At 41.2% G+C, this 55,000-nt stretch overlaps 1 protein-coding gene across 1 annotated transcript; it reads left to right on the forward strand.

Annotated features, from left to right (window-relative positions):
- Positions 1–2,806: 2,806 nt before the first annotated feature.
- On the forward strand, positions 2,807–42,299 carry LOC121859670 (probable glutamate receptor). Its single transcript, XM_042356592.1, has 12 exons — positions 2,807–2,920; positions 3,613–3,836; positions 4,117–4,245; positions 4,676–4,789; positions 5,105–5,195; positions 5,507–5,807; positions 22,075–22,292; positions 22,374–22,554; positions 22,724–22,823; positions 35,005–35,134; positions 41,595–41,762; positions 41,934–42,299. The coding sequence occupies exons 1-11, from the start codon at positions 2,807–2,809 to the stop codon at positions 41,736–41,738; spliced, it is 1,746 nt and encodes a 581-aa protein (XP_042212526.1). The 3' UTR covers positions 41,739–41,762; positions 41,934–42,299.
- The last annotated feature ends 12,701 nt before the right edge of the window (positions 42,300–55,000 follow it).

Here is a 55,000-nt window from a genome sequence, read left to right on the forward strand (position 1 = left end):
CGCATATCATTATGTCTAAATCACATGTAAGTTTGTATATTTTCAGCCACCGGCTGCGACCGTTTATTATTATTATTATTTTTATTATTATTACTATTACTATTATTTAAATATATCATGATAACTTATATTTTATTTACACACATACGCTATAAATAAATAACATTTATGATTTACATCAACTGTAACCCAAGGCAATACTATCGAGTTAGCCCGATCGCATACAGAGGCAGACAAGAGCCAACGCCGGAAAGACGTTGCCGCCGCCCCTCCCGCACTAGATGTAGCCCTCCCCAAGTGAAACATCTGTGAACGACACTGCCGGTCCCGTATCGGCCTCTTTAGTCACCTCAGAACTCACCAACCTAGGTGACATCCTTAATAGCTCACATCATTGTATCATAGCTGGATGATCGTAATCCTCGATTCCGGGTGACAGTAAAATAGTAGTAAGTAAATAGTATGTGTGTGTGTGTGTGTTGTTTTGTGTTGGTGTGTGTGTGTGTGTCTGTGTGTGTGTGTGTGTGTGTGTGTGTGTGTGTGTGTGTTGTTTTGTTTTGGTGTGTGTGTGTGTGTGTGTGTGTGTGATATGCATACATACATGCTCTAATGTATATTTGTGTAAAGTTATTATAACATAGTTACATTGAATCGTATGATGCTCTTGTCCATTCCTAATGTTTCCGCGTATTAACATATATTCATTTAGAAAGTATTATGAGCTCTTCCTTCAAAATTTACAGTCGCCTTCACTAGTGCGTTCACAAGGGTCGTCATAAGACATTCCACAATATTTGTTTTAATATTTTTTTAATATTTTTCCATTGTATGTTAACGATTAAGAGTTTCCTTTTGTCGAATGTAAATAACACAGGGCTGCTACAGTGCACAAAACCTGACGAGCCCCAGTAAAGAAAACGGGACTGTACATCATCACCATTATCATCATTAACTTTGTTGATTTATTTTGTCCTTTTGTTGTTTCAAATTGCACTCGAATAGCATCCTCAAAATACATTGCAAGCCATTTGTGCTGAAGCACATCCACCCCTTACAGTTGAGCATACTAGCTCATTTACACATCCACAGGAGATCATTACGGCAGGTGAAGCTAGTGTTACTTAATTCGGTAATATAACAATATACAATACTTTTCTCTGTATTGTTGTTGGTGGGGGCGCTCTTTGCTTCAAGACAATTGACTTTCCTCTCCCCACCCGTTTGAGCTATACCCTATACCTAACTGCTGACATGTCGTCCGTATTGCTTGTACTTACTCTATAACATACAGCAACAGTTGTTTTTCTTATGATGTCATTCATGTATGCTGATGGGTCACCAAGGTAGACCAAGTTGTGTCGTGCATGGATTGCCTTCAGAACTGAACATTTTCCAACACGGTACACCCCACATATAGGCGGCTGTTTCACATCCAAAACACAATGTTTGTGTGTTGATTTGTAGTGACTCCTATGTGTATCGTAGTTCATTTCTTACTGCCTCCTTCCATCAGGAGTGTGCACTGCATTTTCCTTTCATCATAGTTGTGAAACAGGAGAACGAACACATCAATGTCATCAGAAAGCACAATGGTGCACTGAGCACCATCTCCTGCCCCAATGAACACTTGGTGTAGAATAATTACATCTGACTATTCATGTGATATCTTCATATCATCTCTGGATATCATCACACCCTCAAAGAGGGCTTCATATTTGATATGATGATCTGTACTTTATTTTTTGTTACTGTCAAAACTGTTTGTTGGGGAGGGAGAGAGGTTGATAGGCATGATTTATGTTTTCGATTTTCTCTGATGCCTGCACGATCTACCTTGTTCAACTTTTGGTGCTATACTTCAGGTAGTAAACGAATCCACTAAGTTTTACACCAAACACACAGAGGGTCATCCATCGATTATTAAAAGTTTTTTTTTTTAATTTGAAGTTCCATTTTCAAGATAGATTTTGTTTGTGCGATTCTCATGTTTTCATGTTCATCAAACAATGTTGTTGGAATTTGTACAAGTTCATAGCTGAAAACTTCTTTGATATTAATCTTCCTTGTACTCACCAAACCCATCATCCCTCCATAGATGAACTCTTGATGGAAGATGTTCCACTGTCAGCCTTTATGTGCTTTTTATCACTTGACATCGTCTTTACTTTGTTAGTTACAAGTCCATAAATCCTCCTGGCTATGTTGATTCATATTTATTCATTTGTTTCTTGCCAGATACGATGTTGATTAGTTCACTTGGATGATCATTAGTATTCAATAAATCGATTCGTAAATTTAGAGTCTCGATCTCTACTCTGTCTTTCATCAGATATCGGATACTGCTTCATCTATTCGAGTTATAACTCACCGTCAGGTACAAAGAAAAGAAGAATTTGTTTAACAATTAAATGATGATAGTTTGTAAAATTTATGATTCTTACCAACTATTATGGGGTACTTTACACAAAAATCAAATAAAAATATAAAAAGTGCAATTTTGTTTTGACAATTACACGCACTGGAATTAAAATCATGTGTTTTGGCACCAAGAAGAGATGATTTATAGCCGAGAAATGAGTTTTCTACTCTGGCGGATGGCCACCATCTTGAATTTCACAAATTCCTCAAGGATGCTCAGGTGGCATCATCCGGATTTTGATTCAAGTTACTCAGAAAACACGAAAAAAACAAAAACATTATGTGGACGCTACTTCTAGGTTCGCTGAAAAATCAGGGTTTGGCTGCTGGACTATGATATTCAACTAATAGTTCTTGTGTGAACGATACGATATTATTGCAGGACTTCATGGATCAGTTCCGGGACCCTTGTGGTGTGGGGCTGTTCGAGGTGGCAGTGGACGGCCAGGACGCTAACGTGACGCAGGCGCAGCTCTCCCGGGTGGTCGACGAGGCTCGGCGGGTAGGTCACTCTCACATTACTACTGAGGCGGGTAGGTCACTGTCACATTACTACTGAGGCGGGTAAGTCACTCTCACATTACTACTGAGGCGGGTAGGTGACTCTCACATTACTACTGAGGCGGGTAGGTCACTCTCACATTACTACTGAGGCGGGTAGGTCACTCTCACATTATTACTGAGGCGGGTAGGTGACTCTCACATTATTACTGAAGCGGGTAGGACACTCTCACATTACTATTGAGGTTGGTAGTTCATTCTCACATTACTACTGAGGCGGGAAGGTCACTCTCACATTACTATTGAGGTGGGTAGGTCATTCTCACATTACTACTGAGGCGGGTAGGTCACTCTCATTGTGCACTGAAGCGGGAAGGTCACACTTACTTACTACTAAGGCGGGTAGTCACTCTCACATTATTACTGAGGCAGGGTAGGTCACTCTCACATTACTACTGAGGCTGGTAGGTCGCTGTCACATTACTACTGAGGCGGGTAGGTCACTGTCACATTACTACTGAGGCGAGTAGCTCACTCTCACATTACTACTGAGGCAGGTAGGTCACTCTCACATTACTACTGAAGCGGGTAGGACACTCTCACATTATATCTGAGGCGGGTAGGTCACTCTCACATTACTACTGAGGCGGGTAGGTCACTCTCACATAACTTCTTCCATGTTGACGTCAACAGCTGCGGCAGGTGTCATGGTGCGTGACGGTGGTGGTGGTGAGCGACGACCCAGCCTTCCTCGCCACCTTCGCCGAGTGGTCCCTCAAGGGCCACCTCCTGGTGTGGTCGACGAGACTCCTCGCCGTAACTCACCTGCCCCTCCCTGACCTACGCTACATCCACAGGACCTTTTCCAGGATGAACGCTATGGTCGTCATTGTGGAAGACGCACCTGAGACATTGAAGTATATAGTGCATTGTATTTCAAATTTGCTAATTTTGTAATCGATGTTCAAAGTTATGCGCAAATTCTACACAAGATTAAACAATTGTGATTATATCGTAATGAGGAACAAGAACACGTCAATTGCTGATTTGTGGCAAAATTTTGCATTTAAAAGTGCTGGGATTGGTTTTTGAAATATCATTAATACTGCATTTTTTACCCCGAAGAAGAAGCATGCTGTGCTTGTTATCCTGAAAGTATTACCAATACAGTTATTATAGTAAAAGTATTATTCACAGGTGCAATGTGTACATACACTTACCATACAGTTCTCCAGAGGACCGAGCGATGCGTCTTGCCTTCTGGACGCCCCAGCGAGGTCTCACCCTCAATACCCACTTGCCGCTTTTCCCTGACAAATACTCCAAGTAAGTACAGCTAGAGGTACTCGACTTAATCCTTAGTGGCAAACTGTACAAATTTTGTTGTTGTTTTGAAATCATTTATGTACAGATGGTCAACGCCGATTCCCGCAAATCATAATAATCTGGGCCACATTAAGACATATCTGAGTGAATTTCAAGAACACAGCAAATTTTATGTCTTCTAAAATTTTCCATTAATCACTCTGGACTTTTGCATTACTGTATTTTAGAGGTAATTTTCATAAAACCCATTTAATTATAGACAATCTGGAAGTTACTAGAGAGTTATCCTCGTAAATCTTCGATACCTTTGAAATTACCACAGAGACCGAGCTATCATCACTTGCTAATCATTTTCTTATCGATTCATTTCTCCCATTCTTTCAATACACAATCATCACTATTTCAAAACCTCTTCCGTCTTTTACTGTAGGTTCCTTCACCGACCAATCCTTGCCGTGGCAGCGGAGTATATCCACGTCCAAAAGAGTGCTCAGGGACAAAAGAGCCACATGATGGATTACTTGTCTCAAGGCCTCAACTTTACGTGAGATTATAGTTAATGGATGTATTTTTGACGGGTAAAGTGTCATGAATTAATGGGTGTCGAGTATTAGGTATACTCGTGCGGGTGGAGAGTGCTGTGTTTAAGGGTTGTGAGGGCTGGATTTATGTGTGGAAAGTGTGTGGTGGTGAGGACAAGGTGGAGAATATAGAGAGGTAGATCGTAATGAGTAAATTATCCCTAATTAATAATCAACAGCACACTTTGGATAAGGATGAAATTTTATTCGAATATTATGAAAATTATACTGTCCTGACTTTTTGCATTCGGTATCTTCTATAAATTATCCTACCGTAGGTACAAGTACGTGCACCCTGCTGATGGGACGTTTGGCTCTGAGCAAGATGACGGGTCGTGGTCGGGAATGGTAGGCATGGTGATCAGAGAGGTAAGTGGTATGAAGCGTCAACAGTAAACAAGGTGAGAGTTTTTTATCGGGCGTGTGTTTAGTGATCAGGTTATTAGTTAAGTGATAACTTCAATTGTAGCAGCGTGAAAAAGTAAAGCTGTAGAGTTACTGGCCTGTAGTATGCACGAGAGACAATGGACTATGGTATGTACCAGCTTGTGGATATATTCAAACTATCACCAGAAGGAAAATAAGAAATGTGTCATTATATTATTATTTTATGACTAATCTCCGCACTTTCATCAATCACACATCTGTAATGTATTGTTTCTATTGCTGGGTTTACATAGGAGGCAGACTTCTCCGTAGGATTTTTCAGTCTATCAGCCAGCCGGGCTGAGGTGTTGGACTTCACCTGGCCAGTGTCTATAACGTACTCAAGGATCCTAGCAGGACTCGGACGGCCAGAGCTGGACCCATGGGGCTTCCTACTGCCCCTGGCACCACTGGTGTGGGCGTTCATCCTGGTGTCGTTACTGCTGCTGCCTGCGGCCATGTTCATCTTGTCTTTGTGTTGCTCTATGAAAGATACTGACCAATGGGTATGGGTGACGGATGGCTTCACCTTACTCCGTATATTATTACAACAAGGTTAGTTAAATATCCAATAATATTTTTTTCTCATCAATTACAACATGTAATGTTATGCCATGTATAGCAATTTTGCACAGGAAGGCCAAAGGGCACACACAGCTACTAAAATGCTTATGGATCTTGTGAAATCATATAACATTTTAATAGTTTAATGGCTAAAAGTTATATTGCAATATGGAATATGGACATGGATTGGTTAACTTAATATAACGGTACTTCTAAGTTTCTGGGAGAATAAGTAACAAACAACAAATGGAACATGTTTGTTGACTGCTTCAGGAGGGTTAGGGTTGACATTTCATGATTTCACATTACACATAATGAATTAAGGTAATTTATTGTGAAATATAATGTCAGTGTGATACTTTGCATAACAAATGATAAAGTAATATAAACTAAACTCGTGTACAGTAAGGTACATCATAATCTGGACATCGACCATTCAAAGTTCCTGGTTCATCTCTTCAAACAAAAATACAAACACAACAATCTAATCCTTAAACTCTCAACACAATTACACAACCAATGGCCACCTAATCTAATCACTAGAGCAGTACTGAGATACAAAGCCTGAGTAAATGGTCCCCAAGTTTAACAAATGTATGTCTGCCTTCCTGGAAGTCCGGGCTTTGTCTGATTCTAGGGCCAAATGCAAGAACTGCCGTCGTGTACACGATGCCATGGTATCCTGGCGGTCGTAATACTGTGGAAGAAAAGTTTACCGATTATTCAAGAATGGCCATGGTGGTGCCTGACTGTCGGGTGTTGCTACTACGTCATCCTGGTGTAGTCAAGTGTACCAACTGACGGAAGACTGGGAGGTTGGTACGCTTTGACCATCAAGACGTTCTCAGTGGCACGAAACGTTTGCTCGTCCCGCACGATTTACCAGCATTAATTACTTGAATCCCAAGCTAAGGTGCACCTCATTTTCCAATTTTCTTGGATTATAAGCCATTTCTGGGTATGAAATACGATCAATTACAGTGAATATGCTGTAGGTAAATAAAGCCTGTTACAGCCATAAGAACGTAGGAATAGAGTGTAGTATCTGTTTCATTATTCTTTGTCCTTATTAAATCTAACAATAAAGTATTAAGTTTGTCACAAACTTGGGGTTGGGTGAGTGTAAAGAGAATTATGTTGATGAAGTCAGAAGAATATACCAAAGTTCAGTATTAGGTATTATACTTTTGCTATGGCAGTTATGAACGCTGTACAAATGAATTGGAATAAAATCTTGAAAAATATCACCATTACTGTTAGTTTTCTATCAAACAGGAAATTATCTTTGTACCAAAAATTTGTTCTTTCATATTATACAAGTATAAAGGCCAGTTATCTACAAGATATGAAACCTTGAGATAATGTTTCCTACTTGTCTCCACCTGATTATAGTAATGCAATAAATACCCTAAGAAAGATAGCAAGACATGAACACTTTCCCAATGTCAGGAGTAAAAATGCATACAATATGTTAATGGCATGGACTAAACCAGCAGCTGGAGAAAAGTATCTGCTGTTTGAAGGGTGTTTTATTTGGAAAAATATTACATGTAAATATATGGATCCTCACCAGAGAGGCATGATATAGATGGTGTGCGGACATTAGCTCACAAGACAAATGCTTACAAGGCTTTACAAATGCTCATAAGACAAAAAATCACAACGATAATGAAAAGGAAGACATGTTAGATTAGGTTATGTTATGTTAGGTTCATCTTGTGAGCAAATGTCATGGTACCCATACACAGTAGGTATATTCATGAAATTCTACTAACTAATCAGAGACTAATAATGTTAAACATAGAACAAGATGATAATTAAATGGTTTAAGAATATCCACAATACAGTCTGCAATGTTAATCGCAAATTATTTCTGCATTTTTAATGTTAAATATAAACTGTAATAATAATAAGGGTAGGAATACAATGATAATGCTAATGTCAGATTATAGTCTTTATTAAAAGCAGGATATGTTATAATATATGGATGATCAAGAGTACAGTATTTTAAAGGAAAAATCATCCAAAAATTTCACAAATATATTAATGCATAATATCCATGTATATACGTAAATTGTTAAATTAAACAAAGGCATATGTTATGAGAGTACAGTACAGTACTTTGTTTCTGCCAGCATTAGGATTAACTCATTGCCAGTGGAAAATACCAGATTGTAGGGATTTTCACATAAAGTTATAGGAAAAACGTACCCTTTTTTGCCACTAATGTAAGTGGCTTATGAATTCTGAAGTATTATCAAAGAAACAATCCCGATGTTTTGTTTAGGTTAGGTTAAGGGGGAGTTATCATCAGTGATTCATCATTCCACCCAGAGCTTAACATTACCTGTCTTACATTACAAGAACAAACCAACCACACATAGAGTGTGGGGAGCTCATTCCAATGCTGCTGAGAATCACTGCATTTTCCGTAAGTTCCGTCAGGCTTTTCTTACATTACCTAAGATCTATAAATGGTATTTTGACATCGTCACCAAACAAAACATAAATCAAATTTTCATTGTATCAACTCAATTCAATTTCAATTGTTTATTCCTTGATAGAGGAAGCGGGATCCTAATGCTGTCACTAGGTACCCCTGTACAATGACACCAGAAGCATCTGGCAAGTGTGACAAGTATATACAGAATAAATATTATAAAGGGGCTTACTAAAGCCTAAGGAAGGAAGGATATTCCTTTAACACATAATCAATGTTAACTACATAGTATCTGGCCAGTATGGGGAGGATCATCGTGTCTCCATCAGGGGGTCGTGGAGTGGTGGTCCAGCAGGCGTCACGGAAGCGTTGTGTGTGGGGACATCTTAGGAGGTAGTGGATAAGGGTGCGGCTGTCGGGTCTTCTGCATAATGCACAAGAGCGTTGCTCAGGGGATGCGGAGATACCAATCTCCCAGGCAAAGTCATACCCAATGATGATACGGGCAGCAATCACGTCCCCTTTCCGCGACCCTTTCCCATAGACATACAAGAGGTCAGGAAGTTTACGGAGGACATCGTACCAGGTGGGCGGGGAGTCCAGGGGGATGGCTGCTTCCCGAGCTTCTCTCTGTTTGCGACGAATTTGGGTTCTAAGCTGTAAAAGTGTTCGAGGAACAACGTAGTCAGGTGTGGCCTTGTTGCAGCCAGTTTTGGCAAGGCCATCTGCTGCCTCATTCCCCAAGATACCGACATGACTGGGTATCCATAGGAATGTCACAGGACGGCCTGCATCCTGAAGTGTGGATGTTAACCCTCGTATTCGGAGGATGAGGTCCATATTTTCCCCTGATCCAAATGCGATCCCGTCGAGAGCAGACCTGGAATTGCAGCAGACAAGCAAGGGGCAGAAACCATCTGCTTCTTCCTCAGCAAGAAGGGCAGCAAGGAGGGCTATTAGTTCAGCCTGAGTGGAGGATGCCCCGTCAGAAATTCTGAGAGACAGTTTGATAGGCTCAGGGGCATCAGGACGGGAGATGTAGACATCAGCCCCGGCCCGACCTGTAGCGGGGTCAACAGAACCATCAGTGTAGAGGACGACCCTACCTGTGGACCAGTGGGCGATCCTGGAGAGGTGGTATTTGCAGAGAATAACAGGGTTCACGTGGGATTTCGGGAGCGGTCCACCGAGGGCAATCACTTCAGGTTGAAAATCCAGCCAGGGAGAAGGAGACGAACCAACAGCAGGGGTGACAACAATATCAGGCAGGAGGTCGTGTTCCTGAAGGGCTCGAATGAGTGACCCTCGCCACTGTCTTCTAGATGGAGGTCGGCCTCGGACAGCAGGAGTCAAGTTGGCTTGGACATAGTTGCCCCGAGGATCCCGTAGAATGGAAACGGTAGTTTTTAGGTAAAACTCCTGGACACGATCCTGTAAGGGGGAAAGACCAAGTTCGGTATATAGAGAAGTAGAGCGTGTCCACTGAGGAGCCTCAAGGATGATGCGAGCAGCTTTCCTCTGGATAATTTCGAGACGGTTGACAGTAGTCCTACTAATGTTGACGAGGGCAGGGGTGGCGTAGTCTACACAGGAACGGACAAAGGACTTGTACATGGTGAGAAGTACAGGGATGGTGGCACCAAGGGAACCCCTGCACATGGTAGAGAGGGGAGCGAGACGCCAAAAGCATGTCTCGAAGATGGCGGACTTCAGGGATCTGACAACGTGTGCGAGTTACATACACACCCAGGTATTTTGTCTCATTAACCCAGTCCAAGGGCGTTCCTCATAAGAGAAGGGAGGAGGTACAACACGACCGTGTCACCTGGCTTTTGTTTTCGCAGTTGAAAGAAGGAAACCAAGTGAATCACACTCTCTGGAGACCATATCAAGGGCTTCCTGCATGCTGAGATAATCAGGGGCTTGGAGGAGGACATTGTCTGCATATCCTGAGTGGACAACTTCTGTCGGCCACGGGAGAGATGCAATGGAGTGCATGAGAGTGTTAAACAAGGTGGGACTCAGGACTCCACCTTGAGGGGTGCCGAGGTTCATTTCTTCAACAGGAGATATAGAGCCTTCAACGAGAACCCGGGCCTGACGTCCAGTGAGGTAAGAGGCGATCCATTGCAGAAGTCTCCCTTTAACCCCTAACAGCGCAAGTTCAGCTAAAATGAGGGCAGGCTGAGCCGTACCAAAGGCTCCCTTGATATCAAGGATGACGGAGACACGGGCAGTCTGATTGCAATAAAAGGAAACAATGCAGTGTGATGTGCTGCGATGTTGTATGAAACCACCGAGGGAGTTGTGGAAGCCGCCTATGGTGTGAAGAAGGCGACGATGGAGTATCCTCTCCATCATTTTGCAAACACAGGAGGTAAGACTAATGGGTCGATATTTCCCAGGATCTCCCGGCTTAGGGATGGGGATAATAGTGGCATTTTTCCAGTTAAACGGGAGAACCCCATGTTCATAAGACATATTGTAGAGAGCAAGCAAGGGGCCATTTGGAATATTAGTACAGGCGTTGAGGATGGAGTAGGTTATCTGATCATCCCCAGGAGAGGTGTCTTTTCTAGAGCGACGAGCACTGTCAAGCTCGAACTGTGTGCTGGGATGATCAGTGGGGGCAGGGGAGGTAAGAGCAGCACGAACAACAGGCTCAGACGCATCGATGCGGGCCTGCACTGCCTCCTGCATTGGATCTGGAAGTGCCTCAAGGGAGGAAACTCGTGCCCAGCCCTCCATTAAAGAGCAGGCAAGGGAGGCGGGGCCAGGGTGGGGAGGAGGCCTCCGTCGAGTACCCCGTATAGCATTAATCCGATTCCATACATAAGAGGGTGACGACTGGAACGATAAAGACCCCGTGAAGGATAACCAGTCCGCCTCACGAATCCGAAGACGCTCCTGAGTTGCAAAGGAGCACTAATTTTTTAAGTCTTCTCAGTCCTCTGGAGAGTTAGACCTCCGTGTGGCAGAATGGAGATCACGGGTTACCTGCCGGAGATGTCTCATAGCAGGGATACGATACGAGTAGTTGGTGGTACTTCTGGGGTGACGGGGAGGGCGTGGAGGGGTAGCGCGATTGACAGAGTCATACACGGCATCAACAAAATCAGCGCTGTAAGAGTCAAGGGACTGAGGGACAACATAGGAATCCGCCCAGGTAGAAAGGTATTGGGCAAAGGAAGGAACAGCATCTTGTGTGAGACGAAGGCGAGGGGATCGATAAGGAGCTGATGTTGGGGCAGAGAAGGAGAGCCTGAGATGGGTAGTAACGGCAAGATGGTCACTATACAGAGCAGGTTCGGTGCAGACGGTAGGATGAAAGGAAGTATGACCGTTCAATAGTAAGCCAACATCAAGGAAACTATGGGGGAGGCGAGTAGGATCGTCAGGACAAAGAAAGCGAACATCATCATCCCCTTTAAGAAACTGTGAGAGATGTGATCCGTTAAGGGTACATGGCGTGGGATGATCCGGAGGAAGAGTGGGATGGCGGGCATTAAAGTCGCCAAGAACAATAGTGGGAACCCCATCATGGAGGTCGTGAAGAACCTGGGGGTCCAGAGAATCACTCTTGAAATGAACATTGACTACACGAAGGGTCCGGTCACCAAGAGTAAGGGAGGCAGAAAGTAATTCAGACGGGGGTCCATATGAGTCGGTGAAGGGAGACGAACAGATGGAATGGTGTTACGCACAAGGGTGAGGAGGCCACGAGCCTGCCCACGGTACCGAGGCAGGGTGTAAACAGTATAGCCAGAGAGCCGGAGTGGAGTAACATCGTCTGTGATGGTTTCCTGAAGTAGAGCAACATCTACTTGATGGGAGAGCACAAACTGGGCGAGGTCTGTCCGGCGAGGTCTAAGTCCCTGGATGTTCCATTGTAAGAAGAGGAGGGAACGGCCTTCAGTGTGAGATGAGTCGGTGGGGCTAGACAGGGCTCCTGAGGTACCAAATTCTGTTGAGAAAAATGGAGAGGGAGGAGTAGGAGAGCGAGGGATGGATCCTCCATCTCGGGAGATGGAAGGAGGTGGGTCATCAGGACTTGCAAAGTGCGCCCCTGTTGGGTCAGGGTGTCCAGAATGAGTTGTTGTTGCCTCTGCAATGTCGCAATTGTTTTCACAAACAAGTCGAGTTGGGCAGAGAGTAGGTTGATTTGCTTGGAGTGGCGATCCAGACGGAGAGTGATTGTTTCCATAGAACCAACTTGGTGTACCTGTGCAGGAGCTGGAGGTAGCGGCGAGGATTGCCGAGGGCCCGACTGGGCAGGTGGTGGTGGTAGCGACGGAGAGGGACGGTGAGGGTTCAGTTGAGTAAGAGGTGGTGGTGCTGGTGAGAGACAGCGGGGGTCCGGGTGGGCAGGAGATGGTGGTGACTGTGTGGCAGGGCCGACAACGACCTTGTTCTAAGAACGGTAGGGAGAGGGATGGAGGGGAGAAGGGATGGGTGGTAGGGGTGATAGGGGGGATGGTAGAGGAGAGGAGATCAATGGGAAATCCTTGGTGGATGGAAGAGGCGGTGGTGGATAGGACTGAGGTTAGGTTGACAGGGGCTTCGTCAGAGACGAGGACGGTGGTACAAGGTAAGTTTTCCCCGGGCGAGTGCCAGGACGCTGTGGGCAATTGGCATTCCAGGCGTGGTGACTGCCATGGCAATTGACATACCGTGGAATAACTGGGATTTTGTTCTGAATTTTCGATTTGCATTCCACTGTGTCGTGAGGAACTGCAAGAAACCGCAGGCGACCATCCTCGTGCACTCCCAGGTGCGGTGTTTCCACGATTGGCAACGACCACAGATTTTCGGGGTTCCGATAAATCGGTCGAGAGGACAGTTGTGAATTGGTCCTACATTCACCTTTGGAGGGAGGGGGCCCACCCACCAGCCGATGCGTTCGTTGGATGGACGTTTGGAGACCGGGTTGATGCGGCGTTCCATGTCCAGTAGTTGTGGGAGAAGAGGGCGAAGATCGTCGATAGGGATCTCCCAGGGTACGTGGCGAACCATTACCTTGGTACGACGAGTTTCTGGGGTGATGGTGGTGAACTTCAGCATCACCTTCCCCTGGGGAGCAGGAAGGCCCACCTGAGTGAGCAGGCGTACCGTCTCGTCCATTTGTGTGATGACTATCACGGCTGTGGGACCTCGGCGGAGGCGAAGTGTTGAGTCCTGAAGTGGAGAGCAGTGACGGAAGAACCAGGTCGTCCGTGTGCTCAGAGGCAAGTCCCGAGGAAAGGCGAGACGACGAAAGCGCGACGGGGCAGGGAGACAAAGGGAATCCCCTATGTCCATCGTCGGCGGAGAGTCGGTCATTGAGCCATATGTAAGCTCACTTGGGGACCCCGATGACAGGAGGAGGCCACCCTCTACAGCCCCAGACGGGGTGCGTGGGGGGGCCGTGGCCTCTGCTGGAGACCCTGACTTCTGAGGTCTCTGCTTCTTCTTTGACTTGTCTTCAAGAAGAAAATCGTCAGCATCACTGTCACCTACTGCCCCCGTTTCCAACGAACGGGAGCGTTTAACGGCGGACATAGGGCACGTTGGCAACACTGCAGTCAGGTGGAGTGGTAATGACGTCACTGCTACGTCACACTATCACATTGCGCATGCGCAAACTTGAAAAACTTTGCCCAGAGGGATCGGGTGGTAGGACCAGATGTATTATCCCCCAAAAATGACAAAGTCCAAAAGTAAAAATAAAATAAATACCACTGTGCTGATAACTGGGTCTTACTATAGTTGTCTGCACAGGCTGGGATTAGTAGACTCTCTGAATTCGTCAGAAATACGACTTTTAAGGAGCAGTCTCTAGTCGGCTGAAAATGTTTTGACCCCCAAAAAAATCCTACAAAAGGTTTCTCAACTTTTTATTGTAGTATCAGGTGTGCTTAATAACATATCAAAAGTCTACCACAGTCTGACCACGAGAAAGGTCTAATCTTCAAGATGGTGTCGAAGTTAGCCACCAGATCCTTAAAATGCCAATGACTCCATCATTATTCATCCTAGACAGGTAATTCTGGTGCCTGACCCCTTGTTTTGGTCATCTAGGAAACCAATTAGCATAATTAACATAGTGTAGTGATTACTGGTAAAAAGTTATAACAAATCCCATAATATATATTTCTGAAAAATGCCTTTGATCTGAACCAGGTTTACAAATAGTCATAGTCACACTCTTCCTCCTGTAAAGGTTGATTATCTGGATTCTCACAGTTTTCAATTTGACATTGTCCACAAGCGGGTGTGCATGGTAGTCCGTATCCTCTGCAACTACAACGTGTTCGGCAGGCAGTTGTGCAATTACAGTGGACCATCTGCAGGAGGCTTTCTGGCACAGCAGTTTTCTTGGTCATAACTGGCACAAACTGATTGTCCTCTAGTTTCCATCCCCAATCCACTGCATTCATGTCACTCTCCTTTCCAGTCCACACCATGATCTGGTAATACACTCTAAAGCTATGATATTTAGTCGAGGACTTGGTATGAGGGAGACGTTCTGGGGTAACAAATGACTTGGAGGAGACAATTTTCTTGATCAAAAGGTTGTAGCGCAAAGAGGCAAGTGAATAGGTGCTCTTGCCACCAAACAGAACTGCCATCGCCTTGCTCCCAAGGTCCTCTATGACACTGTTTGCTTGATTTGGGAGCAGAAACGCATTTGCACAGGTCTGAATGGTCAATTCACCATTCACAAGTTTCTAGAACGCTGACTGTTTGCCAACACTGAAAATGCGGGAAGTTGTGTCACATCCTGTGAAAGCGTGGATAAACAGCAACTGAGAACACATGTCACTACCCAGGACTTGTTTCATCTTACTGTTGTTGTTCACCTTAGGAACTGTGGACTTGTCCGAACGAAAATAGAGGCCCCTATTGTTTGCTTCAGCATAGGTCGTGAGCTGATGTTGTGACGCCTTGATTGCAGCCTTGACAATGTCCATGTATGTTTCCCCTAATGCATTGATAACAGTGCAGCCCTTCTTCTGTAGTTCCTCAGTTACAAGATCAATAAGACCTTGTTTGTTGCAAGATCTGGAAAGGAAATCATCCTTTCTTCCAACAAACTCAGTTTTTGCATTGAAGCTGATGATCGGGCGGGTGTTTTGCCCACGTCGCTGATGCGTATTGTCTTTGATGGAAGGACCTTCACTATAGCCATCAAAAACTACGGTTGCTTTTCCAGCCTATACAGCCTTTGTTGACACTACGCACGCATGCGCGTTCCTCTTCATTTTATCCTATATCTTTATTCACCAAATTTATAATAAAGTATATGAATATGAAACAGGATATGGTTAAATTATTATTTCTTTGTATATCAGTATATTTATTCTAAAGTAATGGGAATGAAACAAATTGCCAAATTGGTTAAAATAAAAATAAATTTTATATAACAAAATAACAAATCATGATAACTCACTACATAGAAATGAATCAATAAAAAAATTACAAAATCTAATAAATAGAAAAAACAATGTAAACATAAGCTCAATATTACATACTTCTCAATGACACAAAAGAAAAACAGAACTTGGATGTTAATGAATACACTAAAAGATTCGATTTACAATATGTTAAGTCTCTGCTGGTGCTATTAACCTTCTGCTAGTGCACTTAAGTCATCTGCCTTAGCTAAGACCATATGTACAAAATAGTTTAAGTGCGTTAGTCAGGGATCTTGGAAACTTTCATTCCATCTCCGTTAGACAGAACTCTCCAAGGCCCAGGATTGAAATTGGCTTGGATTTCTTCGAGCCGTATTTTCTGAAAAATCCAGAAACTACATTTTTTTCTGGTCTGTGAGCAAAATCCGAGGATAAAATAATGAATAATTCTGGGATTTTACGGAAAATCTCCAAATTTTTCTGTTCTGGGTCTTGGAACCAATTCCGAGGTTTGGTTAGGTAGTAATTTCCAGAATCTTCCCAGTAACCGGAAATATTCCACATCATCCGTGATACCAAGAATTATTTCTTCAGTTTCAGTGAAAGGTGAATAGTCAGCTGTGTCTCCACCTGTAAGTGAAAATAAAGGCATTAATATTGTGTTAGTTAAATTTGCATATTCCGAAGCATCTTTATTTATGAGGGTTAATATTTATAAGTTTCCAACACCTACATATTGTGGGTAATTTTGTCTGTTAAAATAATCCCCCCAAAATAAATTTCTGATGGAGACCCCGTTTTTTGGGGTTTCATGTACAACACTCAAAAAAATCCGATGTAGATTCTTATGATGATTCCAAAACTGTGATCCTTCTTTTGGAGAAATTCATAGGAAAAAAATATAGCTCTTTAAAATCCTTAATTCGCTGGATGACCGAAAAACTAATAATACCATCAATTCCTTTTCTTTTGAAAGACATTATTCATTTTCGTTGGAATCATGGACATACAAGGCCGATGTATTCACACTTGATTCTACTATACTTGTAGACAAAATATAGAATGGCTGTGTACAGTACTGTATATCAACATTGCCATTAAACATATGGAAATCCTAGATATTTGCCTTCTATAATGAAAATAAAAACATGAAAAAATCATATAAGCAAAAACTGGCAAAAGCGTTAGAACCTGGCAACTACCCTGGTACAGGTCACCTGCTACTAAATATTGATACTAACATAAGAACATAAGAATGGAGGAAACTGCAGCGGGCCTATTGGCCCATACTGGGCAGTCCCGTTTACACCCAACCCCTATTGCTCATATGAGCATCCAACCTATGTTTGAAGCAACTCAGCGTATTCGAGTTAATGATGATATTTGGTAACTTGTTCCATTCATCCACTACTCTGTTTCCAAACCAGTGTTTACCTATTTCACGCCTAAATCTAAATTTGTCTAATTTAAAACCATTGTTACGAGTTCGCTCCTGGTTGGATAGTTTGAGTACCTTTGTAATGTCCTCTTTGTTTAGCCCTGTCTTCCACTTATATACCTCTATCAGGTCGCCCCTCGCTCTACGTCTCTCGAGGGAGTGCAAATTAAGATGCTTTAACCTGTCTCTATACTCAAGGTTCCTAATGCCCGGATTAGTCTTGTCATTCTCCTCTGAATTCTTTCCAAGGATTCTATATCCATTCTGTAATACGGTGACCAGAACTGAACTGCGTAATCCAGGTGTGGTCTCACAAGAGCAAGATACAGTTTTAGGATGACCTCGCTAGTCTTGTAACTAACACTCCTTTGTATGAACCCAAGTACTTTATTAGCCTTGTTACGAGCAAAAACACATTGTTTACTTGGCTTAAGGTTCCTACTTATCATTACTCCTAAATCTCTCTCGCAGTCGGATTTCTCTATGGCATCGTTGTTCATCTGGTATCTGGTTTCCCTGTTTACATCTCCTATACTGAGTACTTTACATTTGTCTACATTGAATTTCATCTGCCATTTTTCAGACCATTCGAAAAATTTGTTTAGATCTTCCTGTAGTTTTGCCGAGTCCTCGTCAGATTTGATAACACGTCCTATTTTAGTGTCATCAGCAAATTTACTTATGTTGCTGTCTATGCCGATATCTATGTCGCTTATGTATATAATAAACAATAATGGTCCAAGTACTGAGCCTTGGGGAACTCCACTTGTGACGTTGCTCCAATGGGACTTAGTGCCGTTAATGCTCACTCGCTGTTTCCTGTCCTGTAACCACGCCCTAATCCATTTAGGATGTCACCTTTGATGCCATGAGCTTCTACCTTTCTAATTAGTCTTTCGTGGGGGACTCTGTCGAAGGCTTTGCTAAAGTCGAGATATACCACATCATAATTGTGCCCCTCGTCCACTGATTCGAAAACTGATGAAAAGAATGTTAATAGATTAGTTAGGGCAAGAACGTCCGCTTGTGAAGCCATGCTGGGAATCATTGATCAATCGGTGCTTCTCCAGGTGATTTCGAATAGAGTTTGAAATGATTGCTTCCAGTAATTTGCCTACTATTGATGTTAGACTGATTGGGCGGTAGTTAGAGGATAGTGATCTATCCCCTTCTTGAAAATCGGTATTACATTCGCTATCCTCCAGGATTCTGGTACTACACCTGTTTTTAAGGACATGTTAAACAACTTTGCTAAGGGCATACTAAGCTCTTCCTTACATTCCTTTAATACTCTGGCAAATATCTCATCGGGACCAGGTGACTTATTAGGCTTTAGTTTGTCTATTTGCTTACTAACATCGTTACTAGTCACTACTATCTCACTTAATTTGTTTTCTTCACTATCTCTGAATAGAGTCGGTGCCTCGGGTATCATGTTTAGATTTTCGGTGGTGAAAACTGTTGAAAAATATTTATTCAAATTATTGCTCATTTCTCCGTCGTTATCAGTGAGCTCGCCGGAGCCTGACCGTATTGGTCCAATCTTTTCTCGTGTTTTAGTTTGATACATTTGGTAGAATCCTTTGGGGTTTGTCTTCGCCTCCCTTGCTATCCTTACTTCATTATTCCTCTTTGCTTTCCTTATCTCGGTTTTAACTCTACTCGCCAATACCCTATAATAGTCCCGGAGGTGAATTTTGCCACGATTTATCCTTCTACCTATAGCCTTCCTTTGGCCAATGATGTTCTTTAAATAATTATTTATCCATTTAGGGTCATTGTTGTCTGATCTGAGTTTTTTGTATGGTATGTTCTGCCTTTGTGCATTAAGTAACTCACTATTTAAATTATCGTGGAACTCGGCAATCTCAGATCTCGTTATCAGGTCGGTGTCATCTGTCAGGTTCACGGCCAAGCGCGACACCCCCTCTCTCAGCTGCCTCTTTAAACTGTCAAAGTTTGCCCTTCTGAAATCTGGTACTTTAGTGGAATTTTCCTTACGTCTGCCCTGAAAATCTAACTGGAATCGAATTTCTTTGTGATCGCTGTTTGCAAGTTCGTTCCCTACCTCGACATTGCTAATGAGGTTTTCTCTGTTCGTCAGAACTAAATCCAGTATATTATTACCCCGTGTGGGTTCGGTTATATGTTGACTTAGGAAACAGTCCTGGATCGTCTCGAGAAAATCCTCTGATTCTGAGTTACCCGTAAGGACAGTCCAATCTATTTGGCCAAGGTTAAAGTCGCCTACTATACAGACTTTGTTGTGTATGGAAGCCCTGCGCATTTCATCCCAGATAAGTCGCTCATTGACGCTATCAAGATTGGGGGGTCTATATATTACCCCTGTGATTAATTTTTCCCGACCGTCGCTTAATTCTATCCAAATTGTTTCTGTATTCCTCTCAGTTTTTATTTCCTTATTTATTTCACACTTCAGATTATCCCTAACATAGATTGCTACTCCGCCTCCTTTCCTGGTCTGCCTATCGGTATGGAACAGTTTGTAACCCGCAATTTGGTATTCGACTGGTAATTCACGTGTGTCTAGGTTGATCCATGTTTCAGTGAATGCAATTATATCGATTTCTTCGGTACATACCAAGGCCTTAATATCATCCATTTTGTTTCTCATACTTCTACTGTTCACGTAGTATACATTTAAGTTAGTCGTGTTCTGAGTCCTTCCCTTACCGCGTTTAGTTTTAAACTCCCTGTCTAATTTAGTTTTGTAATCATTCCTAACACTATTTCCCTGTAATCTTTCGCCTTGTTTACCCGCTCCCACTGCAGTCTCCTCCACCCCCGTGCTCCTATGTTCTCTTAGCAGTTTAAAGACTTCGATATCTTTTGAACTGCCCCCTCTAGAGCCCCAGCCAGGGTTGCTACTCCATCCCTAGACAGGTGCACCCCATCCCTAGCATAAAGGTCCCTTCTGCCATAGAAGTTGTCCCAGTTGTCAATGAATGGGACTGATATTGACTTGCAATATCTGTCAAGACGGTCGTTAACACCAACTGCCCTTGACAACCATTCACTGCCAACTCTCCTTCTAGGCAGGACACCGCATATGATAGGGATCCCTCCCTTAGTCCTAATACGATCTATGGCTGCCTTGAACTTATCAAGAAGTTCCTCGCTCCTACACCGGCCAATATCATTGCCTCCTGCACTGAGGCAGATAATGGGTTTGTTCCCATTACCAGACAAGATATTGTCCATCCTGTCAACTATATCCCCACCCCAGCTCCTGGCAAACACACCCTCATCCTATTTTTGTTTTTACCACAAAAGGCCCTGTCCATGTACCTTACCTGTGAGTCACCAACAATTAAAGTTTTTATACCTTCCTTGTCATCCCTGCCCCTGTCTGTACTAACGTCCAATTCGTCTATCAAGGGACTGAACGGGTTGGTACACTTAGCTGTTGTTGTCGTTGTTGTCGTATCCTTTGAGTGCTTCTTGACCACCAGCTTGGTCCTCCCACTACTCACGACTTTCCACTCGTTTGATTTTTCGTCAGACACTGGCTTTACTCGTCCAGCCTCTCCTTTTAACTTCGCCAGCTCTTTCCTTAATGTCAGGTTCTCCAACGTGGCCCTCTCAATTTCTAACTTGGCCCTCGCCAATTTTTCAGTGGACCACTCCAGTTTGGTCAACAAACTCTCATACCCAAGACCGCACATATCACTGGTCATATCTGATCCACACCTGTGGTCCAGTGGTCCACACCTGTGGTCCAGTAGTTCACACCTGTGGTCCAGTGGTCCACACCTGTGGTCCTTACCTGTGGTCCAGTGCCTGGAGGAGTCCCTGCGGTAGTGTTGGTAGTGTTAGATGATTATTAATTGCGCTCATTACGAAAATTGGATCGATATTATTCCTGATAAGGGAGGTCTTTCACCATCATAGATGGAACAGCTCTCGTGCCACTCTCCAATTACGATGTTTTTAAGCTTAATTTGATTTCCATACATTCCTCACATAAATTATTTGGATTAGTTATCTTAAAGGCTTACCTTTAATGATGGTTAGGAGAATTTGGAGGATATAAGCGGCAATGAGGAAAGTAGAGGCTATCGGATGTTCCTACACAAAAATTAAATCCTATAAACAAGTACAATAAAAATGTTCATAGGCTGTTCTATTAGGAGGATATCTTATAAAAAAGAATTATTCCTTTGTATATTCTACAATTTATGTACATCCAATTCTATTTCTTTTCTTTTGGCTTCAAATATAGTTCCATAGGGCAGGGGTGCGAGTACCACGGAAATCGCTGACGTTCAAATATTGAATCTCACAGTTTTTGTATTTTGTTTTTAAGAGCTGAGTGCTTCTTGCAAAGCGACCATCAGGATACGACAGCCTCGTGTATACGATGGCAGTTCTTGCATTTGGTCTCACCGGCAGCCCCACTCAGGGTTCCAAACCTACCACTAGTTAGTGTGGAACTAAATTTGGCTCGTCCTCTACACAACTCTCAACTCTTTTTAAGACATTTGTTTTAATACTTTACATTAAATAGAACATCATATAATAAAAATTCAAACAGTAACATAATATAGCAACAACATCCGATACAATATCATCTTATATCGGTACACTTTATATTCATAAACATTTAAAAAACGCTACAATTAAACCCAACCACCAAATCGAGTAAGTATACCAACACACACGTAGGTAACCACTCAACCACTTGTAACATTGTCATATTGATTAATGACGCTGAAAGTTGGTAAACTCTTCTAAAACTAATTGTTTCCTTTCAAACATGTTAATCATGACTGCTGTATGGCAAAGATTCCTGTGCTCATAGAATGTAATATATTACCTTCTGCCGAGAACAAACAAAAAACAATTATTAATATTCTGTCTGTCCATTAAAAAGTCACACAATAGGTCTATAATGTAATTCTACATAAACTTTGAATATATTAAATGCCAATAGTAAGATTTATTTCACTGTGTTCGCTTCCGCAGACACTTCGTTGCCAGACAACTGGTGGTGGAGACGGGTGGTGGTGGCCGGGTGGATGGTTGGGGCGCTGGTGTTGATCAGAAGCTACGCTGGTAACCTCATGTCTGTACTGGCTGTACGATACATCAGGCAGCCATACCAGACACTCCGGGACGTCCTGGACGAACCATCCACCACTATCATGTGGCAGACCAACACAACTAATGTTCAATATTTCCGTGTAAGTTTGTGTTCATTAATTTTGATACTACTTCATATTTCATAATGATATTTCCTCTCCTAATTTTTCCGATGTTTTAAGTCTGTGGAGTCTGGCATCTTCCGGGAGGTGGCGGACTTAGAACGGATGGGACGCGTCAAATTCCAGAAGCTTTCAGAGATATTCCAGAGTGTGGGCACCCTGTTGAAGCGTGGCGACCATGTCTTGTTTGAAGTGGAGATAGTTACCAAAATGATCATAGGAAGGGACTTCACAAAATCAGGTACCCTGAAAAAGTTCAATTGCATTGTTAGCATATATGTGAAAAACGAAGACTATATATATGTATATATATATATATATATATATATATATATATATATATATATATATATATATATATATATATATATATATATATATATATATATATATATATCTTTTATTACCAGGTCGCTGTGACTTTTACTCGTCTAAGGAGAGGTACCTGCCTGTGGTATTATCTATGATAGGCCCGAAGAATACTCCACTTGTACCTCAATTAAGTAAAAGGTATTTATAATATATATATATATATATATATATATATATATATATATATATATATATATATATATATATATATAAGAACAGAAGAAAATAAGGAGTCTGCAATAGGCCGGTTGGCCTGCGCATGGCAGCTCCTGTCGAGAGTTACTGCCACTCTCTATCATCCATGAATCTATCAAGCCTCCTTTTGAAACTTTCCAGAGTTCCCGCACTTACTACAAAGTTGCTAAGCTTGTTCCACTCGTCCACCACCCTATTTGTGAACCAGTTTCTTCCAATCTCCCTCCTAAACCTAAAGTTATCCAACTTGAATCCGTTGCTCCGAGTCCTATCCTGCTCGGATATTATAAGAACTTTATCTATATCCCCTTTATTGATTCCTTTCACCCACCTAAATACTTCTATCATATCTCCCCGCACTCTTCGTCTTTCTAGGGAATGCAAGTTAAGTTTCTTTAACCTATCCTGATATGGAAGGTTTCTAAGTCCCGGAATCATTTTTGTCATTCTTCGCTGCACCGACTAGTGAATTTATATCCATTCTATAATAGGGGCACCAGAACTGAACCGCATAATCGAGGTGCGGCCTAACTAGTGCAAGATATAGTTGCAATAAGACCTCTGCACTCTTGTTACTTACACTTCTGGATATAAAACCCAATACTCTGTTTGCCTTATTTCGAACATTAACGCACTGTTTTCTAGGCCGTAGGTCCGGGCTTACAAGTACCCCTAGGTCTCTTTCACAAGTCGACTTCTCTAGGTTGATGTTGTTAAGGCTGTATACATTATAAGTATTTGTTCTTCCAGTATTAAGTACGCTGCACTTGCTGGTGTTGAATTTCATTTGCCATTTTTCAGACCACCCCTGCAGTTTATTTAGATCCTCCTGTAATGCATTTGCATCCTGCCCTGAATTAATTTGCCGCCCAATTTTGGTGTCATCCGCAAACTTGCTTATGTCACTGCTGATCCCAGTATCTAAATCGTTTATGTAGATTATGAACAAGAGTGGGCCTACTACTGACCCCTGGGGAACCCCACTGGTTACACTGCTCCACTCAGATTTAACACCATCTACGCTGACCCTCTGCGTTCTATCGGTGAGCCATGATTTTATCCAATTTAAAACTTTCCCCTCGATACCATGAGCCTTAATTTTTCTCAGAAGCCTCTGATGCGGTACTCTGTCAAATGCTTTGCTAAAGTCTAAGTAAATATCATCGTAATTTTCGTCATTATCTACTACCTCGAAGACTTTCCTAAAAAACGTTAGCAGATTTGTTAGACAAGATTTTCCCTTTGTAAACCCATGTTGAGAGTCGTAGATTAATTTGCTTTTCTCTAGATGCGATCGGATGCTATCTGCTATAATTGATTCAAGAAATTTCCCCACTACTGACGTCAAACTGATCGGCCGGTAATTTGACGCTGATGCTCTGTCTCCCTTTTTGAATATGGGTACTACATTTGTCTGTTTCCACAACTCTGGCACAACTCCAGTGTCTAATGATTTTGTAAATAAGTTTACGAGGGGCCCGCTAATCTGTTCCCTACACTCTTTTAAAACTCGAGGAAAAATTTCATCCGGCCCTGGGGATTTTGTATTCTTTAGTATATTTATCTTCTTAAGAACATCCTCTTTTCTGATAGTGATATTCTTTAATTTCTCTTCTTCCTTTCCCTTAAATATCAGTTCCACCTCCGGAATTTCATCCCAAATCTCTTCTGTTAAAACTGATAAGAAGTAGCTGTTCAATGCTTTGCTTATTTCTTCACTGCCATTTATCAATTCTCCCCTCCCTGACTTTAAAGGCCCAACTTTGTCCTTGACCTTTGTCCTATATACCTGGAAAAATCCCTTGGGATTCGCCTTGGATTCTCTTGCTATTTTGATTTCATAGTCTCTCTTTGCTTTCCTTACATTTTTCTTAACATTCCTAGATAGTTCATTATACCTGTTTCTGAGCTGCTCCTCCCCTCCCTTTAATTTCTTATATATTCCTTTCTTTATTCCTATGTCATGTTTAAGTTTTCTGGTCATCCACCTTGGCTCATTCTTATTTGACCTAATTTTTCTGTGTGGTATATTTTGTTCTTGTGCTTTATGTAGTATACTAGTGAATATATTATAGTCATGATCAATTGTTGTGTCATCTATGACCTCACCCCTTCCTACTGGGAACTGACGTGACTGTTCCCAGGTGACCTCACCTAGGTACCTTCTTAACCCCTGATAATCCGCCAACCGAAAGTTTGGGACTCTGACCATATTGTCATTGTTTTTCGTTTCCCAATTTAGGGTGAGGCTGATTTCTCTGTGATCACTGTTACCTAGTTCTTCCCCTACTGTGATATCTCTGATAATATTTTCTTTATTTGTTAATACTAGGTCTAATATATTGTCACCTCTAGTAGGTTGTGTAATTAGTTGTTTCAAAAAATTGTCCTGTACTGCGTCTAGGAAGTCTTCAGATTCATTGTCCCAGTCAATATTTCTGAAGTTGAAATCCCCCATAATGCATAGGTTGTTATATTTTGCTGCCCTACTCATTTCCTGCCATATGGGCTGAGCTGCTTCCTTGCCAAGACTTGGGGGCCTGTAAATCACTCCCATAATTAGTTTTTCTCTTCCTTCCGTGATTTCTACCCACACAGACTCGGTTCCTATTTCACCCTTTATTGAATCATTAGTACAACATTTTATGTATCCTTGACGAAGAGTGCGACCACTTCCCCCTTCCTACCTTCCCTGTCCTTGTGAAAAAGGTTGTACCCTTCTATGTGGTACTCTGATAAAAAAAATTTTGCTCCCCAGATTCCTCCAAGTTTCGGTGATTGCTATGACGTCTACATTCTCGGTACATACAACCGCTCTCAGCAAGTCTATTTTATTTCTAACGCTCCTACTGTTTGTATAGTATACATTTAAACCTACTCTTCCCTGGTCCTATTTTACCCCTTGTCCTGAGCAACTAATTTTACTTCCCAGGACCTGCTTGTTTTTTTACTCCCACTTTCCCCGACCCCTCTCTACTGGCGAAACCTCCCCTTCGGAGTGACAATTTCACGCTCCAGGGATGCAGACAACGTCTTTACCCCCTCATGAGACAAGTGTACTCCGTTGCGACAGTACAGGTAGTCGTTGCCATAGAATCGTTGCCAGTTATCAATGAATGCCCAACCATTGTTTGCACAATGTTTTTCCAGTCGGCAATTTATAGCAATTGCTCTGGACAGCCATTCACGACCAACCTCTCTTCTAGGCAAGACACCACATACTATCGGGATCCTTCCCCTATCCCCAATCTTCCCCAGCGCCTCCCTATACCTCTTGAAAAGTTCCTCACTCCTAACCTTACCTATGTCATTTCCTCCCACACTAAGACACACTACTGGATTGGTACCCTCCCCTGACAAAACCCTGTCTAACCTCTCTGCTACATGCCCTATCCCAGCCCCAGGAAAACACACCCTAGTCCTACGTTTCCTATCTCTCGCACAAAAAGCCCTATTCATAAACCTCACCTGGCTGTCACCAACTACCACGACCTTACCTGTGGGCAGGGTTTGTACAACTGCCCTTTCCTCTCCTTGATCCATACCGTCCTGCCTCTTCTCTTCCTCGCCAGCTTCCTGCAGCACCTGGTATGGGTTACTACACTCCACACCCTGGTCAGCTTTCCTGAGCCTGACCGTAGTCCCCTTGGAGACAACCACTCTCCACGCCTGCTCCTCCTTCGCAGGTGTCCTGCTAGGCAGGACACCTACCTGAAGGAGTTCCGTCCTGAGGGCTTCGTTTTACCCCTTTCGAGTGTCAACCTCCCTCCTCAACTACCCCAGCTGCCTTAACAGAGTGGCAAGGAGGTCGTCTTTCCCCACACTTCCCTCCTCTTCCCCCACTACACAACGATCCAAAGCGGCCATTTTCCTTGGTCTCTAACGGGAGCACGATCGGGCACGACCTTCTCCAAGCTGGGTCAGAGGTCAACTGAGCTGGGTCAGAGGTCAATATATATATATTTCATGGAGATCCACAATGAAAAAGTGAATAAAATAAATTTTGATAAAATCACACGGGAAAAGGGAAACAATGGAGCACCTTAGCTTTCGTCTTTATTCAAGACATGCTCAGAGGCAACTGGATTACATGGACAGAGAGAGGCTTAAATATACAGGGTGACCTTATTAAACATGAGGTCAGGTCATAATGATGTCATCCACTATTCTGCACACCAAAACCACCACCACCCACGCAAAGGAGCTTAAGAGAAAGGGCGACGTGACTAGTCAAGTTAAGTTAGGTCAAAATTATTGGACCCATTAATCATCTATCCTACAACTAACTCCAATGCTTTCAAAGCATTGACAAATAAATTTGTGTAACATATTATCAGTTTTGTACTGACCATCACTAAGGTTTATAGAATTCAATTCCCTAATCAAACTTGCTTCAACCAGAAGTCTTTCTGAGACACATGATGATTTAAACACTTTTAAGTTTTTTTTCCCAATCCATGGGATGATTATTGTTCCTTATATGAACGAACAGTGCACTGCTTTCAGATGCTCTTCTGATATTGTACTTGTGCTGTTTAATTCTGAGTTGCAATGCTTTCCCAGTCTGTCCTACATAATTTCTATTACAGTTGCTACATGGAATGCAGTAAACACTTCCAATTACATTCAAGGTTGGGCTATTCTTGATTAATATATTGGTAATAGTAGAGTCATACTTAAAAACAACATTAATATTTAATAATTTAAGGGACTGAATTAACGGGACAAATTCATTCCGATAAAGCAAAGTCAAAATATTCTTAAATGTAGGAATTTGTCTGGCTTGAGTTGAATGAAACGATTTTTTGGCCCTTTTAAAACAATGATCAACAAACAATGAAGGGAACCCAAGTTTTTGTGCAATGGACTGAATGTGACATTTTTTAGGAAAGTCTTCGAGGTAGTAGATAATGACGAAAATTACGACGTTATTTACTTAGACCAGGGGTTCTCAACCGGGGGAGGGAAACTGATTCGGGAGCAAGAGATATGTTCGATGAGAAATCAATCACAGAATATTGGCCCTTGGTGTGCGATTCCTACCCAAAAGTGGCAGAAAGAGCTATCCGTGCATTGCTTCCGTTTGTGTCGACATATCTTTGTGAGTCAGGCTTTTCAACTCTGTTGCAAATTAAAACGAAGCAACGTAGTAGATTAGAGGTAGAAAATGACCTGCGTTGTGCCCTTTCAAGTACTCCTCCGCGTATCCCAGAATTGGCGAAGAAAAAACAATCACAGGTTCCTCATTGACTGTAATCTTCATCTGAATAAAATTAATTACAAATTTACAAAATCCTGGTATTCTATTGAACTTTTTGTTTATTGCATTATGCTTCAGTTTGGTCTGTTAAGTAATTCATTATAAATAAAAAAAAACTATTTTACTTTTATTCAAGTTTTATAGATCCATCAACATTTTCAATTGGCATTTAATTTGTAAAACTCCACTATAAAAATAATCCATGTAAAATTGTAAATGTATAAGTACTAATATGGAAAAAATAAAGGATTTTCAGTATTATATGCATATTATTTGGAATGCACTTTTTGAGGCAGACAATCTTGGAAAGGAGGGGGGATGATATTCTGACATATGGTGAAAGGGGTGCATGGGGCAAACAAGGTTGAGAACCACTGACTTAGACTTTAGCAAAGCATTTGACAGATTACCGCATCAGAGGCTTCTGAGAAAAATTAAGGCTCATGGTATTGAGGGGAAAGTTTTAAATTGGATAAAATCATGGCTCACCGATAGAACACAGAGGGTCAGCGTAGATGGTGTTAAATGTGAGTGGGGTCGTGAAGCCAGTGGGGTTCCCCAGGGGTCAGTACTAGGCCCACTCTTCTTCATAATCTACATAAACGTTCTAGATACTGAGATCAGCAGTGACATAAGCAAGTTTGCGGATGACACCAAAATAGGGCGGCAGATTAATTCAGGGCAGGATGCAAATGCATTACAGGAGGATCTAAATAAACTGCAGGTGTGGTCTGAAAAATAGCAAATGAAATTCAATACCAGCAAGTGCAGCGTACTTAATATTGGAAGAACAAATACTGTCAATGTATACAGCCTTAACAACATCTACCTAGAGAAGTCGACTTGTGAAACAGACCTAGGGGTACTTGTAAGCCCGGACCTACGGCCTAGAAAACAGTGCGCTAATGTTCGAAATAAGGCAAACAGCGTATTGGGTTTTATATCTAGAAGTGTAAGTGAAAAGAGTGCAGAGGTCTTATTGCAACTATATCTTGTGCTAGTTAGGCCGCACCTCGATTATGCGGTTCAGTTCTGGTGCCCTTATCATAGAATGGATATCAATTCACTAGAGTCGGTGCAGCGAAGAATGACGAAAATGATTCCGGGACTTAGAAACCATCCATATCAGGATAGGTTAAAGAAACTATACTTGCATTCCCTAGAAAGACGAAGAGTGCGGGGAGATATGATAGAAGTATTCAAGTGGGTGAAAGGAATCAATAAAGGTGATATAGATAAAGTTCTTATAATATCCGAGCAGGATAGGACTCGGAACAACGGATTCAAGTTGGATAAGTTTAGGTTTAGGAGGGAGATAGGAAGGAAATGGTTTATAAATAGGGTGGTGGACGAGTGGAACAAGCTTAGCAACTTTGTAGTAAGTGCTGGAACGCTGGAAAGTTTCAAAGGGAGGCTGGATAGATTCATGGATGATAGAGAGTGGTAGTAACTCTCGACAGGAGCTGCCATGCACAGGCCAACCGGCCTATTGCAGACTCCTTATTTTCTTATGTTCTTATGTTTCAGTTCTTCGTCAAGAAATTCAGCGTCACAAATACGCAAACATCTAAAAAACATAGCAGAAAAAACTGACATTTTGGTAGATTCCAGGTGACTCGATAAAAAATGTATGAAACTGTCTTACCTGTGTAGGCTTTCTGTACACCTTAAATTTGTAGTTATGGCCATTTCTAATGATAAGCATATCAAGAAATGGAAGGGATCCATTTATTTCTCTTTCAATTTTGAGTGTGATACTTGGGACAAGATCATTAAGCTTGTCTAAAAATTCCAGAAGATATGGGAAAAATATGAAGTTGTTCACAGTCACATTTCCCGCCTCTGCTGAGGGTCGTGTAATATTTCAATGTGATTTTGATCTTTAAAATGTTGTTTTTGCATTTTGTACTGTTACTGATACGTAATTTATCTTAGTATGCCTTATTGCGGGTAAAAATAAGTATATATTAAATGCATCCTCCGAAAGGGTGAATTTGCTACCAGAGTTTAACAGTTAATTCATGTATAATACTTTTGATAAACTTCCTACGTGCTTTTGTTTGAACTAATGTATGCATGTATCTTTATATAATTTAGCTAAATATCTTTCTCGTTAGAAACGGTCATCCCAACGATTATGAATAAACTCATTTAGAAACACATCATAACTTCAGGACAAAATCGGACAGGTTTGCAACAGCTGTAACTTTTGAGGAGGAGGCGGAGCATCTTTTCTCAGCTGGAAAAAAATGCGCTATGGTGAACCCACTGTCCTAGGCGACCTGGGGCGGTGGTGCCTGTTGTAAAAGGACGAGCGGGATTCCCAGAGTGGGAGAGCTGTAGAGAGCCCGAAGCACCAGGGCGAGGAGAGGTGGGCTCCCGGGTGGCTGACTAAGAAGACGGGGGAGGGGTGCATGGCCTGGGGTCCTCGGTAGAGTGGACTCTACCCGAGGAGCCTCAATGGCGGCGCATCGTCAACCGAGAACAGATATCCTGGGCCCTCCAGGAGAAGGGGGAGCCCCGGTGTCTGGCATAACTGGAGGCTGCCGCCCAGCGGTACCGAAGTTGCTGCCAGAAAATGTGGGAGGTGTCCACATCTCCGTCGGCATTGCGGAGAAGCCCTGCCACCCACTCAGATCACACCGTACAGCAACTCGGGTCGAACTTGTCATCGTCCATGCACTAGGCATGGGCTGAACAGGTGGAGTGGCCATCCTGTTGGTATCAGGCCAACACCTCGAACCGAGCAGGGCACCTTCTGGAGCTAGGGATGAAAAAACAAACAGGAGAAATAAAACAATGGAGCAGGGAAGAAAAAGGGACTACAGACGTCTCTCTCTCTGCCACCGAAACCCGAGCCAGACAATGATACCGAATATTGACTCAGCGCATGAGCCTGGAGGAGAGAAGACACAAAGAGAGGGTGGAAAAAGAAGGGCTTCCATGTGGGGAAAACTAAACAACGAAGCGACGTCCTTGGCGTGAAACACCATACAAGAAGCAAAAAATAGGGAGGAGGACTAAAACAAGTAAACAGGAAAAGCAAAATACCTGAAAATGGCCAGCCAGGAGGGTACCTGCACAAGCCAAACAACCTGTTAACTAGCAACCCCCTAAATAACTAAGAAAAGAAAACATTCTGGCAAACTGCTGACTAAAAAATACACAGATGGTGTGAAGAACAACAGACAAAGACCATAATGTGAAGAAGAATCTAAAGCAGGAGAAGAGTCTGGAAATGTCTACCTACAGCAGTGAGGTCAGGAAGAATGACCACCTGAATCTAACTCAGGTACGCTGTGCACGGTGAAGGCAGTAAGGAGCTCTTCTGTGCAGGTACTCATTCTCTCAAGTTTACAATTTTCTTCAAGCTAGTAGCAGCCTATACCGATATAGATGTGTTAATATTGGCCTTGTCACCTCCTAGGGTTATATCTTGAGGTATAATATAGCAAGCGCACTAGCAAAGCTGTCCTCGCTATATATATATATATATATATATATATATATATATATATATATATATATATATATATATATATATATATATATATATATATATATATATATAAATATATTAACTCTTGTCGAGAGTTAATACCATTCTCTATCATCCATGAATCTATCTAGCCTCCTTTTGAAACTTTCCAGAGTTCCAGCACTTACTACAAAGTTGCTAAGCTTGTTCCACTCGTCCACCACCCTATTTGTGAACCAGTTCCTTCCTATCTCCCTCCTAAACCTAAACTTATCCAACTTAAATCCGTTGCTCCGAGTCCTATCCTGCTCGGATATTATAAGAACTTTATCTATATCGCCTTTATTGATTCCTTTCACCGACTTAAATACTTCTGTCATATCTCCCCGCACTCTTCATCTTTCTAGGGAATGCTCGTTTAGTTTCTTTAACCAATCTTGATACGGTAGGTTTCTAACTCCCGGAATCATTTTCGTCATTCTTCGCTGCACCGACTCCAGTGAATTGATATCCATTCTATAATAAGGGCACCAGAACTGAACCGCATAATCGAGGTGCGGCCTGACTAGCGCAAGATATAGTTGCAATAAGACCTCTGTACTCTTGTTAATTACACTTCTAGATATAAAACCCAATACTCTGTTTGTCTTATTTCGAACATTAACGCACTGTTTTCTAGGCCGTAGGTCCGGGCTTACAAGTACCCCTAGGTCTCTTTCACAAGTCGACTTATCTACGTTGATGTTGTTAAGGCAGTATACATTGACAGTATTTGTTCTTCCAATATTAAGTACGCTGCACTTGCTGGTGTTGAATTTCATTTGCCATTTTCCTAACCACTCCTGCAGTTTATTTAAATCCTCCTGTAGTGCATTTGCATCCTGTCCTGAATTAATCTGCCGCCCTATTTTGGTGTCATCAGTAAACTTGCTTATGTCACTGCTGATCGCGGGATCTAGATCGTTTATGTAGATTATGAACAAGAGTGAACCCAGTACTGACCCCTGGGGAACCCCACTGGTTACACAGCCCCACTAAAGTTTAACACCATCTACGCTGACCCTCTGTGTTCTATCGGTGAGCCATGATTTTATCCAATTTAAAACTTTCCCCTCGATACCATGAGCCTTCACTTTTCTCAGAAGCCTCTGATGCGGTACTCTGTCAAACGCTTTGCTAAAGTCTAAGTAAATAACATCGTGTATATATATATATATATATATATATATATATATATATATATATATATATATATATATATATATATATATATATATATATATCTACACGGGAAAATGGAAACAACGGAGTACCTTAGCTTTCGTCCTTATTCATTGTGGATTTACATGAAATATATATATATATATATATATATATATATATATATATATATATATATATATATATATATATATATATATATATATATATATATTTCATTAGCCCAATAAAGCACGTGGACTTCTACATATAATCAACACCTCACCCCGCCAGGATTCGAACCCACGGCCCACTACTGTTTTATATATATATATATATATATATATATATAAAACGAAGACGAGAACAATGGTAAACACAAACATCTTGACCATGTTGGCTTCTTTTAATCGCTATCGTTTCGGAAATAGTCGTTTTCCATCATCAGAGCCTAAAAACACAAAAGTTTTGAAAAGTTTTAAAAAATACAGGTGGTATACAATAAAAACATGATATTATACGAAAATTTACCTTCGATAAGCTTTACAAATTTAAAAAAGGGCAATCCAATTCAAAACCGACAAAAATGACGAGAGACCTACATACAAAGGTAAAGTCAGTGAAAGTTGGTTTTCTGTATAAGGCTGTCTCGAAACTATTATGAAGACGGTGGATATTAACATCAAGGAATGGAAGAATATTTTCCTTTTCCAATTCACAAGTAAATTTGATGTTGTCATGTTTATATGTTTATATGTTAATATCCACCGTCTTCATAATAGTTTCGAGACAGCCTTATACAGAAAACCAACTTTCACTGGTTTGAGTGCCAAATTTTCATCTTTTATTCCTCTTAATTACAAACGTAATCTAGTACGTACTCTTACCAACAGAGCCTTTAATATATGTTCAAGCTATTTCCACTTGGACATTGAACTAAAATACATAAAGGAACTACTCTTTAACAATGGCTTCCCTAAGAGATTTACAGACACTTATATTGGCAAAACCCTTAATAGGTTTTTTAGTCCCACGCAGCCTCAAATCCACACTGTCCCTAAATATTCTGTCTATTTCACCATCCCGTACGCAGGCCCACTCAGTTGCACCCTTAGAAATAAACTTAGAAGCTTTTCAATGAATTCTATCCAAATATTTCTCTTAGACTAATCTTTGAAACCCAGAGTTCAATTATAAAATTCTTTAAAATTAAAGACACCATACCCACACACCTGCACTCCTCAGTTGTTTATCAATTTACGTGTGCTAGCTGTAGGGCAGCATATATAGGAAAAACTAAAAGACATTTGATAACTCGTATCCATGAACACTTGGGCCGTTCCGTTCGAACAGGCCAGTTAATCACACAACCACCACATTCAGCTATTCCTAACCACGCCCAACATGACCACCCGTTTTTGCCGTCTAATTTCTCAGTTCTTGGCAGGAGCGACTGTGATACAGACCTCCTCATTATGGAGGCATTACACCAGTATAAAGCAAAGCCATCCCTTTGTGATATGGCCTCTAGTGAATTGTTGTGTTTTTCTCACTAAGGCTCGTCCGAATTAAGGTAATATCCCCCTGTATATTTTATTTCTTACTTTTTATTCCTGACTTTACCTTTGTATGTAGGTCTCTCGTCATTTTTGTCGGTTTTGAATTGGATTGCCCTTTTTTAAATTTGTAAAGCTTATCGAAGGTAAATTTTCGTATAATATCATGTTTTTATTGTATATCACCTGTATTTTTTAAAACTTTTCAAAACTTTTGTGTTTTTAGGCTCTGATGATGGAAAACGATTATTTCCGAAACGATAGCGATTAAAAGAAGCCCACATGGTCAAGATGTTTGTGTTTACCCTTGTTCTCGTCTTCGTTATAAAACTACGCTTTCCACGTAACAAGTCTATTGCTGAAGTTATATATATATACAGTATATATATATATATATATATATATATATATATATATATATATATATATATATATATACAGGAGTGAGGAGTAACAACGAATGATGGGAGGCCTTAATATGATTAAGATGTGAATAAAAAATATGAATATTTATCAAATGGTTGTGTAGATTGAGACAACCGACTCTTATTAAACACATAATGATCATCTTGGATAAATCTTGGAGCAGTTTATTGTATATCTTTTTAATACGGAAAGTTTTTTTGACAGGATAATGTCCATGACAGAGAGTGGCCTCTACAACAAGTGGTATGAACAGCACACCCCAAACTCTTCTGCCTGTATTTACCCTCCAACCAAGATCACCCAAACCGCCTCCATCTCTCTCACTCACATCTGGGTAATGAGGCAGGATAATTTCAAACTAAAATTTCCTTCCACACACACACACACACACACACATATATATATATATATATATATATATATATATATATATATATATATATATATATATATATATATATATATATATATATATATATATATATATATATATATATATATATATATATATATATATATATATATATATATATATATATATATATTTGACTGAACGGCCTTAGTAATTGTGGGGCGGATAAACAGGAGGATTGTTCACTTTTGTATTGAATTATGAGACTTTGGTCACATATTCTGCTTGCGTTAGTGGAGATTTTCTGATATAGTACCAACTGAACAGTGTCCCCGGGATGCCCCTAGCTGCTGATCGTTGCAGTGCCTCCCGAACAGTTATTTCAAGTGTAACAGCTTCCTTAATTTTGGTCCAAACAAACTGATATTTGGATATGTTATATACCTTGACCTTAAAAAAAAAAAAATATCATTCTATGTAGTGTTTTGTCAGACCAAAGTGTGTTTGTTTGTTTGTTTGTTGTTTATAAATTTTTCGAATTTTTCCTGAACTAATTTTTTATTCCTATAGTTATGGTCTTTATTTCAATACACCATAATATATTATGCCCCTTTATCTGCTTGAGTAATTTTCAGAGTAGTGAAGACAGATGTACAGGTAGCTTTGATTGACTGTCTTAATTTCTGCTTTGCAGGAACTGTGGCTGCTACTTGTTTACTTGATGAATATCGTCCCCTGGAAAGTCCCACCACAAGCAATAAGAATGAAAATCTCATAAACTGGTCACTGTGTATCTTCTGCCAGGACTCCAAGAACAAAAAACTTGTATGTCCTGCTTAATCCAAACGTCAAGACGTCAAAACTCTTGCTGAGATGATTTGCAAAAGTTCAGCCAGATTAGAGAATTATCAAGCTTCCTGAAACTAGCAAACCATAAAGCAAAGTGGCACAAGGTATGCAAAGACAACTATAACCAAACCAAGTCAATCCGTCTCAAAAAACAGCAGGCTGATGACTCTATAAGTGATATAACACCAGAAGGTGTGGCAAAGCGAATCAGACGTTCTCATGAATCAGTGAATGAATCTGCAAAATGCTTCTTTTGTGATGAATATGGAAAACCTGGACAACTCCATCAGGCAACTACTTATAGGCTGGACTGGAGAGTCAGGTCGGCTGCTCTTTGTGTGGGTGACACCAAGTTGCTGGCAAAATCAAGTGCTGGTGATGTAATAGTAATTGAGAGGAAATATCACTTGAAATGCTTAATATCATTATGTAACCTGGCCAAAGTTATAAACTATAAAAAATCAGCTGAAGATCAAGAAAATGACTTGCATAGTAGCAAAGCATTTGCTGAACTTAAACTGTTTGTTGAAGAACATAGTGATAAGGAAAATCACATAATAAAGCTAGCAGATTTACTGAAAATATACGGCAAGCGACAGAATCAACTTGGAGCTGAACAACGAGAGAGAATTCATTCTATTCGACTCAAGGACAAGCTCCTAGCACATATTCCAGCCCTACAAGCTCACAAAAAAGGGAGAGATTTCCTACCAGTTCATGACACAATAGTGGGAAAAAATTTGATGAAACTACTGAGAGAGATGCTATTAGTTTGGCAAAAGCAGCTTAGATATTACATAGGGATATGTTTGACAAAGTCCCATGTTTTGAAGGTTCTTTTTCTTCTGACTGCCAAGAGAAATCTGTTCCTGCAGTGCTTCTTGCTTTTATACGCATGCTATTGGAGGGTCTAAGTTACAACCCAGTCCGATGTGAAGCTCTTACATTGTCCCAACTTATCAGGTACAATTGCTTAAAACATAAACGACGTTACTCGTCAACCACAACAGTGAGTCACTGTCGAAACCAGGTGACACCATTTCCACTTTATGTTGGAATAATGATACATGCACATACCAGAAACCGTGGGATAATTGATAGATTGTTTCAGCATGAAATATGTGTCTCTTATGACAGGGTGCTTCAGCTGTCTACAGATCTGGCCAATGTTGTGTGTGAAGAATACAAGAAGAGCCAAGTAATAATCCCAACCAACCTTAAAACAGGTGTATTTATCACAGGTGCAGTTGACAACACAGATCACAACCCATCTTCAAATATAGCAACTAATTCATTTCACGACACTGGAATATCACTATTTCAATATCCAAACTTTGACGGACAGGGAACAAGAGTCATGGACGTGAGCATCAAGTCAGTTTCTTCAAAAAGCATAACATTTTTGCCATAATTCTACACACATGTACCACTAATTGTTAAACCTTCACGCAATCCACCAATGCCAGCTGCAGTGCTGACCACCATACCTGATGGAAACACAATAACACTCATGTCCAGATTGAATATGGAGGGTTAAAAAGGTTAGGCGATCTTGTTTAGGAGCTTTAGATGATGGACAAAATATCCCCTGGTCTACACATCATGCATCTCAGCAGGTGACTGATGTTCTTGCTAGATGTTCAACGAGTTTATTGCCACTTTTTTAAAGAAATTTCTCACTACTATGCAATGATCCGTCATTGCATGATTATTGGTCTTAATGCAGTACAGCATTTAAATCCAGGTAAGACACCAGTCCTTGCATGTAACCAGCCCCTTTATGCTATAGTCTAGAACATTTAGTGGACATGGACTGACTCGTCTGGTGAGGATAAGTTAATTACAATGCTTGAAGGATTGCATATTGAGATCTCGACCTGGAAGGCAGCAGGGATTTGATTGGATGGGAGGGATTGACAGATGTACTTACTGAAGCCCAGGTTGCTACATCAGGTAAAGCAGACTCATATCTCTCAGCAGCTCATCTAAAGAGTACGAGGTACGCACACCAAGCTACATGAGCCTCTTTATACAGTGCCAAACCTGTGATGAATATGTTGAAAAGCTTAAAGGTGACACTGGTAGTGAAGGATTTCCATCATAGTGCCAAAAATGGCAAGACACCATCCCCAGTTCAGATACTGGTCGCTTGTTCTAGAACTAGAATTGACTGTGCTGATGTTTGTGAAGTCTTTCAGGTCATCACATTTCAAGTTGTATGTTGATCCCCTCGTTCAGATCATACCCTGGTTCCTTGCATTGGATCGTACACACTATTCACGCTGGTTATCTGTACTTGTACACGACATGCAGGAGCTCTCAGTAAAACATCCCCAGCTCGCTAGAGAATTTGAAGCTGGGAAATTCTCATTACTGAAGACAAAACATACATTTTCGGCCATGTCTCTGAATCAGGGCCATGAAGAAAATAATGAGATGGTAAAGAATGAGGGTGGAGCCCCTGGCCTGACTGGAAATCTACAAGCCTTCCACAGGTGAATGATTGGAGGCCCACAAATTGCCACCCTTGTTAACGATTTTGAAGAAAGTGCACACCTAAATGCAGAAGAGTAATTACTGCACCATGAACAGGTACCTAGTTTTCAAAGTAAGTTTATAGCTCATGTGCGGTCAATGGTGGACACCATTACAGAACTCGGTAACCCACTGTGATGAAAACAAGGAACTTGTGTCCCTTGGTAGCAACATTGTTGCTGATGTGTCAGTAGTCAAGACTGTAGGTGCAGTAAGAGAGACTAGGTTACAACAGTATCAAACCTTTGTAAAAGAGAGACTTATCGATCATTCCAAATCGATAAATGAGCCACTACCTCAAAAAAGTTTGCCTTGTTAAAGGGTCGACCAAACAAGCTGTGTATTCTAAGGTTAACCTTAAGCTCAAGTCAGCAAAGAATGACTGCCTGTTCTTCATCAGACTCTAAAAGGATGTTAAAACCTTGGTGGTAGTCTTGACGACTTCTTTGCACATGATGGTGGCAGATTACGAACACGCTCCAAGACTGATCTGTTACAGTGCTTTGAAAACTGTGAAGCAAGGACAGGTGAGCCTGATGTCTCAGCAGTGGTCATTGATGGTGCTGCTGTTGTGCAGACCGTCAAACCATGGACAACGAAGACCATCAAAGAGTACAGCAAAGTTGTTTTTGAGCCTTACATAGGAAGGTGGTTTGGAATAGTCAAAATAGTGGATGTGGTATGGGATGTTTACCTGCATTGTATTCTGAAATCATCAACTAGAGAGAGAAGAGGCACAGGAACCAGACTTTAACACGATATTGGCCTGAGTTCTTGCAAGTGGATGAAAATAAAATAGAATTATTTAATTTCTTGTCACAACAATATGTATCATCCAGCTGAATAGGGGAAGAAAAGTAATCATTGTAACAGATGGGTAGGATGTTCTGTGTGTGCAAGATTGTGAGGACTTATCTCAGCTTGCACCGTGTTCTCATGAAGAAGCTGATATCATTCTTTACTGTATAGATGCTGCTAGCAAGGGCCATAGTAGAATTCTGGTAAGAAATGTGGACACCGATGTTGTGTGCTGGCTATTGCTAATTACCAAAGGATAGCAGTGGAGGAACTATGGATAGCTTTTGGGTCAGGCAATAACTTCAGATAACTGCCAGTTCACCTAATGCATCTGCCATGGGACAAGGAAAAGCAAGATCACTGCCTATATTCATGCCATAACAAGATGCGATACTGTCTCCTTCTCTTGTGGTTGTGGGAAAAAGACAGCTTGAGATATATGGAGGTCTTATGAACAGGCCACGCATATGTTCCTACTACTTACTGTATTATTGATGAACAACTGACTGTACTGGAGAGATATGTTGTTCTACTGTACGACCGTAGCATTGAAATCGAAAAGGTAACCATAAATGACTGAGTTGCATACCATCGTACTCCTTGAGTACGTATTACTTTAGTAATACTTATCTTTATTTGGGAGACAGCTAAACTTAAAGGCATAGTCATATAGCACACTATAAAAGTAAATGCCTGGAAAAAAACATTGATAAATAACTAATTCTCTGTTGAAAATGCTATTTTTATGCCCTTGTTACTACATTACAGGTGAACTATTCCAGGAAATATCTGTTCACAAAGAAAGCCGAGGCATTGAAGGGATTCCTCCAACCCAAGCTGAGCTAATGCAACATATTAAGAGAGCTGTATAGCAAGGTGGCCATGTCTGGGGACAATGTTCTAGTCCTATTCCCATTCTTCCTGACCCCATCTATTGGGGTTGGACACTTGAAGGAGGAGCCTATGACTCTGTTTGGACAAAATTACCTGAAGCTGCAAAGATTTGCCTAGAGCTGGTACACTGTGGTGCAACAGGACATGTTCAGGACGATGCAAGTGTGCAAAAGCAGCTTACTGCTCTCTGTGCATGTGATGGACAGCGCAGTTAAAAATCTATGCATATGATATAATGTGTACAGCTTTAAACATTCTTAAAGGAAACCTTAGAATTCTGAAGTCTGAAACCATTTGAGTGTTGATTATTGAATTATTTGTAAAACAAAACCAAACATGAAATTATTAATAAAACAAACAAACAATACACACTTTGGTCTAACAAAAAATTATATAGAATAATATATTTTTGTCATGTCACAATGCGTAACATATAAAAATATCAGTTTGTTTGGACCAAAGATAAGGAAGCTGTTACAGTTGGAAGAGCTGTTCGGGAGGCACTACAACAGTCAGGGTCAACCAGGGGACGCTGTTCAGTTGGCACTATATCAGAAAATCTTTACTAATCTAAGTAGAATATGTGACCAAAGTCTCATAATTCTATACAAAAGTGAACAATCATGCTTATTTTATGTGCTTATCCGCCCCACTGTAACATGGATATTCTCTTTATTTTCAAGTTTTTCAAGGCTGTTTCAGATCTTTTTTGAATGTTTGAAACTATTTACTTACGTTAAACACTATGTATACAACCTTTGGCAATGGATATATCTTCATTTGTAACATCTGTCGACTAATTCTTTTCCAGGTTGATTATACCTTTAGCAATAGTAAGTGGATTAACGGTGCGCTGAGCAATAGAAAACTTCCTACCAAAACCAAGAACAAGTTTCTCATTTGTCTGTAGATCATAAGATGATAAGTTTATGAACAAATTTGGATCACCCAGTTTAGACAAGTAACTCTCGTCAAACAGAGCATTTAATTTACACTTCAACCTTTTTTATAGACTATATATATATATATATATATATATATATATATATATATATATATATATATATATATATATATATATATATATATATTACACAAGGTCAAAATATGATTTATCGCGATGCTCCAGGCAAGCCGGCACCATTCATCACCAAAGCAAATATTAGTTACATAATAAACTAACTTTAATTGCTTGGTAGAGCGAATATACAGTATAAGCAACAATATCGTGTAATTACATCAAAGGTATAAGAATTTACCTTTCAAATTACCTTGGAACATATTAAGATGATGAGACGAACTAATAGAAGAACTTAGATGCAAAACCAAGTACAGTACAAGTAATGTAACTTCCTGTGTTCGTCAGGGGTTGTTCGTGGTGCTGGCTGTTGGTCACTCCCTTGGTTTGCTGGTGATCTGCCTCGAGCTGCTCCTTCATCACGTTCTGGCCTCTGATGTCCACCATTCTCCCATGGAACTCACCAGCACCATGACTGCTCTCCCTCATTAATTATGACGCTCAAAAATTAATTTGGTAAGGTTTTATATATATATATATATATATATATATATATATATATATATATATATATATATATATATATATATATATATATATATATATATATATATATACAATGTACTTAATTTTAAATACGTGTTACTCTGTAATTATTATTATAACATATTTTTGTTTTGTTTGCAGATAATTGGAAGAGACACTTTGGAGCATACGGCAATGTGGTTTTGACTACGGGACAAAAAGTGAAAGTCGTCGAAGTGTATATTGAAACAAAATCTGTGGTACAGATTCAATGTCGCAACTGTTGCCACTTTAACGTCAGAAAAGCGCCAACATCAAAATCAATTCAACGTATTGTGACCAAATTTAAGGAAAGTGTAGTATCTAGCGTTATTTAATGGGAGAATGACAAGTCGCATGGTCAGTCTGGCTGGGGCGTTCATTGTCTGTTGTTGGTTACAACGTGCCTAACACATTTCGTGTTTACACAAGCCTAAACACTTTCTGACTTTGGTAAGAGGTAACATAATACATAATGTATATATATCAATAAAGGCAGCATATAAACATACATATATATATAACACTATTTCTCCCTTTCAAAAGAGAGCATGGCTGCTACAAATCCTAAATAAACAAAACTTACAGAATTACCTATGGCAGGGAAGAAGAGAATAGAACACAACAAATATAACTTCCTAACTAAACAGTTTTGAAAGGCCTGTTCACAATTCAGATAATTAGAGGTCTAATTTAATTACAGGTCTCCTAACTCTGTTTGATCTTCTAGGACTATTCCCTCCATCAAGTTTTACAGGGGTTTCACTTGCACTCTGTGCATTATCAGTGACAGACATATCATCACTACAGTCAGTTGACACAGTGAGTGGATGCTGGGAAACATCATCTTTGACATCATCATGATGATGATCATCTGAAACTGTGTCAAGTTTATCATCATGTCCTGGTGCTACATTCATCTCGTCATGTGCCTGAATGACGCGATCCACATGAACATATCTCAAAGAGTTACCACGTTTCACTAAATATGTCCTAGATCCACATACCTTGTCAATGACACCAGTTATCCACTTTGCATGTACAGTACCATAACCTTTAGCCATGTTCCTAACTCTCACCCTATCATTTACCTTGAACACTCTTTCACTGGAACTTTTATCATGATACATTTTTTGTTGAATTTGTTTCCTCTCTACAACTTCAAACAGACTTGGCTTAAGTAATCTTAATATTGTTCTCAACTGTCTCTTCACCATTAACTCTGCAGGAGTACATCCTGTCACACTATGTGGCGTGGTTCTGTATCTGAGTAAGAAATTTGCTAGTCTGTGTTTCTTTGATTTTCCTACAGTTCCTTGAATTACCAGCTTGGAAAGTGCTTCCTTTACAATTCTAACTGATCTCTCAGCTGCACCATTAGAGGCAGGATGATAGGGTGGGGTCAGTACATGCTTTACACCGTTGAGTCTCATGAAGTTTTTAAACTCTGATGATTGAAATGGAGGACCATTGTCAGAAACTACCTCTTCTGGTATTCCATGTTCAGCAAATATTAATCTTAATTCATCAATGATGCTACCAGCGTTAGTACTGTACATGTGCTTAACATCAATCCACTTTGAATGACTATCAATTTATAAAAGAAATTTGTCTGTTCCCTTATCACAGAAGTCAATGTGTACTCTTTGGAAGGGACGGGTAGGCCATTTCCAGGTTTTCAAAGGTGTGCTGGGTGGCATACTCCTAACATTCTGACAAACAGAGCACTCACGTACCATCATTTCTATTTCACCATCCAGTTTAGGCCACCACACAAAACTTCTGGCCAGTGCTTTCATAGCACATATACCTGGATGTTCAAAATGCAGTTCATTCAAAATTTGCCCTCTAAAATACTGTGGAATTAACACTCTCATACCCCACAACACACATCCCTGTTCTACTGATAATTGACATCTCCTTAAATGATACGGTTGAAAGTCTAAGGATGGACAAATCTCTGGCCATCCATTTAGTGTATACTCCAGGACTCTTCCTAATACAACATCTTTCCTAGTTTCATGAGCAATCATTCCGGAGGTGACGAGAAAATCTTCTGCTATCTTGGTTACAGCATAAACCTTAGGCTCTACTCCATCATTTGATCCACTACATGGCAACCTTGACAAAGCATCTGCATTGGAATGATCATCTGAACGTCTGTACTGTATCTCATAGACATATGCCGACAATATCAAAGCCCATCTCTGCATTCTTGCTGCAGCAAGTGTAGGAACAGGTGATTTAGGACCCAAAATTGCCAAGAGAGGCTTGTGATCAGTTATTAAAACAAAATTCCTCCCATATAGATACTGGTGAAATTTCTTTACTCCAAATATGATAGACAAAGCCTCTTTCTCTATTAGTGCATAATTTTTCTCGCTTTGGGAAAGAGTTCTCGAGGCATATGCAATGGGTCTTTCTTCACCGTTATCCATTATGTGACTTGTGACAGCACCTAATCCATAGCCCGATGCATCACAAGCAAGCTTTAGTGTTCTACTGGTATCATAGTGGACCAAAACATCAGTACTAGACAGAGCAGCTTTACAATCTTCAAATGACTTCTGAGTTGCACTGTTCCATTTCCATGGTATCCCTTTCTTTAATTGTTCATGCAGAGGGGCTAAAACTGATGAAAGTCCACTCAAGAACCTTGAATAATACTGTATCATACCTAGGAAAGCTTTCAATTCACTGACATTTTTTGGAACAGGTAAATTTACTGTGGCTCCTACTTTATCTTCTACAGGTCTCAGCCCTTCTGCATTCACTTTGTAGCCAAGATAAGTTACTTCTTTAGCTAGGAATGAACATTTGCTCTTGTTGAGCCTGATATTGTGTGCCAACAATCTTTCGAATACTGTGGTTAGGGTTTTGACATGATTTTGGATGACACTGTCAACAATAAGGACATCATCCTGAAAACATAACAATTGGGAAGACCCACAAGAATTTTGTCCATGATGCACTGAAATAACTTTGGTGCACTTTTAACACTATAAGGCAACCTTGTGAACTTATACAATCCTTTATGAGTGTTGATGGTAAGGTACTGTTGACTTTCAGCATCAAGAGAGACCTGAGCATATGCTTGGGACAAGTCTAACTTAGTGAAAATGGTTCCACCTGTTAGTGCAGCAAACAAATCTTGAGATGTGGGTAAGGGATATTGCTCATCCTCAACAGCTTGATTAATGGTGACTTTAAAATCACCACATAGTCTAACAGATTTGTCAGCTTTAGGTACAATTACTATTGGAGCAGCCCAATTGCTCCTGGCGGTTTTCACAATAATTCCCTCACTCACAAGTCTGTCTAATTCTTTCTCAACCTCACCTTTCAATGCATAAGGAACAGGTCTGGACTTAGCATATATGGGTGTAACATCTTTGTCAATGGTGATATGAGCTTCATAACCCTGTATTTTTCAAGCAATTTCTCAAGACCTGGAATACTGTTACACATTCTAACACTAAATATCTCCTTCCAGTCCATCTCAAGTTCACACAACCAGTTCTTACCTAACAAAGTTGGTCTATTCACATAACTAGCTATAATTAATGGCAACTTTAAATTCTGATTTTTGTACTTTACCTCACACTTTAATTTACCTTCTGTGTTCAAAATTTCTCCAGTATAAGTTCTCAACTTGACACCTGAGTCTTCTAAAGGCACATGCGCAAATAGTTTCTCATACATATCTTTACTCATTATGGAGAAATCAGGTGCAGTATCCACTTCCATGGTTACAGGTGTGTCATTAATACACAAGTCCACATTATACCTATGTTTAACTTTCTCTTCACTACTGGTGTAAATCGTGAACACATGGGCACTCTCATCATTATCAGATCCAAAATTACTAACACTCTCATGAATATTGTTTTTCATTTCCTTCTCTCCACCTTCAACGGCATATACTCTACCTTTATCACTTCTGCAGGCAGGAGCAATTTGTCCAATATGTTGACAATTGTAACATTTTGAATTCTTGAACTTACACTGAAAGCTTTCATGTTTCCCTCGGCACCTCTTACATTTTAAATCAGCATTTGTTCTTTGTTTTGTGGTATACTTATTCCTTTTAGCTACAGTTCGTTTACACACTGAGCCACTACTGCTGTTTCACTACCAGCATTGGGAACAAATTCTCTGGTGTTTTTCTCGGCCAATTCCGTACTCGTAGCTATCTGACATGCACTTTCAAAAGTTAAGTTAGTGGTGTTCATTAACTTATTCTGAATGGATAATTTCTTGAAAGCTACTATATAATTACTTACTGATTCATCTTTACCTCTATCGCTTGTGCCAAATTTGTAACTTTCAGCGATCTCACGTGGAGCAGGGTCAAAATGTTGCTTCAGAATCTTGGTAATCTGAATCAGTGAGGAGTCCTTGGGCTTGTTTGGTACCAGCAAATTGACCAGAGTAGAATAAATATTAACTCCTACCTCTGTCAAAAAGATTGCCTTCCTTTTCTCTTCAAGGGCCTTTCTCTTCCGAGCATCACCACCGTCGTCCATTAATTCATTTGCCAAAAAGAAGAAGTCCATTCTCCCACAATATGATGTGAAATCTTCCTTGTCTGCATCATACTCCCCCAATCTTCCCATGTATCCAGTGACGCCAGCCATGGTTGCTCTCTTCACTTAAATTCTCCAGGTTCAGAGTAGCCTTCCCTTCAGTGGTCACTATTCTCTCTTCAAGGAGTTCACAAACACTTTGCCAATCCCATCCTCGTCGCCAGTGTAGTATCTTGCGTTATTTAATGGGAGAATGACAAGTCGCATGGTCAGTCTGGCTGGGGCGTTCATTGTCTGTTGTTGGTTATGAAGTGCCTAACACATTTCGTGTTTACACAAGCCTAAACACTTTCTGACTTTAGTAAGAAGTAACATAATACATAATGTATATATATCAATAAAGGCAGCATATAAACACACATATATATAACAGAAAGCAGAACTGTTCATAACCTAAATAAAGGGACATCATGTAGACCCAGGACCTCTTGGACTTAGGTCACAGTTCCAGTTCTTGTGAAAGTCTTCGATGCCTTTTTGAGGATTGCTAACCACCGAGTGCTGCACACCACCAATGTTCTCCTATGTCCTTGGTCTGCCTGGTGTTCCTTTATTTAGGTTATGAACGTCCTGTACACTACATCAAGTTATTACATATTTTCACTCTTACAAAGAAACCCAAATAATTCCCAATTTTCTAATAAACCCTCGCGGGCTCCATAAAGACGCTCGCGAACTACAGCTGGGAAACACTGTTCTATATATTCGTTTATGGCCGGTCAAAAGTTAAAAAAATATATATGCATATTATAAGTTATTTCTGATTGGCAATTATCCCTATTTAGTGTAGTATGCACACACACACACACACTCATGGCTTGGACATGTGCGAAGAATGGATAAAGATAGGATGGACACTATCTGGGAGAAGACCGGTTGGTCCTCGAGGACGATTCTCCCACCTTAGAGGCTTGCTGGGGATTAAAGTACTAAGCGAAATTAATTAATTATACTCACAGTGTTAGCAACGTTTGTAAAGGGTTTAGATAATAATGTAAAAACTAACACGTGAACACCACTGTGCCCCTCATATAAACCTATAAATATTACTCTTACCATAGCTCCAATTTCATAATATATACACATCTGGGAGAAGACCGGTTGGTCCTCGAGGACGATTCTCCCACCTTAGAGGCTTGCTGGGGATTAAAGTACTAAGCGAAATTAATTAATTATACTCACAGTGTTAGCAACGTTTGTAAAGGGTTTAGATAATAATGTAAAAACTAACACGTGAACACCACTGTGCCCCTCATATAAACCTATAAATATTACTCTTACCATAGCTCCAATTTCATAATATATACACACAGTATATATAGTGTGTGTATAAAGGTGCAGATATCCAGACTGATAAATCCTGAAAAAAATGTAGAAATCGCAAACTCGCTTCTCTTCTCTTCTCTTCGAATTGTATGGTAATTTTAATATTTCATTCTTTGAAATTCGTCTTAAGATTTTTTATAAAAATTTGCAGAAAGATTTCATAGGAAATCACAATTTATATATCAGAAATTTAAATAGATTCTCTTCTGCCTCTAATGCATATATATATATATATATATATATATATATATATATATATATATATATATATATATATATATACAATCAACACCTCAACCCGCCAGGTTTCGAACCCACGGCCTACGAGCCCATGACTGTGACTGGGGAACGCTAACCGCTGGACCACCAGGATACTAAAAGCAGTCATAGACTCTGTTATATTTCACACAAAGCCTGTTCAACGAGCTTATGGCGCCGTGAACCTCTAATGGGGACTACCCGTATCACGTAGGTGGTCAGAGTAACGTTTTACCAAATCCGGCTTCAAAACACGAGGATCCATATATATTTCATTAGCCCAATAAACAAGCGGACTTCTACATACAATCAACACCTCAACCCGCCAGGATTCGAACCCACGGCCTACGAGCCCATGACTGTGACTGGGGAACGCTAACCGCTGGGCTCGTAGGCCGTGGGTTCGAATCCTGGCGGGTTGAGGTGTTGATTGTAAGTAGAAGTCCGCGTGTTTATTGGGCTAATGAAATATATATATATATATATATATATATATATATATATATATATATATATATATATATATATATATATATATATATATATATATATATATATATATATATATATATATATATATATATATATATATATATATATATATATATATAATGAGTGTGTCGTATTAAGATGGCTTCTAGTTATTTGTTCCTGTGAGCACACATCAACTTATTTTTTCTTGTCTGACACGAAATTCATTAAATCATAAAACTATTGAAGGAAACAAGGAAAAGTTAATTTAACTTACATTATAAATTTAGCCTTACTGTTAATTCTGGGCACCAAAGTGTAAATTATATCATCGATAAGAAGAACTACGGTCGCACGTTCTCTAGTCCACGTATTATAAGAGGGATTGACTGAGAGAGTTGACCCTCTCGTCTAGCTGTCTTTATATTAATATAATAAGCCACCATCAACAATTCATGATCCCGAGAAGTGAAAATATTGTTCAATATTTACACAGGACGAGCATGGAGTGGCGGCGACCAGTGAAGCCAACAGCCGTAGAAGATCGCGTCAAATTTGTGTGGATGTGGGTGGAAGGTATGTCACTCCGCGCCATAGCCCGAGAGACAGGTGCCAGCGTGACCACCGTGTACAGGTGGGTCCACCGCTGGCAGCAAGAAGGCATATCAACACCAAACCTCGCGGACACAAACCCCTTGTAACATACAGGGATCTTGATTTAGCCAAAACTCCTGAAATGATGCATCAGTCCTCGACAACTTCACTGGATTACACTTCCCTCCGGTTTTGTCATAAGTCAGACAAAGTTCCCTAATACCGAGATTTCATGGAAATGGAAGAACATTATTACCTCTAGCGTGTTGCTAGGGATACCCAAAGAATGTTCTATACTACTGAGGGTATACACAAACACTTGTTGTCTTTAAAAGTAGGTTCTATTCTCGTACGGGAGATATATACAAACAGTAGGACGCAGAAGCCCGTGGTCACGCCACCAGGACTCAGTCTTCACTACATCTATCTATGTATTACTACGCGCTGGCCTGTACAGATGCCAGCATTCACAAGCTGAATACATAAAGTATAAATGTGATAATTTATATACATAATATGGTGCACAAGAAATGGAATATTACATAGAATTAATACATGTTCTGTAATACTTTACTATACATAATTAATAAGAGTAATATAACAATATACAGCTGAAGGTACTACTTTGTGTCCATATATATCATACACCTCCCTCCCCCCTATATGCTCATAGTTTCATCTTGAGCAGACCTTCTGTTTCTGAGTCGCTCGGACCTGCGGAGTACTGGGGCAGAAACACAAGGTGGGGATGGATTTACTTTAGAGACATCAACATTAGGGGACTCAACTGGGGAGGGGTCAACACTAGGCAGCTCCACAGGTCGGAGGAAACGACGGTTCCTCCACCATACTCTACCACTAGGAAGACGCACTTGGTAGTCCCTGGACCGGCCAATACCCATAACAACCCCAACCTTGTCCCAGCGGTGAGATACCGGATCTTGAATCCTGATCTGCTGGCCGATACTCAACCTGGGAAGGGGGCGGGCATGACAGTCGTACCGAGCAGCGACATCTGCGACTCGTTCTGCTGCACGGCGGTCACATTCCTCAGTCTTGGCCTGCCACTCTTGAGAAAAAGACTTCGGGTGGGCAGGAACACAAGACCTGAGATGATGTCCGTATAGAACTTGGGCTGGGGAGCGTCCGGTGAAGTTCGGGGTGTTGCGTAACTCCAACAAACCTCGATCGAAGTCCTCGCAGTCGATATTTCCTGAGGGTGACACCTTAAGGATCAGGTGTTTCACAGTCTTGACTGCGGCTTCAGAGTGTCCATTCGCCTGGGGGTAGTGGGGCGAGGTCACGACATGACGGACTCCCCAACGGTCCATGAAGTCCCGGAACTCGTGGCTGGTGAACTGGGGTCCTCCATCAGTCCTGAGGCGGAGGGGAACACCAACTTCTCTGAAGTAATGCCTGAAGCTCCGGATGGTAGCAGTAGCCGTTGTATCACTACCACAGGGGACGACAACAGGCCATCCAGACAGTCGGTCGGCAATGACGAGGAAGGACTTCCCTGCTACTGCAAAGAAATCGGCCGACACAGACTCGAAGGGTCTTGAAGGGTTGTCATCACACATTAAAGGTTCCTGTTGCTGGCTAGGTTGCAGAATCTGGCACGGTTCACAGGCACGGACGGTACTTGCAATGTCCGCGTCAATTCCGGGCCAAAATACAGTCTGCTTCGCCCGTCGCTTGGTGGCCTCCACTCCTCGATGGCTGTCGTGAAGGCGGGCCAAGGTACGGCGGCGTAGGGCAGCAGGAATAACTACTCGTGGACCATACAAGACGAGGTCTCCATCACAATAGAGGTCCTCGCGTATTTTCCAGTACGGGAGTAGCAATTCATGAAGGTCGTATCGGTTCGATGGAAATCCCTGAGACACACAGTCGACGAGCCGGATGTAGGAAGGGTCGGCCCGTGCTGCGGTGCGGAGATCTTCAAGGGTCTTGTCTGCATCCGGTGCTGTAGACTCTTCTGATGTGAAGACGGCCTTCAATGAAACTACTGACTTGAGGGATGCAGCAGCTGTAGAACACAACATCTCGTCCTCTGGGGTGGGGCGACTGACAGGGGCGCGGGACAGGGCATCCGGGATGCACAACAGCTTACCCGCACGCCACACAGCCGTGAAGAGATAAGGCGAGAGCTTCTCTTTCAGACGTTGAAGGCGAGGATTTTCTACTGCATCCAAAGAGTAGTGATTGATTATAGGTATAAGGGGGCGATGATCCGTGAAGAGGGTGAAGTGCTGAAGTCCTATCAGGTAGAAACGGCACTTCGCCATCGCCCAGACAACAGCCAACATCTCCAGCTCAATCGTGGCATATCGGGTCTCAGCTTCCGTCAGGAACCGGGATCCACATTGAAGTAAGCGGAGTTGTCCACCGCCATGGTCCTGCAGAAGGGCGTAACCAACGCCGTAGAGTCTGGAAGCATCAGTCTGGAGGACGGTGGGTAGGGCTGGGTCGTAACAGGCGAGGACAGGTGGACTCACAAGGGCCTGCTTAACTCGCTGGAAGGCCTCTTGATGATCTGGGGTCCACAGGAATGTCCTCCTGGGGCTCAGCAGGGGGCGTAACGGCTGGGCTGCGGCGGAGATGTCAGGTGTGAATTCAGCCAGCTGATTGACCAGACCTAAAAAAGAACGGAGGTCTGTCAGGTTGGCAGGGGTTGGAAAATCCCTTATTCCACTTACTTTCTCCGGGTCAGCTGCGATGCCTGATGCTGAGAGAGTGTACCCACAGAAGTTCACTGATGGAGCGGCGACTACAAACTTGTCAGCGTTGAGGGTAATCCCGTACTTCCGACATCTGGTGAGAACTTCGTATATCCGGGAGAGGTGGGCACAGTAGTCTTCGTCGTGGAGTAAGATATCATCAACCACCTTGACACAATTCGTGACTCCTTGAAGGGCCGCGTCACCACGTTGACAGAATGCATCGCCCGTAGCGGCAAATCCCATGGGGCCTCTGCAATACTGGTATCTTCCAAATGGTGTGATGAATGTGGTCAAATGCTGGTCTTCTTCGGCCAACTCGATCTGCCAATAACCACATAAGGCGTCCATAGTTGTAAAAAACTTCGCCTTCGGGTCCACACTTCGAACAGCTGCGAAGGGTGTGGGTGAAGGGTGGGCTGGACGGGAAACTTGTTGGTTAAGTTTTGACAGATCGGTGGTGATCCGTACTCCACCACGAGGTTTGACGACGGGGACGAGAGGGTGGCACCAAAGTGAAGGTTCGTCTCCGGCCGGCTTGATGATTCCCTGAGCAACCATGGAGTCGAGCTCTTGTCTAACTAGCTCCTTGTAGGCGTGAGGAATCAAACGAGTGGTGTGGATGGCAAAAGGTGTAGCACCATCCTTAAGATGAATCTTCATAGGTGGACTCACCATCGGCTTGAGTGGTGTGGATCCTAAAGATTTCTTAGTAACCAACACGTCAGCAAACTCCTTGAGAAGGTAAGCTCTTGCGTCAGAAGGGGACGTGTTAGTAGAGATAGGGAATTCCTTCAACCTGTTGACATGGGTGATCTTTAAGATAGGTTTAGGGAATTCCTTGGAAATAATGGCCAACTCTTGACAATGGCCATATGATAAAAGCGGAGTCGGGATACCATCATGAACATCAATCCGGGCTGAGCAAGACTGCTTACCAAAGGTAAGGGTAGCCCAGAAAGATCCCAAAGCTGGAGCCATCTTGGAACCATCAGCTGTCAGTTTCGTTGTCTGAGGAGGGGGCTGTAGGTTGCTCCCGGGTATTCCCAAACTTGCTAAGTGTTGTGGACCAATTACTGAGACGTCAGCACCGGTGTCAGGTAACATCTGAAGACTGGATGACGAGTTACCGTAAGAAATGACGACATTGATGTGCTGGGGCGTCGTGTCTGTGGAACTACGTACACGACGGCAGGAACGACTGGACACAGCGTCTTGATGCTTGCCAGAACCACATAAGGCGTCCATACTTGTAAAAAACTTCGCCTTTGGGTCCACACTTCGAACAGCTGCGCCATCTAGCGTGTTGCTAGGGATACCCAAAGAATGTTCTATACTACTGAGGGTATACACGAACACTTGTTGTCTTTAAAAGTAGGTTGTATTCTCGTACGGGAGATATATACAAACAGTAGGACGCAGAAGCCCGTGGTCACGCCACCAGGACTCAGTCTTCACTACATCTATCTATGTATTACTACGCGCTGGCCTGTACAGATGCCAGCATTCACAAGCTGAATACATAAAATATAAATGTGATAATTTTATACATAATATGGTGCACAATAAATGGAATATTACATAGAATTAATACATGTTCTGCAATACTTTACTATACATAATTAATAAGAGTAATATAACAATATACAGCTGAAGGTACTACTTTGTGTCCATATATATCATATATTACCCATCTTCATACATGGATTATCTAACGCTCTTGGCAAAGCTTCATAAACTTCGATCTACATTCGAAAATCGTAATAACCAGTTTATAGACAAATATAGGAATTTGGTCCCCATAAATCGAGTTCCTAGGGCTCACAACATATGTGCCACAGATCTAGATCAATAATATTAGAAACTACGGAGTATCAAACTAAAAAATAATGGGAAAGACTCAGTCTTCAGGTCAGAACTAGACCAAAGAGAATGACAGTAGTACAAAAAGTATAAATACAAAAAATGTAATTCAATATTTAGTCATTGTGTGTCTGAGTACCACTGTGGAGCGGCTCACCATAATGATTTGTGTGTACATGTTACCTAACAAAGTTTGATTTAAGTCAATAATGCAATATATATATGTAACCGGTCGGAATTACTGGACTTTAATTTCTCACTAGACTTGGGGTTTATTAAAGATTATTAGATGGTAATTGCAGTGGAAGCGCCCCTTTGAGAGAAATCCCGAACCAGCACAAGAACACTTAAATTTACTAAACAAAATGAATTGTCCGTGACCCGTGGAAGGATAGCGTCTGTGAATGGGATGAATGAGACACACTGTAAAATTTAGACACTTATATTCCTTCCAACACTACAGACATAATCAAATAATGGTACACCAATATGCGCAATTCTTAACCTGAACTTAAAACACTACTCTGGGGAATAAAGGTTATACATGATATTGAAAATATTAGAAATTCAGACAATGCCTCATTAGACAACAAAGTATTAAGAAATGTTGCTTGCACACATGAAACAGGCCTTAAGGGCTTTCAACAAAATAATATCAATCACTGAGAAGATTTTATAAAAAAATAGGAAATCACTAACTCTACAATGAATAGGCCTTAAGGGCACTCAACAAAATGATATCCAGCACTGAGAAAATGGTATAAAAAATAGAACTTATTAACTCCACCCTGAGTAGGCCTTCAGGGCACTCAGCAAAATTATGTTATCCCAACAGATAACACCTCCTAACCTAACTTAAACACTACTCTGGGGAACAAGGGTTATACCGGAGATTGAAATTATAAGGAAATATTAAATACACACAGCATACATTAGTAACTGAAAAAATAGTATTAAGTTCACACAAAAGTATTATCACTATTATTAAGAAGTTACCGAGTCCACCAATACCCGTGAACCATGCTTCCTAACCTAACACACACACAGATTCCACCTGCACTCCGTAGTCGTTTAAGGCACAACCAACAGGCACCCGTAGTTTAAGGCCCAAATCAGCCTTTCTCCACCTTGGAAAGTGCACCTCTACACTCCACTGACTGTTGGCCCCAGTCTGCGGCCCTGTATCACTCAGCTGGCTTCACTTTACCCCCAGTACATCCATGAAGCGGAAGGGAGTGAGCCAATCAGACCTTGTACAGTTGAGAGAAGCTTTAGCTTCCCGTTAGTAAAAGGTTTTCACTAAGCTGCTTGAAGATATGTGGTATTGTGAGCCGAGGTAGAGGAGAGTTGATGACCCCAAACGATCGTCACG

The sequence above is a fragment of the Homarus americanus genome, unplaced genomic scaffold, assembly GCF_018991925.1.
Source record: "Homarus americanus isolate GMGI-L3 unplaced genomic scaffold, GMGI_Hamer_2.0 scaffold15867, whole genome shotgun sequence".
Classification (NCBI taxonomy): Eukaryota; Metazoa; Arthropoda; class Malacostraca; order Decapoda; family Nephropidae; genus Homarus; species Homarus americanus.

Bases quoted from the DNA above. Each gene is read 5' to 3' on its own strand.
- LOC121859670 (XM_042356592.1), top strand. From the start codon at position 2,807: ATGGATCAGTTCCGGGACCCTTGTGGTGTGGGGCTGTTCGAGGTGGCA. The intron at 4,246-4,675 runs GTAAGTACAGCT...CTTTTACTGTAG, and splicing joins TTCCCTGACAAATACTCCAA to GTTCCTTCACCGACCAATCC. The intron at 22,555-22,723 runs GTACCCTGAAAA...TTTTATTACCAG, and splicing joins AAGGGACTTCACAAAATCAG to GTCGCTGTGACTTTTACTCG.